The sequence below is a fragment of the Diospyros lotus genome, chromosome 10, assembly GCF_014633365.1.
Source record: "Diospyros lotus cultivar Yz01 chromosome 10, ASM1463336v1, whole genome shotgun sequence".
Taxonomy (NCBI): Eukaryota; Viridiplantae; Streptophyta; class Magnoliopsida; order Ericales; family Ebenaceae; genus Diospyros; species Diospyros lotus.
Window position 1 is genome coordinate 22,736,944 of NC_068347.1, and position 72,089 is coordinate 22,809,032.

General features: G+C 38.0%; 2 protein-coding genes across 2 annotated transcripts; one reads left to right on the forward strand and one right to left on the reverse strand.

The window, feature by feature from the left end:
- The first annotated feature begins 16,833 nt into the window (after positions 1-16,833).
- Positions 16,834-24,081, forward strand: LOC127810886 (electron transfer flavoprotein subunit alpha, mitochondrial). Its single transcript, XM_052350471.1, has 8 exons — positions 16,834-17,007; positions 18,520-18,702; positions 19,348-19,559; positions 20,014-20,177; positions 20,389-20,547; positions 21,054-21,106; positions 21,407-21,547; positions 23,550-24,081. Exons 1-8 carry the CDS (start codon positions 16,930-16,932, stop codon positions 23,625-23,627), a joined length of 1,068 nt encoding a protein of 355 aa, XP_052206431.1. The 5' UTR covers positions 16,834-16,929; the 3' UTR covers positions 23,628-24,081.
- A 1,109-nt stretch (positions 24,082-25,190) lies between these two features.
- On the reverse strand, positions 25,191-26,548 carry LOC127812004 (vascular-related unknown protein 1-like). Its single transcript, XM_052352248.1, has 3 exons — positions 26,122-26,548; positions 25,640-25,702; positions 25,191-25,476 (listed from the first exon to the last, which is right to left on the reverse strand). Exons 1-3 carry the CDS (start codon positions 26,431-26,433, stop codon positions 25,333-25,335), a joined length of 519 nt encoding a protein of 172 aa, XP_052208208.1. The 5' UTR covers positions 26,434-26,548; the 3' UTR covers positions 25,191-25,332.
- Between the last annotated feature and the right edge of the window lie 45,541 nt (positions 26,549-72,089).

Here is a 72,089-nt window from a genome sequence, read left to right on the forward strand (position 1 = left end):
AACATACGCGTAAGAGCAGAGGCGGGGAAGAAGAAGAATGAGGAAGGAAGGAAAGAAAAGAAAATAAAGGAAAATAAGGAAAAATAAAGGAATTTTGGGATCTTTCGGCATGAAAAATGATCAGGTATGTGGGTAAAAATTAGTAGAAGCGTTATAGGATTAAATTATAAATTTTATACGGTTAGATTTAATTAATTTAAGTCATAGTTCTATTATACACAGGGAAATGTTTTACTTTGCATCGGGAGCACAAGAGAGGCTGAAATCAACCGTTTTCAGGCAAGCTCATAACCCTCTACTCGTGTTCTTTAATTCCCGTAAGAGTCTCTGTGGTTTCTAGTATTTTATTCCCTCCCTCACCTTGACTCGATTCCACGCTTTAATAATAATACTTTGCGTGACAACCACCCTATGATTTATATGTTATTAATGAGGTTATTATTGATGAAATAAGTTGAGCAAAGATATCTTGGTGTCTTTCATTTTGACCGTTACGGAACTTTGTATCGCTCCATTTTTTTTGGGAATGATGCCGAACTCGATGGGTTAGGTTCTTAGAAGAGTCGGTATGATTTATGGGGTTATGTTAAAGAGTTTAATTGGACAAATAGGTGGTTCATTTCCATGTTTATAAGGGATGAGAATGAGAACAATATTGTGATGTTCGTGAGATCATGTACATGAAGAGTTATGGAGAAATGTTGTGTAATGTTAAGTTTAGAGGATATAAAGTTAATAGTGTCAGTAAATGTGTGTCTAAGGGTATGGGTACAAAGCCACTGACTGTCAATCGTGGGTCGTGGCAGTTGATGGCTAGATGTATGGGCGCCAGTCATCGGTTGTTACGATAAGCGATAGACGGCCAGAAGAGCTGGTACTCCAGATTCCAGCATTGGTTTGTGCATATCATGATGTGTGTGCTACAAAGGGGCTGAGTTGCATTCACTTAGGGACATGATTTGTGTGAGCATTTGCATGACTCGGTTGGTTTAAGAGCTAACTTGGGTATCCTAGGCGAGCATATGCATTTAGAGCATGCCGCATGTGTGTATTCTTATGTGGGCGTAGTAGGGCTTGATGCTTGGTTTATGGGGGCATTGTCATCACGTTTATGCTACAGAAGCCATTGCATTTCTTATGTGTTGCATTGCATGGTTCTATTGTTACTGTTATTCTGGGCGAGAGTACCGTGCCAGGTGTTGGGAGTCCCAACTCGGGTGAGCTTCGGCTCGGCTTAGATATTAGCTCGGGGGTGGCCCGAGGGAAGACCAAGATCGCAGAAGGATATGACAATGTGATGGATGACAAGAAAAGCATATGAGGGTATGATGGGTAACAGGAAGAACATGTAACGAGTATCAGGAAAAGCCAAATGTTGAATGTCAGGAAAAGCCGACCATGGTCAGGAAAAGGCGGGTCTTTATGGAAAATGAAATGGTAGCCTATGTTAGGCTGCAACAGGTTTGTATATGGAACCTGGGTGCCAATGTGTGACTTATGTGGGCCCCTGGTTCCTTATGTGCAGTTAATTTTATGTTATGCATTTAGAAGTAAGGCACATATGGCTCATGACATGGTGTGGTTGCATTGGCATAAATTGCATGGGAAGTTATGGGAAGAGTCCAATCTTTAACCTATAGCCTTCATTTCATGAGCTTGCTGAGTCTCGCGACTCACATTTACTTTCCATCATTCTAAGTAAGAGAAACGCCTATGATAGCAAGTACGTTCAGCGGGGTTTGGGTCCAGGCCGTCGTGTCATGGTAGCAAGTGCAATGCTCTCCTAAAACTAGATCCTGGGTGTCATTGTGCCTTTGTTAAGGTTAATGTTTACGTTTTTTAGATTAACGTATGTTATGTAAGCCTAGGTGGCCTAAGTGATGAATGGTTTTTGTAAAGATGATTATGAGATGTTATAATTAAAAAATATTATGATTTAAATAAGGATTGTGTTATTGTTCGGTATCATTTTAATAATGACCCTCTCACAGATCTTCTTTGTACACGAGGAGGTTTCGGGAGGTGGGCCGTTACAAAAGTAAAGAGAGAATATTGGTTATTGCATCTTGTTCTTCCTTGTTAACATCATTTGTCATTTTTTTATTTTTTTTTCTTTGCTGCTAGATTCTTTATCTTCTTCACCTATTTCTTTTCTTCCTTTTCATTTTATTGGTCAATTCTTTTTTTTTTAATCTTGTTATTGTTATAATGGATGATGTGTTCCTACAGACTAATTAAAACTATCATCGGAGGAAGAGTAATGGGGTGACATCAATGGCATCGTATTGGGTTAGGAGGACAAAGGTGAAAAGTAAAGTAATTGATCACATCCATAACATTTAAATCTAAAACAACCTAAGCATTTAATTTATCCATTAATCCTCTATTTATCTTTTTCTACCTTTCTTTTTACGATTGTCAATCAAGAATAATGGAGAGAAAAAAAGAAAAAAAAAAAAAGGAATAAGACAAAAATATAAAGAATCATCACTGGTGAAAATGAAGAAAAAATGAACGACATTAGGGATAAAGAGAGATGCAATAACAGCTAACATTTTCTCTCCGCCTCCCTACCTTCTTCCTTGCAGTTGTTGGCGACGACAAAAACCTTTATCAGTAACTTTTGGGTTGTTTAGTCGAATAACAAATTTTGTTCTTTAACGTTATTTTATTAGTTAAATTTAGTTTTAATCTTATTTAATAATCATTTAATTAATTTCATTTAGCTTAATTAGGGTTTAAGTGATAAAGTTAACGATATGGAGAAAGTGTTTAAACAAAAAATATAAACTGTTATACGCTATTCCCGCATCACCCCTTTATGGGCCAGGCTCAGTCCAATGGGCCGGCCCAATCACCCAGGGCTCGAAAAATCCTGGCAACCTCGTCAAACGAAATCCATACACTACCGAAGCTCGAAGCCTGTAAAGCAAGCACCTTGCGAGCTCCTGATAAAATCCCTAGCGAGCTCTCGACAATCGACTAACGGGCTCGCTATAAAACCCTCAGTTCTCTGTACCACTCGGGTCGCTGGCCTAAAACCATTAGCTCGCATAAGTGGTAAAGCTGCTGAGAAGTCAGAGGTAGGGACTATTCACTTTACCTGCAACAGCCCATGCCCCTCGTAATGAGGATCCCACTCCCGATTTTGTGTAGACGATAAGGGCTGTTTGTCCCCCATTATACAATCATTGTATTTCTTTATGTTATCTAAATTGTAAAAGCCCCTTAGTATAAATAAGAATCATAGATAATATAAGGGGCAAGGAGAGAGAGAATAATCAGATACCGCCATCCTGAAAGAATAATCAGAGTGCGGTCATGGAGTAGGTATCGTTCTGGCCGAACCACGTAAAATTCTAGTGTCGATTCACGTCCGAGATCTTTGTTTTCTTCTTCTTGGCACTTTGGACTTACTCACCGCTGCCCAAAAATGAATCGGGGTCGGCTGAAATTGAACGTCGACATTTTGGCGTTAGAGGGAGGGCCCGCTCTGATCGATAGCCATGGCAAGAGGAAGGAACACTCGAAGTTCCGGGGCAATGATCGACCCACCAGAAAACCACTGTGATCGATCGCGAGATTTTCCACCAAATGGAGGGCTCGTTGCTTCAACAACAGATATCCCTTTACCACCGCCGACCGGAGACGCCATCGGCATACCACCACGTTTCCCTGTTCAACCCACGAACCCAATTGCCGGGGCAGGGGCAATCCGGGACTGGCAGCAACGCTAGGAAGCGTTAGAGAATACAGTGATGCAACTCGCTGACGCGGTCAGAATTCTGGCCCAAGCTCAAGCGCGGGCTGCCTACGATCCACCGGCGTCGCCTCGTAGGGTCCGCCAACCACGGGAAGAGAGACCTCCACCCGCGGAAGAGGATATCGAGGACAACTATCCACTCCCAAATCACCACTCCCCGGTCCGACAAAGAAGTAGGCGATCGCAGGCCCAGCAATCGGCAGGCCTGGACTCAACCGTGGAGGAGCTATATCAGAGGGTGCGATAGCTGGAAAAACGACAAGGAGTCCGCAGCCAGAGTAATGGCCATAGGGATAGGACGCCGTTCACCAGAGAGATTGAGCTCAAACCCCTCCCCCGGAGATTTAAAGTCCCAAGCATGCCACAATACAATGGGGACAACGACCCCTATGATTACCTGGATGTGTACAACGTGCAAATGGATTTGTAGACAACCAGCTCGCTGGTTAAATGTTGGGCCTTCTCGACAATCTTGGGTGACATTTCCTGAGCTTAGTTCAGGAGTCTTCCGCCTCGCAGCATCAACAGCTGGGAGGAGTGCCAACAGAGGTTTCTCAACCAATACAGGGCTCTAAGAAGGCAGCTCGCACCACTTTGTCACCTCGCCACAGTATTCCAAAAGATAAACGAGCCATTGAGGGATTCATTGCCAGGTTCAAGCGCAAGGTGAGCAACATCGAGGATCCCTCCGATGAAAGTATCTTGACAGCAATCTCCGTCGGCCTCCGAAAAGACGGGAAGCTCTATGAGAGCATCTACAGGACCCCGGTTAAAGATATGGGGGAATTCTATGAATGAGCTTACAAGGAGATCCGATGGGAAGACGCCTTTAGGTCAAAGAAACCCGTCAGGTCGAGAGAAGAAGCTGGGGGCTCCAACTAGAATAAGAGAAGGCATAACGGAGACGCCGGAAGGGAAGCCCGGGGGGAGCTCTCAAACAATGAAGTCTTCAAACGAGCTCACAAGGCAGAAGGAGATGAGCGACCTCGTAGGTCGCAGCGCTTTGACAGCTACTGTGCCCTATTCGACCCCTAAGAAATGATCTTCACTATGGAAAGAAACAAAGAGGAGTTCGGGAAGCCCAACTCGCTGAGAACTCCCAGCAAATTCTGAAATAAGGAAAAAATTTGTGTATACCACAACGAGGCGAGTCACAACACCTCCCAAATGTTGGGCCCTAAGGGACGCCATTGAGGATCTGATAAGAAGGGGTTGCTTGAAAGATTACGTGGTATGACCAACCAATCAACCAGGCTAGCCACCAGTACAGCAGCCGCCCCCTTCCGATGATAAGCGCTCACTGGCTATGCGAACTATCTACACGATTCATGGTAGACCTCACCTCGCGGGATCCTCTCACAAATCCCACAACAAATACGTGCGTGAGGCCAACCATGTCTTGTTGGCGAGGTCGGGCGAACAGTCGTTTCCCGCGAAGCGATCTAGGAATAACCCAACTCCGGAGGACATGGTGTTCTCGGAAGAAGAGGCCAGGGACGTCCATTAGTCGCACAACAATGCACTCGTTATACGGGCCCAAATCAGTAACTCCGAAGTGCAAAGAATAATGGTGGACACGGGCAGCTCGGTAAATGTAATGTATAGAGCGTGCTTCGATCAGATGGGTTTGGGATCAGAATAGTTGAGCTTGTCCCCAGAGCCGCTCTATGGATTCACAGGGGACGCAGTGATCCCTGTCGATCGGATCAGCCTTCCCTTCACCATCGTCGGGGATGCGAATCGCCAGGCCACCACTTTGGCGGAGTTCCTAATTATAGACTGCCATACAACGTTGTGCTCGGAAGACCTGTAATGAACGACCTGGATCTAGTCACTTCAACCGGGTCGCTTACAGTAAAATTCCCGACCCCCAATGAAGTAGGATGTGTACGGGGCGAACAACACCTCGCAAGACGTTGTTATGAAGACGCCCTGAAAATGGGAGCAAAAGGAAAGAAATTGAATATCATCGTAAAAGATGGCTTGCGACCGACCGATCAATGACAGGCTAATCACGACCTGGATCCCCGCGAGGTTAACTGCTACAGATCCATCGGCCCCATGGAACAGCTCGAAGATATCTCAGTCAGCGAGACAGACAAAGAAAGACACCTTAAGCTAGGAAAAAATCTAGCCCCCGAGGTAAAATCCCAACTTACCAATTTCCTGAAAGCTAATCTCGATGTATTCGCATGGAACCACGAGGATATGGTAGGGATCGCCCCAGAAGTCATGTCGCACAAGCTTAACGTAGATCCGAGCTACAAGCCAGTGCGCTAGAAGAAGAGGCCAATGACTCCAGAGCGCTATGCCGCTCTCAAAGAAGAAGTGGACAATCTCTTAGCAAACAACTTTATCAAAGAGGCCCATTACCCGGTCTGGGTGGCCAACCTGGTCTTGGTAAAAAAGAAAAATGGGAAGTGGAGGATTTGCATCAACTTCACCGACTTAAACAAGACTTGTCCTAAGGACAACTTCCCTATCCCCAGAATCGATCAGCTCGTGGATGTAACAGCTAGTCACCCGTTCCTTAGTTTCATGGATGCCTATTCGGGCTACAACCAGACCCCCATGAACCCCACCAACCAAGAGCACACCTCGTTCATCACCGACCGGGGGCTTTATTGTTATAAGGTCATGCCTTTTGGATTAAAGAATGCTGGCGCAACCTACCAAAGGCTGGTAAATACGATGTTCGAGGCACTGATCGGAAGAACCATGGAAGTATACGTTGACGACATGCTGGTAAAATCCGAACAAGTAACAGACCACATTTCCAATCTGAGAGAAATGTTTGGAGTCCTCAGGAACTATCAGATGAAGCTCAATCCACTCAAGTGCGCCTTCGAGGTAGCCTCCGGAAAATTTCTTGGGTTCATGGTAAATAACCGAGGCATCGAAGCCAACCCAGATAAAATAAAGGCTCTACTCGACATGAGGTTGCCCGTAAGGAAGAAGGAAGTACAAAGCCTCAATGGGCAGGTCGCAACTCTGAGCCGCTTCATTTCAAAGGCGATCGATAAGTGTGCCCTGTTCTTCAAGCTTTTGAAAAAGGCTCAAGACTTCAGATGGATAGAAGAATGCGAATCCGTATTCCAACAGCTAAAGGAATACATGGGACGAACCCCACTACTCGCCAAACCTAAGGAGGGAGAAAAGTTGACCTTGTACTTGGGAGTATCCCAACAAGCTCTCAGTGCGGCCCTCGTCCAGGGGGAAAAAGGGGTGCAGCACCCCATATATTACGTCTCCAAAAGCATGATTGATGCAGAAATAAGGTACGCACCGATTGAAAAATTGGCTTACTGTTTAATAATGGCATCAAGGAAGCTGCGACCTTATTTTCAAGTCCATGAGATCGAAGTCCTGACCAAGTACCCACTGAAGCAAATCTTGCAAAAGCCAGATACCTCGGGTCGCTTGCTAAAATGGTCTATCGAGTTCGCTATGTTCGACATAAAGTACAAACCAAGGACGGCAATAAAGGGACAGGCATTGGCAGACTTCATTGCCGAGTTCACTGGACCAATTAACAAAGAAGTGGAGAACTTGAAAGAACAATCCTGGGAATTATACGTCGATAGGTTATCAAGTGAACAAGGAGCGGGAGCCGGGGTTATGTTAATAAGGCCTGAGGGCCACAAGATCCTTTGCGCCCTGAGGTTCGGGTTTCCGGCCACCAATAATGAATCTGAATATGAGGCCCTATTGGCAGGGCTCCGCCTGGCAAAGGAAATACGAGCTAAATTCTTGGAGATCTTCAGTGACTCTCAACTAGTTGTCAACCAAGTGCCAGAAGAATACCAGACCAAAGACACAAAGATGGTGGCATATTTACAGAAGGTACGCGAACTCTTAGCCACTTTCGAAAAATATGAAATGCACCAGATCCCCCGTTCCCAGAACTCTCATGCGGACGCGTTAGCTCGCCTAGCAACTGCCGATGTAGAATTCTTGGGAGACATACTCGTTGATTTTTTGGCTACCCCAAGCACAGAACAACGAGCTGAAACGCTGGTGATCACGGCGCCCCAAAACTCATGGATGATTCCCATTCTGAAGTACCTGCAAGATGGGAAACTGTCGGAAGACAAGTTGGAAGCACGTCATCTGCGAGCTCAAGCAGCTCGATATTGCATCTATGATGATAGACTATACAGGAGGGGGTTCTCAGCCCCACTCCTAAGGTGCATTGACGGCACCGACTGCCAGACCATGCTTGAAGAAATTCATGTAGGTTACTGCGGTAATCATGCAGGGGCACTCTCACTGGCACAAAAGGCCCTCCGGCAAGGGTTTTATTGACCCACCATAAAGCAAGATGCCGTAGAGACGGTCAAGAAATGCGAAAAGTGCCAAAGGTTCGCCAAGGTTCCGAGAGCTATGCCAGCTTACCTGTAGCAGATGAGCAGCCCGTGACCCTTTACCATTTGGGGCATGGATCTAATCGGTCCACTCCCAACGGCTCGCGGAGGGTGCAAGTATGCCATAGTGACAGTTGACTACTTCACCAAATGGGCAGAGGTCAAAGAGCTCACGCAGATCACCAGTGCAAAGGCATAAGTGTTTACATGGGATAACATAATTTGCAGGTTCGGAGTGCCGTAACAAATAATAAAGGACAACGGAACCCAATTCACCAGCGAGCAAATCATCCAATACTGCGAATTTATGGGGATCCAAAAAAGTTTCACCGCCGTTGATCACCCACAGGCCAATGGGCAGGTTGAAGCTGTCAACAAAATAATCAAGCAGACCCTGAAAACAAAGCTTGAAGCAAGAAAAGAGGCTTGGGTGGATGAACTACAAACAGTGCTCTGGGCTTATCGAATAACAGCTCGAAGCAGCACTGGAGAAACCCCATTCTCAATGGTGTATGGATCGGAGGCTATGATCCCCGCTGAGAATGAAGTGGCCAGCCACCGAATGGCCACCTTCAGTTCAGATCGCAATAACGAGCTGCTAGCAGCGAATTTGGACCTGCTCAAGGAATCAAGAGATATAGCTCGCGTAAGGGTCATCGTCTATCAACAAAGGGTGACACGATATTACAACAGGAAGGTCCGAATCCGATGTTACAACGTCGGAGACCCGGTACTACGTCTGGTACTCCCAGGAGCTCGGGCGACAAGCGATGGCACCCTAAGCCTTAATTGGGAAGGTCCATTTATCATCAAGGAAAATCTGAGTAACGGAGCATATAATCTAGCAAACATGGACGGTTTTCCTCTCCCACGAGCTTGGAACGCTGAACACCTTCGTCCCTACTTTAAATAAATGTAATTGTTCTTGCCCATGCTCTGTCTTTTTATTACGAGTAACCCTCATGGTTCTGACTAGAATTTATGAACTTTCGTTGCACTTTATTCTTATTGGTATTCGATTGAACACCCCTGAAATGAGGGGTTGAGAGACCATGGTCTGCGAGCTGGGGCCTAAGTAACTTAGCCACTATGTAACGACCTAACTGAGCATTCATCTTGGTCCCTCCATCAGGTCATGGACTGCGAGCTGATAACCATTTATCTTGACTTAATGTCATGGTTTGGAACCTACTGAGCAACCACTTCCACAAGTATCTCCGAGCTAGGGTTTACTAGCCCAGGTCCTTTTATCTTGGCTTAAGTCATGGCCTGCGACCTACCTGGGTGTTCCCTTTTGGTTCAATTAAAACTTATAGAAGCCACTGTGTGTTAACTGAGGCCGTAATGCGACCTACCTGGACACATATCTTAGCCATGCAAGTCAACGAAATAACAAGCCATGACACGTTAGCTAGGGTCACCCTGTAACCCGCCTGAACATATAACTTGGCGGTACAAGTTGAGTTTGCACTAACTGGGGTCCTTTTATCTTGGCTTGAAGCCATGGTCTGTGACCTACCTGAGTGTTCACTCCCAATTTGTTAAAGCTTGTCAAAAGCCTCAATATGTCAGTCGAGTCACGACACAATCTCATATCCTAGCAAATTTTGCATATTCAACCGTGTCAGCTGAGGTCCGTCTTAATTTTCCTAAATAAGACTATTCGCGACCTACCGGACACGTGTCTCGATCGACTATCACGAGCTGCTCAGCCACTATATGTTAGCTGAGATCGCAAGGCAATCTGCCTTTACATACACCTCGGTAAGGTTCTAATTATTTTGTCAAGACATACTAGACGGGGGTTTCCTGGAAATTGCCTAAGTATAAGTGTTCGCATTGATTATTACAACTATCATCAACGAGCTAGTTCGAGCATGTTAGTCTACGAGCTGGGAAAACTCCGGATCTATCTAGACCTATATTCAGACAATTTATTTTCAAGTTATATCATGAAGAAGTTATTTTCAAGTTATATTATGAAGATTGGTTCAAGAGTTATTATACCGGGACATCGTTAGAATTTAAAAGTTTGGTTAGCAAGTTCACGAAGAAATCTGAGGCAACATACACAAGTACAGAAAATTCTCCTTTTTATTGGATCAAGCTCGTATTACAAAAAAAAAAAAAAAATACATAGGGGAGTCCTAGCTAGGAGGTATGGTCACTTCCACAGGCTAGGCCTCAGCAGACGGAGGGATATCGGCAGACTGGGTCGGCTGAGGATCGCCAGCTCTAGATTGCTCGATCTCAGCAGTCGGCGCCACGACCTCCGATGAATCAAGCGGAGTGGCGGCCTCGGTCTCCTCAGCAGCTTCAGCCGCATGTCTTTTCACCTCTTCGACGGCCTGCGCACCAAAGAAGGAAAAATCCATATTGGGGTGGTTCAGCCAGAGAGTGTACAGGAATGCCGAACAAGTGTCGAACTTGGCCTCTTTACATGCTAAGTCCATCCGAGCCCCCACCTCCGCCCTAATATCATCAATGGTCTTTTTTGCGATCTCCTCGCACCAGACGGCTCATTCGTCAGCCTATTTCTACTCCGCTTTGGCCGTTTTCAGCTTATCTTGAACTTCCTGCAAATGCTTCTTGGCTTTATTTAGCTCGCCAGCAAACTTTGAGTTCACGGACTCCCACTTACTTTTCGACCGACGGAGCTCCTCGTCAAGGTCTTTATTTTTCCGCTCCGCCTCCCTCAGACGCATCTCCGAGTCTTCAGCCTCATTCCGGACGGAGAAGAGCTCGGCCTCTAAAGCTTTCTTCTTCCTCAAGCTTCCCGAGGTCAGCCTGGAAAGTCGTATTCACAGCATCTAATTGTCCGTCGAAGTTCAAGTGCTGTTGTTTGAGCTTCATGGAGGTGAGAGAAAGCTATAAAAAAAGGGGGGGAGGTTAGCTCAAGAAAAATGGTGGCCAAGAAATTGAGATATGGAAAAAAGTAACTTACCACCAAGTTATGACGAGCAATATACTCGTAGAGGGCAGCCCCCTTTATCCTCGAGTCATCCAAGGCTTCGCGGCTGCATCCAGGAGGGTGGGTATGGAATCCAAGAAGGGGTCGACGAAGATCCCGCCCGGCAAGTCCTCCAAGGCCGGCTCCCCGTCAGGAACCCTAGCCTTTTTCCTCCTGTCGTCTTCTTGTTGCGAAGGCTGGTCGGGTCTCTTTTTCGAACCCGCAGCTGGGACCTCCTTTCCGCGACCTCCGCTCGAGTCGCGATCCTGAGAGGCGGAGGCTCGCTGCCCCGATTGTTGTGAGGGGCACTGCTGTTGTGCCGGCAAAAGGAGGAGGCGGTTCTTTGGCTGCCCCTGGCCTTGCTGTTGAGGCTGGGGTTGTTACGAGCGTTGTTGCTGTCGAGGCTGCGGCAGTGGCCGCGACTGCTCCGACCTTGCCCCCTGCGAACTCGAGCTCGGGGTCGCGGAGGAACTGGCCCCTGGTCTGGCCCTGGACCTCTTTAGCTGGATGAGCTCAAGATCCACCATACCTCCGGCTTGGCTGCTAGGCTCCTAAAAGGCGGACGAGAGGACTTTTGCACTGAGGACCCCGACGCGGTCTCCTTTTATGACCTCGGTATCAAGGGAAAGGGCGAGCTAGTGATTCCTGAGCAGCTCGTCAGTTATCTCGAAGCTCTCCGAATCCAAGCCCTCAGGGACGAGCTTGTTTAGAACCTTGACGTCTTCCACCGATAGCAGTGGTTTTCCGCCTCTGAGGTCTACATGACAAAAATAAACGTCAGAAACATTAGAGGAAGGGAAGCGATCTAAGTCAACTAAGCACGCCCTTACCCAGAGTGAGTACGAAGTTGAAATTGTTGAGCAACGAAAGCGAAGGACAAGAAACGAAGAACCAACTAGACTTATAGTTGCCCACGTTGGATTTCCCCTTTGCCTTACCTTGGGGAAGGATGGTTTTATACTACGAAGGGCGGGTTGCCAAGTAATACAGCCAGTCCTTAGCATTCTTAAAGGAAAAAAGAAATCTAACTAATTTCGGTGATGGCGGGGGAAGACCGTTTCCGAGAAACAAAATGGTTAGCGAGGTTAGTTGGGCGTACGAGTTGGGTGTCAATTGAAAGGGGGTGAGTTTAACATCGTTCAGGAGGGAAATAAGGTATGGAGCTACGGGGAACCTAAGGCCAGACTCAAGATGCTGGGGGCTAATGGCTACGAAATTGGATGGAGGGTAGGCCGCGTGGGAGCTCGGAGCTGGGACGTATACGAGGCAGTTTTTGGGAAGGCGAAACTCCCGAATGCAAGACGCCACATCATGGTACTTGGCCTTAGATGGAAATCTTTTGAAGACCTCGCGTCCTGAACTTCCCTCAGCGACCTGATCTTGAACCTCTGGGTCAGCTTCAGAAGAGTCACGTCGATGACCTCATTAGATCGTGAGCTCGCACCCTCAAAGTCCTGACCCTCCATGATAAGACAATCTTCAAAGTTCGAAGTGTCGTTTTCTCCTACGATATAGTTGCAGCGCTTTTGACCTGAATTTCCGCAATATTGGTTGGACATCTATAAAGGAAAAGAAAGAACAGTTAGGTCGCAAGTCGCGAACTAGACCTCAAGAATCTAGAAAAACCCTAAAAACATCCCCTAGATCTTCCAGGCCGAGCGCTTTGCAACGGGGTGCCGCCTAAGGCGGAGGGGTTGCAGCCGCAAGCCCGATATTCTACGGGAAACTAATCCTAAAGTCCTTATGCCCGAGAGTCTAGTGAATACCGAACCAACCGACTCGTGTCTTTTCCCCAAAAGAGGAGGGCAACACCGACGGGGTCGACACGGCCAGAGAAACCATCGATGGCCAACCGGCGATGGAAGAGCCCCACAAAAAAGGAAAAGAAGAAAAAGAAGTCACAACAGACTTACCAAACGCTGGAGCCGGGCGAGAACAATCGGCGTCTGAGAGCACGGTAGCAATGGAAGCCTCGAGAGAAGAAGGTGAAAGCAAGAAGGCAAAGGATTTCAAAAATAGCGTGAAAGAGGGAAAGGGGGGACACCCCCTACCATTTATACCAATAGCCCGGTCGACCCCAACCATCGGATCAAAAGACGACTTACCGCATGCCCCGCATCCAGCTGCCGCACGATAGCTTGCGGGTCCCACAGGCACAATCATGAGCAATAATGGGGGAACGTGCGTACTAAATGTGCTACAGACAAGGCGTGTTGCGTGGAACGACGAGATTCAAAGTAATTGGGCAAAAGTCGGAAGGACGAAAAAATGGCTGGCACGCGTCAGCTCCCAGTGCGAAGATCGCACCGCGAACTGGGGGGCTTATGTTATACGCTATTCCCGCATCACCCTTTTATGGGCCAGGCTCAGTCCAATGGGCCGGCCCAATCACTTAGGGCTCAGAAAATCCCGGCAACCTCGTCAAACGAAATCCATACACCACCGAAGCTCGAAGCCCGTAAAGCAAGCACCTTGCGAGCTCCTGATAAAACCCTTAGCGAGCTCTTGACAATTGACTAACGGGCTCGCTATAAAACCCTCAGTTCGTTGTACCACTCGGGTCCCTGGCCTAAAACCATCAACTCACATAAGTGGTAAAGCTGCTGAGAAGTCAGAGGTAAGGACTATTCACTTTACCTGTAACATCCCATGCCCCTCATAATGAGGATCCCACTCCCGGTTTTGTGTAGACGATAAGGGCTGTTTGTCCCCCATTATACAATCATTGTATTTCTTTATGTTATCTAAATTTTAAAAGCCCTTCAGTATAAATAAGAATCATAGATAACATGAGGGGCAAAGAGAGAGAGAATAATCAGATACCGCCATCCTGAAGGAATAATCAGAGTGCAGTCGTGGAGTAGGTATCATTCTGGCCGAACCACGTAAAAATTCTGGTGTCGATTCACGTCCGAGATCTTTGTTTTCTTCTTCTTGGCACTTTGAACTTACTTACCGCGGCCCAAAAACGAATCGGGGTTGGCTGAAATTGAACGTCGACATAAACCATAAGCATTTCTAGAAATATTTATAAACCACAAGGGGACTTCTTGCAAATGACACAAACTATAAGTGTTTGAGTGTAATTTATCATTTTTTTAATTTTCTTATTTTTGGTGAATTTTTGTAAAAATTAAAAATTTAAGTTTTATATGAAAAGTTGCTCTGTTAATTTAAATTTAAGAGTGTTATATAATTATTATTTTATAAAAATTAAAATATATATTTGATAAAAGTTAATACACAAAAAATTCAAAAACGTTTTTGGTAATTTGACCTCATATCACAAAAATATCCCAATTCTTCCCCACCACGCTTGTAGTATGAGTTTTTAACATTCAAATTAGTGAATCTTCCATGTTCACGTCACTTGAAATGTGTCTTGATTTTCAAATTTAAGACTGCATTCTTTTTTTGTTTTCAAATAATTTTTAATTTTAAATTTTCAGAAATAATGAAAACTCGTTTTTTTATTATTTTTAAAAATATATTTTTGAAAATAAAAAAAAATTATAAAAAAAACTCAAAATAATAAAAAGTTATTTTGAGTGTTTTCATTCAAAATGAACTCTAAACTCAAAACATATTTATTTATTTATATTTTATTATTGTAATGAAAAAAAATATTACAAAATTTATTAATTTTAAAATATATATATTTTTTAATAATATATTAACATTAAATATTTTCTAATTTATTCAATAATCAAATTTATTGAATAAAATATCATTATAAAATTATTTTCAAAATTTCAAAGAGAACTCGTTTTCTAATTTTTTGTTTTAAGAAATAATTTTTCAAAATGATAAAGAGAATGCATTTTCAATTTTTTAAAAACAGACTACCAAAATAGAAAATTGAAAATGAATTCAAAACTTAAAACTGAAAATTGAAAAGTAAAAATAATGTAGTCTAAATTTATTAACAAAATCCAATTCCCATTTGGATAATTAAGAATAAAACTCGAATGTGATTTTTTTTTTGATAAGTAATCGTGGGCTTCGAACTTGAGCCAAAGTCCCATGTGATATGAACCAATTCTAAACAAGCAACTATATAATGTCTTTTTTTTTTTTTTTTTGAAGAGTAATGGTGGGCTTCGAGTTTGAGCCAAAGTCCCATGTGGTATGAAAAAATTCTAAATTAGAAACTATATAATGTCTTTTTAGACCTTTTTATTCAAGATATATTATGAGTTGTTGTGCCATGAAAAATTGGGATGAGGAAAAATAAGGGATTTTCTTAAAAATAAAAATAAAAAATGAAGGCATGACTAGAAGATAGTCGCGAGAACCAACCTTGTGGCAAGGTGCTGGCTGTAAGGCCCAGCTCGCGGCAGCATCTAGATTGGCTGTAAGGCCTAGCCTCGCGACAGCCTACCGCGAGGTAAAGGCTGGCCACGAGGCCCAGCTCGCGGCAGCTTTGTTACAAGCTACCTGGTGGCAACGCTTGGACCGCGAGGCCCAGCTCGCAGCGGCTTCGTGGCTATTCCCTCATTTTTGTTAAATTTGACCTCATTCAGTAATCGATACGTGTCAGCACTAGCCATACTTGAGAATCGTGTCCTATAAATACCCAGTTACATGACATTGAAGAGGACTTCCAATTTTAGTAAAATTTAGACACTTTGACTGCATCTTTACTGTTTTGGTGAATAGTCATTAGGATTTGGTATTGACTTAGGAATCGAAGGGTCATCGCGGACGAGAATTCTTATGAGCCTTTTAATCCATTTTCGAGTGTCAACAGGACAATATCATTGCGGTGGAGTTAAAACCTTGTGGTGAGATCTTGTGGCGAAAACAAATCCTTACGGCGAGACTTAGCAGCAAAGACACAATCTTGCGGCGAAACCTAGCGGCGAAGGAAAAACCTTGCGGTGAGGCCTTGCGGTAAAGGCAAAACCTTGCGACAAGACCTTGCGACAAAGGCAAATCTTTACGGCGAGACCTAACGGCAAAGGCAAATTCTTGTGACGAGACCTAACGGCAAAGGAAAAATCTTGTGGCGAGACCTTGTGGTGGAGTTAAAACCTTGCGACAAATACCTTGTGGCAAGAAGACTTGTAGCGAATACCTTGTGGCAAGAGAGCTAGTAGCAAATACCTTGTGGCAAAAAAGATTGTGGTGAAATTCTTGTAGCGGAAATCCTTTCGCTGAACTCTTTTGAGGTAGCTTCTCTCACGGCAACCTAATTTCATCCGACACCAAGCTCAAGTGGATCTCACATCATAAATTTTAATTATTTTATTTTGCCAACAACATAAGTAGTTTGGGTGTATTTGATTTTTTTTTTTTTAAATTTAAGAGATTCAACTATTATATTGCCTTTGCTTTAATTTCTTTATAATAAATTTGTTTGTCTCTCCCTATGGCTTTAGATCACAAACTATAATCCAACCATGTATATCTTAAATTTTGTTTTTACTTGCTTGTTCTATTTTGCATTATTTTTCTGGACAGTGGTTTATGATTGTTACTACCTAATCATATAAATACTCATTGTGTAAACACCAAAGAGCCTATCACTTAGATATTATATTTTTAGAAACGAGTCAGAATTAATTTTTTACACTTCCAACATTTGAGTCTATTTTTAAATTTATTTAAAAAATTAAATATAGAGATGTAATAAAAATATTAAAGATAAATAATTAAAAAAGATATTCCAACTAAATAGCCCCTAAATGCCCCGCCCCGTTATTGAATCGGGCCGAGCAATGCCCCACCCATGGGCCATGACCCACCCCTTTCTTGAGCAGCTTCGGCGATAAAATCAGCAAGGACCAGGCTTACGTCTGATCGTCTCCGACCTCCGAGACAGAAAGACTGAAGAAGAGAGCTGGAAGAAAATGGCAGCTCGCCCGATGCTTCGAACTTTCAGGGGCCGCTCAATCACTTCCCGTATAGCCTCGTTGAATCACAGATTCGTAAGTTTTTTCCTAATTCTTCTCGCCGAATTCCGATTTCAATATCAAGTTCTCTGCGTGTAATACATAGGAATGTTCGTTTAATTAATCAGTTATCAAATTTGAATGTTATCCACCATCGTTATTTGGTCTAGTTTAAGGTTTCTCTCTGTATAGTTTCTTCCGCTGTTCCATCGTAGTTATATTATGGAAGGATGTTTGGATCAGTATTTGTTACTTCCATGCTTGAAATTGCTAATTTGAGCTAGAGGAATCTATTGGTTATATTGCTTGATTATTGTGCAATTGCATCCTTTATATCTTGCTAAGCGGTGCGCAGCACATTTGATAGAATGTTGCTCTTCTTCCCTTTTCCTTTTTCCTTTCTTCTTCTTTCAGTTCCTCCTACCTCCCCCATAAAAAAAGAGTGGCAATTTAACAACTACAACGAAGAGATAAAAAAAAGATTTGAATTTCAGTGTGTTGTGAGTATGGAAGATTTCACTATAGTGAAGAGTTTTGAGAAATTATAGAAGAAACAAGAAAATGGACATAACAAATGGTATATGGGTTTAATTTCACTGTCAGAATGATAATACAACAAAATGTTGAGTTACAACCTTTTATGTATATATCTTATCATCAGTTATAACCTTTGTCCAAATACATAAAAAAAATTCTCATATTCTCTTATTGCAGGGATTATGCCTCTTCCCACTTTCCAACCTACCATTTATACCTTATTAGGTGACCACATTGCTCCTTTTCACACTGGCCATGGCTACTTGGATATCCTTGACCTAGTGAACATGAGCCACTAAATATCTACTGTACAAGCTGTATTTGTAATATTTGGTAGCATAAAATTTCAGTTCTCTTTGTTCTAACACAATCACCACCCCAGAGCCTTCTTACCACTTGTATCCATACCATCACTAGCACCATCTTATATACTGCTTAATTTTCTATTACCATTGTTGATTGTATGTGATTCTGAATATCACATGTGCAAACTCTTGTACCTTTTTGGCTGTTTCTTAATGTAACTAGCATGCAACTCCATTTACATCCACCTCTGTCATTTATCAGTTCTACCCACGTGATTTTCTTTCCTTTGCACTGTAACTAAGTTATCTTTTTATTTTGTTTTGAACTTTGTACTCACTAGAAGGTGTATTGGCAAATATTAATTCTGGTAAAGTACTTTCAAGATGCTTGCGGCATGGTGCCTGAGTTTGTTGTTTACAAGGGTTATAGTTGTTTGTCATAGCTTCAAAAAGATGTAGGTGTGTATAGGCAAATACTTATTTGTGTGGTAAGGCATGTAAAATGCTTTCAAGATGTTTGAGTTTATTGGTTACAAGGGTTATTGTTGTTAGTCATAGCTTCAAACAAATGCAGTTGTGCGCTTGTATTATAGACTTAGGATGAAATCAGCTTTCACGTGTTTATGTTTGTCTTTCCTTCTCTGTGCAAACTAATTGGATGCATTTTCTTTTTATAAGCTGTATTAATGTTATTCTTCTTAAATAGCTTAGCACATTGGTGTTAGCTGAACATGAGGGTGGTTCTATCAAGGCCCCATCTGTTAGTGCAGTTGAGGCTGCAAAATCTCTAGGCAAGGACAATTCTGTCTCTGTGCTACTTGCTGGATCAGGTCTTTCTCTTCAGAAAGCTGCTGAACATGCTGCCTCTTGCCACCCTTCCATCTCTCAGGTATGTCATTGCACTCTTTGAGTTTATTGTTCTAGTGGAGCCCATCAAACTTGTTGCTCCCAATTTTACCTACAGTTAGTTTCATTTCATCTGGTTTTATTTCTTTTTTCCAGGCAATTTGAGTAGTTGCATTATGAATAAGAGATTCTAACAGAGTCTTAATTGAAGTATCCTTCAAGTGGCTTTGAAATTTTCTTGCATAAACTGAATGCAAGTATACACAGAACCTTGTTAATCTGGTCCTTTACTGAAAATTTTCTTCCAGAGGTATAGTTACAATAACTCGCACAATTAGGAAATCTCCTGTTGATGGAATGGAAGAAGATTGAAGCAAAAAAGGTTGACAAATGTCTGAAAGAACTTGATAGGAAGCTCTTAACATAATATGGGATATAATGAACTTATAGAAGATATGTTAATAGATAGAGATGATTGGGGAGTTAATCCATGTAGTTGGCTGCAGCTAGTGGGACTGGGAGGAATTAGGAAATATCTAGAGTGAAATCATTTCATTTTCTTGTTCACGCACCAAGATATTGTTGTCATCAGTTCTGCTCCCAACTAAATAATAAAAGGTGGAGATAAAAGTTGGGCACCCTAGATGGCTTATGCTATGCTGATTTTTTTTGAATGTTTATATTCTAGGTGCTTATGGCTGATTCAGATAAACTTGTGCATCCTCTAGCAGAACCATGGGCAAGATTAGTCCATTTAGTCCAGCAGAAAGGCAGCTACTCTCATATTATAGCTACTTCAAGTTCTTTTGGCAAAAACATATTACCACGTGCAGCTGCCCTTCTGGATGTTTCTCCAATTACAGATGTTATTGAAATTTCCAGGTCTCATCAATTTGTGAGGTAACTTATGTGGGTTTCTGTGGTGAAACATACTCTTTTATGGCATAACTGAGATGACTGCTCTCTCTATTTGAAAAGTAATAGCTTAACGAAAGGGGGAAAAAAAAAGCTTCATATACTAAGGCCTTGTTTAATTGTTGAATGGACCAAAGCAATCTTATCTCATTCCAATTTCTTCTTCTTATGAAACCATTCACAAAACTGAACCAGATTTTAACCTGTAGCTGCTAAAAATGGGGGTTGAATCCTCCTACCAAGATATCAATTCAACATGCAAGAAATTTTTAAGGAAACACAAGTAGGAGCACTTCAAATTCTTAATGTCGTGGTTTGACCCAAGCAAAGGGGCAATGAAGAAGAGTTGCTCTCCCTATTGGCTTTGAACTTACTATGACTTGCTGTATGAGGCTAAGTGAGATACTGTATTTAAGTGAGAAGTTCTACTTTTATGCAGGCCAATTTATGCTGGGAATGCTCTTTGTACTGTTCAGTATACTGGATCCAACCCTTGTATGTTGACAATTAGGTCCACATCTTTTCCAGTGGCCACAATAGCGGATAGTTCGAGATCCAATGCAGCAACAATTTCACAGGTTGACCTCTCAACCTTTGGTGAAGGTCTGTTTCATTGTTTTCTGATGCATATATATTTCAGTTCTTTAGACTGAGATTTTCTCAGTATGAAATTTGACTATGCAATATCTTGTACTTCCATTTGGTAATGGTCCTTCCGAATATTTTAGGTTTCTGTAGGAAAAACAAATTGGAATTCTTTTGTTGGTTAAAGCCCATTAAAATCAAGCCTAAAATATTTGGTTTCTGCTTGAAGGTGCAACCAGCAAATCTAAATATATAACACAAACCTCTCAGAACACAGAACGGCCAGACCTGGGAAATGCACGCATAGTGATTACTGGAGGTCGAGGGTTGAAAAGTGCAGATAATTTCAAAATGGTTGAGAAGCTTGCAGAGAAACTTGGTGCTGCAGGTTCTTCTCTATAATGCCTGCGATGTCACAGTTTTCCTAATGTTCTGTTTTTATTATTAATTTGTGTTTTGTAGAAAGAGGGCTAGTGTTGGTAGCTATGGTGAACTTGCTTCTTTGTGACTGGAAAGCCATGGGTTTCCAACATGTAAAAACATCTATGCAAAAGAGCAAGGACAAGGTTGTGAACAAAAATGACCCTTCCCCAACCCTTGCAAACTGGGGAGCCTTGTGTATTAGGGATGCCTTATGTTCTGTAGATAATTTTCTTACCAGCTGATGAATTTCATATTTTTTTAAAGGAAACAACAAATTCCATATGCCCTTTAGGAGGGATAAATTAAGCTTAGAATGTGGTTTTGATTTCATGACTGACCTTCTCTTTTGCTGGCAAAGCAGTTGACCTTCCATTTTTAGGCAATAGGATAGTCAACTTGCATTTTTGTTTGTCTTATTCTATGTGGTACTGTCATATTGCATTGACTTCTTTCTTTCTTTCTTTTACACAGTTGGGGCCACTCGTGCAGCTGTTGATGCAGGATATGTTCCTAATGACCTTCAGGTAAGATTATATTGTACTTTGGTTTTAGAGGATTCATCTGAAGTTTTCTTTAATTTTCATTTATCCAATATAGGGAACAAAAGCTTTTCAATGTACAGTCAAAGCTATAATGATTGTGTGTTCAATAAGATCCTTTTGAGACATTATTATTTATAAATATATGATTTTGAAAAACTTAGATGACATTTAGATGATATGAGTTGTTCATTTGTACTTATAATTATAAGTAAACTACTATGCTGAGGCAGACCTTGTAAATCCTCTTTTTTAATTTGAAATTGAGGTTGCTATTCCTCTCAGGTTGGCCAAACTGGAAAAATTGTTGCCCCAGAATTATATATGGCGTTTGGTGTTTCTGGAGCCATTCAACATTTGGCAGGCATGAGAGATTCTAAGGTTATTGTTGCTGTTAACAGAGATGCAGATGCTCCTATATTCCAGGTTATTGTGGAACTATTTTACCTCTTTAGGGTATTGATAATATGATCAGTTGCTATTTCAAATTCTAAATTTGTTAGGGCATGTTTGGATCAGCTTTGGCTTCCAGTTTTTAGTTTTTAATTCTCGTTTTTATTATTTTGATAATGAAAAACTAAAATTGGCATTTGGTTTCTCATTTTCGATTTCAGGCATTGTAAAAAATTTTGCAAACAACAAAAAAGTGTTTCCATAATTTTCATTTTGTTTTCTTTTTTTTCTTTCCTATATACCCTCACTGCTGGTGAATGAAGTTGCTGGAGGAGTAGTTGACTCGCAAAAAGATCTAGGAGTTGCTGGCAAAATGTGAGATTAGGGAAAAAAACATAAAACATAGTTGTGAAACATGTTCAGTCTTCATTTCTTGAATAAAAAAGAAAACTGAACACGAAAAAATGGAAAATTCAAAACTTTATCAAACAATCCCTTAGTTAATCTATGGTTTGAAGGGGTGGCTCACAGCTCTGGTTGTTCTGAAGCAAAATGTGAGATAGAAAAATACAAGGGGTCATTCAGTTTTGGAAAACAGGCTCTGTTTGATGGAATTTTTTTATACAAAAATAGAAAACTGGAAATTGTGTTCAAATGAGACGTTCTTTTAAATAGAAAACAAACACTCTGTATATATATTTTCTAAATTCATACTTACTGTAAACATTTTTAGTATATTTTTCTACTGTTTTCTTCACAAATAAGAGGTTGTCTCTTTTAGTCCAATCAAGATCAATATTTAATTGTACTTATTTTAATACTAATCTAAAAAGCAAAAGCATGAATTTTTAAAATTGAATAATAATGAATGATTTTATAATATTAAAAATGTCAACAGTATTCACATTATAATTATATAACAACAACATACCAAGCCTTAATCTTATTAGATGCAAAACATTAGTTTTTTAAACAGTAAACATACTAATAATAAATAATATTATATAATATTAACAATATCAACAATATTGGTATTGTAATAAATATAATTTTAATTTTTAATCTTATAATAATATTTATTAATAACATGATCTTGCATTATATTATAATTGAATATATTTTTTGTATAACTATTTTGAACAAAATTTTAGTTTCAAGATAAGAAAGTAGTTCTCTGTATTTATAATTAAGCGCATTTTTAAATTTTCTTGTTAGGATAACTCCATCAATTCTGTTTTGATAGAGATAAGAGTCTCTTACATAAAACCCTATTTGATTGTAAATGTAGATTGGGATGTTGAGAGTAAAAAATAAAATTAATCCTCTATCTACTTTTGAGAGTTTGTAATTTTTTCATACAAAAATTATGTTTGGTGGATTATTGTATTGTTGTGGGATCATGGATTGAGGCATTTGGGGCTTAACCATGTTAAATTTTCTGCCTTGTTTTCTCTTGATTTCTGTATGATTGTGTGTGATCTGGTTCCTAACAAAGTAATGAGTGGTATCACTATCAGAGCGATCTTTAGATTTTTGTGAAAGAGGAAGAATGGAGAGAGATGGAAATTTTTTTTGTAACTAAACTGGTCCATGTGTTATTTGACATAATCTTTCTTTCTTTTGTTTTGGGTTGTGGTGGTAGGTTATTGAACATCATATTTTTAATTGCTAGAATTTTCAACTGATTAAGTAAAGTTTCTTTAGTTGAAAGAGTCCTCATATTATACTTGGATGATATATTAATTAGATCTAATTTCAAAACCATACGACCATTCAAATAGTCTTGTTCATACAACTTCATTGTAGAGTCAGACTGTCTTGCTTTTGGGTAGCTCCAAGGAGCACATTTTTGTCGAACTTTCTGTTCAGAGATCAGTCAATTCCTACCCTGTGGTGAAATCATTATGGCTGCAGCTAAATGCTGATGATCCATCTGCAATGAGCTTCCTTTGCCTTCGGCTTCTTATTGGATCTTTAAATATTTGAAATTTGTTTGTATTTGATTCAAGAGTTTAAATGGACTTGTCAATTGCAGGTAGCTGATTACGGACTTGTTGGTGATCTGTTTGAGGTGATCCCGGAGTTGTTAGAGAAGCTCCCTGATAAAAAGTAGATCTGTGATTCACACACCACCTCCCTTAATCCAGTTCCTAATTAGCTAGACGCTCCAAGTTATCGCCCTGAATCCGAATCTGAATCCTGAGTTGCCCTGGAGTTTGAAGAGAAAGAGGTTAATTTGCAGTGTCTTCTGGGGGGAGAGCCATGCTTTCATCTGTTCAACAACCATGCTAAACTCTGCCGGGTGAATTCCAGTCATTTGATCCACACGGATATATAGCTCAATTCATGTAGACAGGATAGGACCCTATTGGCAATTTGGCAAAGACTACATTTGAAGGCAGTGACTGCTTGACTTAGGTTGTAATCTCTTCAGATGCCTCCAGTTGGTATTTTAGGATTTGTTTCTGCGACTTGGCTTTTCTCATGTCATGAACACACAATGGGAACTATTTACAAAATTACAAAAATAGAGCTACCTAATAATTAACCACATCAATCATTGACAAGCTTTTTTTTTTATTTCCTGGAATGGCTGGAGAAGTTGCACTGGGAAAGGGAGACTCATATGGATGCAACTACTTAATTCATTCTCATTAAAAGATCTGGTTGACTACCGCCATGGTGACATTATTTGCAATTAATTTAAAATTATAGGGTGTTTATTAAATTTATAATTGAATTAGGGCTCACAAAGCGATGATGATATCTGGATGGCCTCTTTCAGCAGAGCTCCTCCACCTGTTGACATTTTGCCACTTAATAATTAGACTTTAATATTAAAATAAAAGTGTTTGGAAAGTCAGATGGACGGCAATCTCTTTCTCTTAATTTGTTTTTCTATCTTCCTAATATTAGAAGATGGTTTTGGCAAATTTTTATTCCAATCATGTCTACCATAAAAAAATCACAAAAGATTTTATGGCTAAAGCATATAGTTTGTCGTTAAAAGATATTTAGTCTCATAAACGATTTGTGGTTGAAAGGCTCATGAATAATGATATTTGCCCACGAAATATGAGTTTATCTTCAGAAATGTGCTCGTTAGAGATGAAATCCGGTCATCATCAAATATTATTAGTGATAAAATAAATTTGTTGTTTTTAGTGACAAATTTTATATGTGCCCACAACTCTTACAAATGCGTGGCCAATGAAATGTATAGTACAAATTATTATTGGAATACAAAATTTTGTGGGTATAATCCCAACCAAAAGATGATCAATATTAATAATTTTTTTCCCCATTATGCACTCAATATTGGTATATACGAGACAGTGAACATATTTTCGTAACTATCAATTGTTTAATATATATTAACTAAGATACATTTGTTTAGTGACTTTCTTTCTTTCTTTCTTTTCTGAGATACATTTTTATTTCTATAGCATTACAAACAAAAAAAACAAGAACATCTAACTAATGACATGACAAATGCCACTGCAAGTAGGATTTTCACAAAGAAAAACAAAAAATGATGCGTCTTTTGTGTCACTTTCTTCCTTTTTGCTTGATAGAAAAACGCATTAATTATTATGTTTATAATTATTAAAAACTTTGAATTAAGGACACAACAGCCTTCTCTTCATTGCATACACATCACATCTCATTATACATGTACCCAAAGTATATCTCTGATATTTCTAAACTCATCATTAAGTTCAACAGATAGAGGGAGAGAGAGAGAGAGAGAGACGGTCGTGATGTTCTTATGTATGCAAGTATATATATTAAATATGATTATGATGGTAATTTGAAGCCTAACCAAGATATTTGGACAACATAGACAGAGGCACTAAGCAAAGGCCTCTTTTCTTGAGTTCTGAAGAGTCGCCGTCTCTCCCAACAGTACCCAACTCATTAAATTCATTTGTCTGGCCAGAAGCATGAATGCCTTTCACCTCCTGCAAACAAACAGCACACTTTTGTTTTGTTAATTAGGTCTCATATAACAACTATGCATTGCAAGGAGAATGGTCAAGCTGAACACTTGATAATATTGGAAATGACCTACTGTATTCATATATATATATATATATATATATATAAACTAACTCTTAATTTTACCTCTAAAATGTCCATGCTGCCTTTCTCTTTTGGAGGCATTCCCAGTTGGTTCAAATGACAAACCTGGTGAAGAAACAAAGTAATTAATTAATTAAAATCCACAAGGTTAATTATTTCATTAAATTCTTTTCCATTTGAAGGGACCTCAAAAATGGAAGGAGAAAATTATGCTTCATTCAACTCACAAATTAAAAAAAAAAAATCAAAAATCAAAATCAAAAATCAAAAAATCAATTGTAAAAAGTAAATGACATTCTTACAAATTTATTTTACTGTAAAATTATTTCTCTTTAACATTAGGGTTCATGCATGTCTGTGTCTGTCCATCTTCTTACAAGCTTACAACAACAAAGACTATATCCATTTGTTTGCGTGCGCGTGTGTTTTTGTGTGTTTGTGTTTAAGATATGAAATTAAGGGTGTGTGTGTATATGTATAATTTTTTTTTTGGAATTAAGAAAATGTATAGTAATTAATCTGACCTTTGGACTATTTACAGGAGAACTAGCAGTATCCTCCAGAGCATCATCAACAAAAGGCCCTTTTGTTTTCCTCTTCTTGAAGCTCAAGTTCCTGCCACTCTTCTCCAACTGATAATTATCCAAGAACTTCTTCGCCGCCGCCGAGGAAGAAGCAGCATCAGAAACTAGAGAATGGCCGGAAGAGAGAGAGTTATAACTTTGCTCATCATTGTTGCACAAAAAGTCTTCGAAGTAAAAGGTCCAGCTACTTTCCTCATCAGAGTTGCCTATTCTAACTGATTCAGGAGAGACAGCTTTGCTCATGGAAGCCATAGATTAATTCTCAGTCTCTGTACATCAAGAACCAGATGAGAATTAAAGTTATCTTTTGTTGGCCAGCAGCTAATATCACTCTCTCTCTCTCTCTCTCTCTCTCTCTCTCTCTCTATATATATATATATATAAAGTGGAGAAAGAATGGACAAAACGAATGGCAGCATGAGTTCTTTTATATATTTATTTATCCCATTCTTAATATTCTTTTATATATTTATTATTATCCCATTCTTAATAGCGGATATATATATATATATATGTATATGATACCTAATTCAATTTAGACTTGTCATGTATAAATAAACCACTTTAATATAAATGCTGATTGGTTACACCCAACCAATGTGAGAGATGATTTTCTCCAATTATTCTAATTATGTATTCAGAGTGTGTCATTACTTAATAACCAAAATTCCCTTATTATAGAAAATATTATTATCTAAAGTTATTAGAATATATTGATAGAGTTTATAGTTTTGTTGATCGTTCAAAAATTATACGTTGTTCATTAATTGATTAAGTAAATTTTTATCGTTGACCAAGTCTGTTAAGACCATATCATGTTAAATTTTTTATATATATATTTTTCTAAATTTCACTTGTGATTATGCCATATAATTGTAACAGTTTTAAAATATAAAAACAAATATCATTCTTCTTCTTTTTTTTTTTTTGTTTAAAAGCATCACTCATTCATAAAAATATATAACATCGTAAAGCATCTGAAACAGAAAAACTAAGAGGGGAAGGGAGTAGGGGTCTGACCTTTAAGGTTTGTAGATTAGATTAATATCAACAGAGATTTGGCAAATCTTGTCTCCTTGGAGCACTTTATCTTACACTAAATACATTGAACATGCAACCACAATGCTTGGACGTCTTACTTGTCAACATGTCACCTCAAAGAGAATATGTCATTCCTGTATTTCCTTTGTGAAGCACATTTATTGCTCATCAACCGAGCTCTCTCTAGACTTTCTAGGTTGCCAAACAAGTGGTTTTCCAACTTACCAAACACAGAAGTTCATTTTGAAATGGAAAATTTTTAACTTTCCAAATCTTGAAATGTTCCTGGGAAAGGAGAAATGCTTGTGGCCATCACATTATAGAGCTGCCATTTCCATTTCACCCTTCAAAATAAAAGGGCAGGGCCTTATAATTGATTGGAAGGAATACAATAATATTAATTGTATTGACTTCAAACATAAAAATAGGGGTTGAAGAATGAAGTTTTTATCAAAATTAGAGGAGTCCATGACTTGCAGAATTAATATAACACCACTTGGTTGGTTATAGGCTGAGGTCAGTGAGTATGTCTTAATTAATTATAAGTACATATATATATCTGCTAATTGCAACACTTGTCTTACAGAACAATCATACAACATACATACACACACAAATATATATATACATGTATATATGTGTTTATATGTCTTTAATTATTTTCTTGGGAAAATTTAAGCCTATATATGTGTGTGTGTCTCTTAAACAATATATATAAAACCAACTTGGATGGAATAAATATGGGAAAAGCTTAAGTTGTTATATATTCATGATAAGAGTGATAATTAACTTAAAGTTCATATATATATATATATATATTGAATATTGATGCAATCATTTCTTAAGAATTATAATACACAACACATAGATTAATGTCATTACTGACATCCTTCTTTTAGAGAGGTGTGTTTCCCTTTGCCTCTCAAAAGAAGGCCTTCACAAAGGGAAATGCCCACAAGATTTCTCAACAATCAACATAGATGGTTGAGAACAGTAAAATCCTCAAAGAAAAGCATAGGGGCCTGTTGCCCTATTCAGGAAAATATATAACCCTTAATCTTTCGAAATTATTATTTTTTTTTTTTGCAAAAACATGGGAAATAAAAAATGATGTTCACATGAAATATTTTCATTTTCTAACTTTCTAAACTTGTATTCATGGTTGTAAATACTTGGGATGTTTTCTATATATTGTTTTCCTTATTAAGAAAAGGGTATTTTCCCTCATCTTTGCAACAACATGAATTTTAATCCAACCAAATCAACATTAATCTTATTTATCTTAATATCAATATAAATAGTAAAACTATAAATTTCAAAATTGACTAATAATAATAGTAGTAGTATAGTATTACTTATTTTATTATCAGTATACTATACAATTTCTGATATAATTTTAATATTAAAACTAAATAGTACGTACCTAACTTTCCATTGATACCATATATATCCCATGTGAAATTAAATAGAAAGAATTGCATGTTGTCTCCATTATGGGCTCCCTTGCTTGGACCAATTTTGTGAGGGGTCATTTTCCATATTTTGTACCTCTTGCTACATTTCTAAATAGGTTTTCTTTTTGTTCTATTTTAATATTACAAGTTTTTTAGATTTAGATCTGTGATTGGTTAGTTTGGTATTTATTTACGTGTCAATTAAGACTCTTTAGTCATTATTTTACTTTTTTTTTGTTTAGTTCTTTTCACTTTCTTTTGTATATCACATGTCTCGTCAATTTTACTTAAATATTCCCAATCTCAACTCATTTATCATTATATTTGAATAATCTTTAGCCACTCAATGGTTAGTTCTAGTGTTTGGTGTTGTTTGGTTTGCTCCTTGCTTTTGCCTAATTAGTTTTTGTTGTATTTCTCTTCTTTTTGTAAGCTTTGTCCCTAATTTTTATTTATAGAACCAACAAACAAAACAAAACAAAAGAGGAAAAAGGAAATATAAAAAAAATTAATGTCATTCTTATTGACCTAAAACTTAATAATCTAATTATAACAAGATTTAAATAATCATAAATAAACTTAATTAAAAGTATAAAATTTATATAACCCAACACTCTACCCCATACAGTCAAACCTCTTTTGATTATATTATTGTTATATTTTTCTTATTTCCCTCATGAGAAAAGTCATGTTTGTCCTGTTTTGTGTATATATATATATATATATATTAAGTGAAGGGTACATTAAGACTCCTAAGAGCCTACAGAAATAGAATCCTTATGTGGAGGGACAAAAGGACTACTACTAGACCCTCACAATAATAGATTTCTAAGGGCATTAGAGGCAAAATATAGGCTCTAAATCAGACGAAAATTTCATTGAATCTGCCAGGCAACTACAAAATTTTAAAATATTAAGTATTTTGATATCAATTATCTGAGATAATTTTAAGAGTGTAAGAAGAAAGAGTTATGAATCTTTATCATGGTGGCTCTAAAATTTAAATATATCATGTTATTTTGAAACGATTTTTTTTTTAAAAAAATAAAGTGAGATAAAATGTAATATTTTATATGATTCATCTTCAACCTTAGATGTTCTTATTTAAAAAAAAAAAACTAAAAAATAACATATTACCTAGGATTTAATATTTAAATTATATATTTCTATTATTGAAAACAATTTTTTTAATATGTATAATAATTCTATAAAAATATCATATTTTCACCATTGAATAAAAGCTATAATTTTTACTTGTACAAATATTTATATAGAATCTAATTCTTTTAACAAGTAAGATTACACTATTTAGAGCTTAATGAGAAATAATTAAGAGTCATTAAGCTCAAACTCGAGACCCTAAGCTTACCAACACTATTATCTACAGGAGTGGATCTAGTGATGGATCTGGAGGAGGACTGGCCCCCAAATCTAGAAGCTATTTCAACCTTCAATAGTCCAAATTCCATGACAGATTTGAGGGAGAGCTGGAGTGGGCATGGGCTGCAGCCCGTGCCTGCCCCCCTTAGATCCGTCCCTGATTATCTATTACTATACTATAATTTTGGTGGTTAAAATGCTAAATTTTATTAAGAAAAATTGTATTCTTATTCTTATATATTTTAAATAAAAAAAATTATTTTGCTAGGTGCTGGAGATCGACAAAAGAAATTATACAAACATCCAAGAACCTAAGCAACAAAACTAAAATGGCAGCTGGAGGGAGACATGAAAACAAAAAACATGAAATTAAAGCTCTTGAATTAACCTCAACTACTAATAAAAAAGATGTTCCAATAATAAGAAGCAATGAATGGTATCCCACCTTTCTATAGAAACCTTAAAAGAGGTGGGGCTTTTACTAGCTACCATGATTTTTATAAGTTTGGAGCGATCTGATATTATTAATTTTTCCCATAATTTTCTTCACTATATTTTTCACCTTCACCACTTGCTTTCTCTACTTTTACTCTCGTTAACACTACTCCTTTGCTTCCAACACCTTTTTCTCTTCTTTATGCTTTTTTCATTGCACCTCTCCTTCCCTTTCTACCTTAATTTTCACTCAACTCTGAAACCCTTTCCCCTAGCATGGATTTCACATCTAGTTAGGTTTTGTCTTAGAAAGGTATCTACAATTTCTCTTAGATAGATATCTCCTTTTTTTTTTTTTATGTGTTCATTAATTAATTGTTTGTTGTTAGAAATTGAGATTGAAAGGTTCTTGATGAGGTGAATATTCAAATGTTTGACATGAAGATTTGGCCATGGGATATTCTAGATCTAGACTTGCATCCTCACTAGATATTCATTGTGACGATTGATTGAGACACGAATCTTCTTGCCGCATATATATAGTGTGGGATGCCCCCCCAAAAAATGAAGGATCTTTAAGCTTTGGTGAGGCCCAAGTCATCTTGTGTTTGCCTTGTTCTCTTCAACCCTGCTATGAAGAAATCCTTAAGAAGGATGTGAACCTGAGATTTTCATGATAATTAATTTGGGAAATAAGAATTATTATTTTTTAAGGAAACGAAATGGGCTTAAATGGTGATTTCCTATGTATTATTTAAGGGCATATTGATAACGTTGCAAGGGCATATAAGAATGGAATATTTAGGTGTTGTTTAGGGTATAGTTTGTTATTTCACCGAAAAGTCATCACTTGTCAAACTAAGTGTTCTTCAATGAAATCTACGGTCTTCTGGGACTTTTTTTTTTTTTTTCCTTCTAGAAATTGAAAGTTCTGAGTGTAATATCTAAAAGTTTAAGAGATTTTGGATTTAAAAATTAACTTTTAATTAATTAATTAAAATTAAACTCAAAAAGAGACTTAGTGATAATTTATAAAATTATTTGGCCTCACAGGGAAATCCAATAGAGCCAAACATGAATTCATAAAGACTTAGTCTCAAGTGAAATTGGTTCAAAAATGATAAAAATAGGCCAATTTTGTCAAGTTAAGATTTTGACTTTGAGCTCAAAATTAAACTAGATTGAATCAAATTAGGTTGAACCCAATACTAGCCATCGTAGATAGCTAGGCTGCAATGAACTCATGACTCCCAGATTCTATGGAAATTGGTAAGGAAATTAAAAATTATTCAAATCTGAAGTTGATTTAAATGCATAGCTAGTTGGCTGGATGCCTTAATTTGAATTAGAATAAAATCCAAACAATCTTAGATTTAAATGAATTGAAAGATAAGTGTCAAACTGGGCATAACCAAAAACATAATAGTACAACTGAAGTTCACAATTGTCAAACCAAAAAAATACTCAAATTTGAAAGGACATAACAAACAACTTGGGTAAGTCGTTTTGAGCCAAAATTTTGAGTAAACGGTTGCCAATTGGACCAAATCATTTTACAATGCCTATAAATGTCACGAGAGAAAGTATGTCGGTACATGTGATGCTAATTTTTTTATCAAAGACGAGCAAGATATTGAAGCTAAAATTTTATAAAAAAAAAAAAAAATCAAAGAAAATCAAAAGATCAACATGAAACCTATTGGGCAATTTAACATTCTGCCAAATCCAATCTGAAATCTCTTAGATTTGGTGCTAGATGATTTAGAGATATAAAATAATGAAGTAATCCTAAGAATTCAAAGAAATCAAGCCAAAAATGGCAAAACTTGGTCAATGGTGAGGTAATAGTTTTGTGTAAAGGTTACCAAAAATCAATTATGGATTTCATCAAAACACTGGAAGCAATATTGAGCAAGGATAAAGGAGAAAGAAAGGAAAAATAAGATTGGGAGTCATTGGGAAAACTAGTCTGATGACCTAAATCTCATTAGAAAAGATAAAACGACGATTGTTCTAAAGTTTTTCTAATTTTCTCTGGCGATATGAAAGGTAGTGGCGACTGGCAATGTCCTAGGTGCAACTAGCCAGTGGTTCTCTAATGACTACAACAATGACAAGGCTTGGTTAGAAGGTGGTTGACAATGATGCAGTTTCTTAGATAAAGAAAGGTTGTGTGTGAAATTTCTTCAAAGTTTTAAACTTTCCCAAGTGTCATTTTAATAATTACAAAATTAAATTAAATTAATATTTACGACGATTTTGAAGAACTGTCACAAAATTTTAGAAAATAATCTAATATTCATGTTAACTCTTCTTTTTAATTTTAATTTATTTAATTAATTTATTCCATTATTCTTTTAAAAAATATATTTTTAATCTAATCAATTAAGTAATTTTTTAATTTATATTAAAAAATATAAAATATAATTTTGAAAATTAGTGGTTTGATTATTATATAATTAATATGCACGAGTATATTGAAGGGAATTACTAATATGACAATATAGGCAAAAATAAATTTTTTACCAGTGTATTAGATACACGCAGCGAAATATAACATACACATCATATATAATTTGGGTATTTAAGCAACACTCATATTCAATAATTAAATATATAATAAATTATATACCTGATGTTCGATGTAAGGTTGGGGCATAGAAACTATTTTTATACTGAGACTGTGTCCACCTCATGATGTGGTGATCCTAGTTATTCCACACCTAATATATATGCAGTAGGGCATCGTTTTGGTCACCTCTTCCTGTACTAGACATAAAGGATCTATGTATTACTGGTGTTCATGTCTCAAAATTATATGCGTAACTGTTACACATATAATTACTATCATATGTAAGAGGAAGAAGAAAAAAGAATAAAAGAAGCAATGTAGGTGAGAGAAAAGAGAGAGAGGGGCAAAGGCTCTGCCTCTGTCCTTTTCCCTTTATCTTCTTTTCTCTTCCTTAATTCAAATTTTTTTTCACGTCCGCCGCCCCACCATCTCAATTATGCAAGCAATAATTTAGAGGTTACTATGTAATTTTACTATGCACTTTCACTAAATACTGTGCAAATTTTGATGTCGCCTCTTACTAAGCAATTTTTAATTGATTTCACACTATGCATGTAATATCCCAGATTTTTCAAAAGGGGCTCAAAAGTAATTTTAACGTGGGTCATAGGTGAAATTATCAAAAGAGTTTGGACTTAAATATAATTTCTTACAGTTATTAATACCAAATCGACTGCAGGGAATGCTTCAGAGTATAATTGTCTAAGAAAAATGATATGGTCTCGATGAGTGTTCTGAGATAGGATTTATGGTAATAAAAGAAATTGGAATTGAGACAGTTTTCGGTATAGCTACAGTTTCAATTTTAGGTTGAAAAACTGAATCGTCGTAGGAGACTCCCGGGAAGTTAACGGAACCTTAAGAGGGTTTCGATTTTTTATAAGAATCAACCTTGGAGTACTTTCGGAACGAAACAAGGGTCCGGTGAGGGCGCAGAGACGAAATTGTCCTTATCGAGTAAATTTTGAATTATTAATTTTGAATTTATTGTACCGTAACGCAAATTTATTGGACATTTGAGGGTGTATTTACAAATTAAGAAATTTCCAAAGATAACAAGGATGAAATATGAGGATTAAATGTATATTTTCTCATAAGTATATTAGTGTAATATATATAAGTGTATAATGGATGGCAGACACTGAGGGATGACATTCACGTGTGAGGGGCCAAATTTGTTGTAATTAAAGGACAACCAATTAAGGCATTGGGATGAGATATTGGACATAAGGATAAGGATAAGGATTAGAGATTGGCTGCAATTATTTGATTATGAAGTGTAAATATATATATATATATATACATATATATGTTGTGTGTACGTGTGTGTGTGAAAAGGCAGAGGGTCGAGAGAAGTAAATGAGAGACCGAGAGCTATGAGAGATTGAGAAAGAGAGAGGGAGAGAGAGCTCAGATCGATGGTGCTTCTGAAGGCAACAACGACTGACGGTGAGGTCGCGGCAAGCCACGATGGAAGACGACGGCTGGGCTCGACCATGGCAGCAACTTCGTTGCTGTTGTAGGAGGCGTGATGTGGCTCTTGGAAGCAGCGGAAAGGCCAAAGGTGTGGCCATGATAGCCGCAAAGATGTTGTTACAACAGCCATTGCCATGAGCAGCGAGCTTGAGCGGTGCCCTGGGCGCGTGGCAAAGAGCGACCAGTAGCAGCTGGGGTCGATGGCGGACATGGTGCCACCGGCTAAGGTGGTGACGAGCGGTGGAGGCGGCTGGCTCGTGGGCAGTAGTGGCCTTGCGCGTTGTGCCCGTGTTGCAAAGAAGGAGAAGAAATAGAGGTTGAAGACGAAAAAGAGTAAAGAAAAAAAGAAAAAAAAAAGAAAAGAAAAGGAAAAGAAAAAAAAAGAGAAGAAAAATGGGAAAAATGGAGAAAAAATCCCGAAAAGGTTTCTGAAAATTTCAAGAATTAATTTAGGGCTTTAGGAGCATGCACGAGGCCAAGAAATTGTTCGAGCACGCGTTTCAAGGTTAGGGCATGCTTATCGAGAAAACCTGAGATGCTAAGTTAAGGTGAATAAAATTTCTTAGAAAATTTCAAAAATTTAATAATGTTATTTTATGAATTTTTATAGTGTAAAATTTGAGAAAATAGTTGAGAAATGTTTAGTTTGAAATTATTAAGGAAAAATATGAAGAAATAGAAAGAAAAATAAAGAAATTACAAGAAATTATGAAAAAATAGGTTTTAATGTTTATTTAAATAAATATGATGATTATGGTGCTTTGAGGCTTAAGTTGAAGAGACTTGTGCAAATTTTTAGGTTGACACAAAAATCGAGATGATTCACGTATTTCGAGGAAAGGCACAAATATCAAGGTAGCCTGATAAGTTTGAGAAGGTAAGTGGTACTTCTCAACTGGATTTTAGTTTTATGAAAATGCTTGGTTTGTAAGTGGTTCGACCCAAAATTCGATTTTATGTAAATCATTTTGTCATGTTGTCATGCTTTGATGTGGGTATGTCATGTAGATTGCATTTATATGTTTTGATTTATAAAATATGCATATGAGCATGATGAGATTCACGGTCATACGTTGCATAGGTTTGGGATTAGGTACTGGCTTCGTTGCTTTGCCAAGGATGCACCCATATACCCCGATTTGACAGAGAGACTGTAAAAATGACAGGTAATCTTAAGGTGTAGTCGACCCAAACATGAGATTTATGATATTATGTGCACTACATACATATATGAGCATTAAATGTTTTGCTCCCTTGCTTATATGATTCATCATCTAACTTGGGCTTTGCCCCTAGAATATTCAAACATTCCAAATAGAGATTGTAGTAGAAACGAGGATAAATGAAGCATGAAATGGCACTTAGCAAAGTGCATGATGAGTTGAATGTATGTTATGTAGTCTATATATTTAAGTTCTACTACTTTGAATTCTGAAAGTTTTGAGGAATGATGATGTATAGTCTCATTTATAGTTAATGATGATGTATAATCTTATTTATGGTTAATGAGAATCTAAGAATTGATTTATGATTAATATTAAGATGTTATGTTCGATTCTAGCTTCCGCATTTAATGTTTGTGTTGATTCTCTTTCAAGATAAATGTATGAAAATTTTGGGATGGATAAGAGCAATAATATGGTTTAGTTTTAGTAGTATTGAAAAAAAAAACTTATTATCCCAGAGTTTTGGCAAGTAATAGCGCGCTCGGAAAACGGGGCGTTACAGTGTATTATGCATTATACATTATCACTATGCACTATTACCATACATTATGCACTATGCATTTCAACTATGCACTATTGGTAGAGGCCAATGGTCAACATTTGACCAATCAATTTCAGAGACATTTTTTGAGCACACGATATCGATACCAAACACAACACTACATGGTATGTGACTTTTTAGGTTTACTACTCTTTAGCAATCAGATAACACCGAAACCCTTTTCGGTATCGGTATCAGTCAATCCCTTGACCCATCACCAGAACTTCTCCAAATGCTGACAATGTTCTGAGAGTTCCTGAATAGAGCCTGACAACGATTCAGGACAATATAGGTGGCAATGAAATCTCACTTTAAGTGAATCTATTACAGTTGACGATTACCATATACTATAATCCTTTCATTACCTAATGTTCCGATTGAACGAGAGTCATGGAATGATAAACTAACAAACTCAGTAACTATGTGTTAGATCTCATTAATGTGATTAGATGACACATTAGGAAACACCTTTCTTGACTTTTAATCTACCCTGGCCACGGATGTCTTGTCACATCAATAATAGATCACATAGGACGTTCACCCCATCAAATACTGACAAGGGCGACAAATCATATTCCCAACACCTGTCTTCATATATCAATAATACGGAATGTGACGCCTCGATCGCCACTGCCGGGTGCCACCATAATCCATGATACAACCCCGGCCTATTACGAATGATGACTATGCCTTGCCAACACAAAGCATTAAAATAATATGAAAGCCCTGGGTGGAGTCCAGTGTTCACCGCCTTCGAGCGGTCGAGAACTCTAGTGTAAAACGCATAGGCAACAGAAATTCACTCGAGTCTCGTACCCGATTAGGCCCTTAAAAGATAAATCCAATTACAAATAAATAAACGCCATCATGCCCAATAAAATATTCCAACCGTCAAGCATACCTTATAATTCCGACCGTGACCGGTTGGTTCACACACACACACTCTGAATTACTCATAATGGGAACCTTAACTTGATCTTAGCTAAATTTCATTTAAACATAAGTCGTCACCCGTAGTTAAACACAAAGCATTTATATATTACATAAGTGACACAGGAATTCAACCCGTGTCCTCACTGTTTGCAATCACGATTAATCGATGTCTCTTCCACTAACATCGCTTTTCTTTCTTGGACCCTAAGCCATCTGTTGGGTTAATGGGGGTAAAGGGATGAATCCGGGGACTCAGTAAAGGCAATATGCAGTGCAATAAATTAATAAGCATGACATCATAGATAAAAATGAAGTGCAGCGTGCATGCAAGGCTATCCACCGCACCCTAGTCCGAATTTTGGTGGCCCCACTGATTCTATTTAGGGCCCCATCTCGAGACTCACACGGCCCAAATCCATAGCGTCATGCCTAGGCACTTCCTCAATGTCTTATGCAAGTCATGACAAATGTAAATTTACACACAAAACATATTAAACCCTTACCTCGATTAATCTGGTGAAGAAATCGAGAAAACATCCACCTAGCGTTGCTTTCTAAACTTCCATCTTGTATTCGAATTCTTATTTTGGAGCCTCTGGCACGTTCCTCAAGCTCCATATTAATTTTTAGATTTTTCCCAATTTTTTGGGAATTTCTAGATATTTTCCCACATTTTTCCATTTTTCTTTTATTTCTTTTCTTTTCTTTCTTCCCTCTTCTTCTTCCTCCCTCTTTCTTTTTCCTCCTGCGCGCGCACTAGTCCTGCCGCACCTGCCACCGCCGCTGGCCTCCCACGCACCTCCAACCATCGGCTCCTGCCATCACTGTCGGCCATCAATTGCAGCTCCGGGTCGCCGTCGACCACCATCGACCGCAACCCTCTGCGCATAGCAGCGCACTGCTGCCTGACCACCTCTCGCGATGGCCATGGCAGCTGCTGCCCTTAGCCTCTGCCACACTGCCTCAGCTGTCGCTTCCTTCCGCCAGCCATCGTCGTGTGCCTCCATGCGAGCCACCATAGCTACTGCTGCCTCCCCCACGAGCTACTGCCCCGTCGACCATGGCAGCTTTTAGCGCTGCCTCCGGCCACCCTTGCAGCCTCTCTCCCACTTGATCTCCCAGTCTCTACTTCTCTGCTCTCGGCTCCCTATCTCTCTCCCACACTCTCTCTCTCTCTTCGTTTCAAAATATTAGAGAAAAACACTCTAGGAAGCTTAGCCTCCAAGCATATGCACCGCCACATATATATATATATATTATACATTTATAATTTATACAATTTATTATATAATAAAAATTACATGTAAACCCATAAATTAGTTATTTTAAAGTTAGGGGTGTTACACGGAACCACATATATGAACGTTCTTATCTCACAATTGGATGGTTTGGTTCATTAGCAAATCATGCCCATCAATACAAAAAATAATCGTGTTGGTTCAAGTCTAAGGATCAACACACCATCACAACTTGATGACATGACCATTATTCATCATGCCATGTGGTAAGTCATCGACGTCACATTAGGCTGATCATTCCCCAACAACCACCTACAAATTTACTAGCAACATCTCATGTTATATGACGCGTGACACGCCATTCTCCCATCAGTATCCCCATACTGAATAAGATAACAACCCCTGTGCTAATCCATACTTGATTAATCAAAATCATCATCTAAAGAATCTAAAGACTATGAATAGTTTAAGATATTATGTTACCAGAGAATTATGTCACACAATTTCAACACCTTGAGAATAAGATTCTTACACAGAAGATCCAAGGACTCATTCATATAATTGATTAGAGAAAATATAAATGAAAAAAACCTTGTCTTTTATAGATTTATACAAAAATATAATTAATGCATTAAAACAAGTCCGCTAGATGTCATCCAAATCTAGCATTATGGCACACAACACTAACATATATAACAAGGGGGTTTTGCAGGTCGGCTGGCTTTACGCGCGCACGGGAGGTCCTAGGATCGAAACTAAGGAAGGTAGCAGATGAAATAAAATTCTAGCATTACCACATGACAAGCAGACATGTGACCACATGGCGTGAGAGAGGCGAGACGCACGAGAGGGCGCTGCCGAAAGCCATGTGTGTGCGTGCCGAAAACAACGGGGATTTCAAAACCATCGCAAAATCTATTATTTCATGGCAGTTCTTAAACTGTCGTAAAAAATACAACTTTGTTGCGGTTATTTCAGCGGTTACTGAAAACCGTCGCTAAATGTTTCACGATGACTATATCTACAGCAAAATGACAAAAAAAAAAATTGTCACTAAATTTTGATTTTTTTGTAGTGATACGTGACCACTTAATTAGCATTTAATGCATGTTTGATTTGCTTCATGAAATTGCATATGCGATATATTGTTGCATGTGCTTAAATGTTTCCTATTTAATGCATTAAATCTTGGTTTAAATGCCATTGAATATGCATAGATGGTCATCTTATTTTTCTTATAACCCAATATTTTAAATGAGGGTTATATTTCATTATCAATAGGTGAATTAAGATTTTACCTTGAATGACCACGTAAGTTCAATTGATAAATGAATCAAAGTTTTCCAATCTTTCTGGTCATAAGGTGTGGGTTGGTGATCATGAGCATGCATACACATGAAAAATAATTTTGAGGGCTTCACTAAGTCCGTTCACTACATGTCGATTATTCGACATGCAAGGTAATCTAAGTGTTTCTATGAAAAAAAGATAAAATGGACAATAAAATATTTTTTTAATTTTTTATTTGGAATATTCTTTTGTTGTAAAATTTAGTTTAATTAATTTATATGAACATTGGAGTATGAGATGTAAGGACTTGATTTGTTAATTCAATGTTTAATTTTTTATTTTACATCTCGACATATTCAATCTAGATCCTAAATTCTAAACCACATTTTATGCATAAATCTAACTAGTTAGCTTAATTTAAGGGATTAAAATGGTGAATTCATGGAATAAAGTGAGCAAAAATGTAAAAAAAAAAAAAAAAAAAAAAAAACTTGAATTTCCAAGATGATAACATGCTTGGAAGAGAAAGACATTACAATTGGTATCAAAGCAAATATTAAAGAGAGGTTTTCTAAATAAGTAGGTAACTTGAGAAGTACTAATGTTTGAGGGGAAATTGCTTTAGAGATTTTCCAATTTTCTATGAAACTTTTAATGAGAGCATTTGTTTAGCTAAAGATAGGACCTTGACTCGAATGAAAAGAGACCTACTTTCTTCAAAATCCACCTAAGGAACTATTAGGAAGAGGATTTAAGAGAACATAGTGTGATGAAATCAGATGATAATCTATTTGAGCACCTAAAGAGGGTTGAAAATGTCTATTGTCGACACCATGATGTGATAGGGTAAAAGATCATAGATCAAGTGGGAATGAAATTTATACTCTAATGGTTAAATGAGAGATGGAAAGAGATAGCTAACAAGAGATGTAAGTAAAAAGACATTGAGAATTATGAGAAAACTAACAAGAGATGTAAGGAAAAAGTCATAGAGACTTACGAGCAACTCTTTAAAAGATTAAGAAAGGGTGTTGTAAAATACTATAAGATATTTACGAAAAATGTAACATGAACGACCTCTAATGTGTGGGGACTATCAACCAAGGTGTGAAAGAAAACAAGACTAAATTCAATGGATTCGTTGACCAGGATTGAGGGGACTGTACCAGGTAAGTCACAAATTATCATAGAATCTAGTGAAAGTGAATCGGATGAAGAATACAGTGACTTTGGTGAATTAAAAGATAGAACTAGTATTTCTACCCAATAGGGATTTTGGATGGTAGTATCAAGCATAGATAAGAATTTTGATGGTTATGTATTCGTATGATTTTGAGGTTATACATGTAGAAAGTACAAGTTATGAGGATATTGTAATGTAATAGGGTGACACGACTTCTTTGGAGATTTACAAAATATTATGTCGTAGCAATTTGCATGAAATCAAGGTAGGGTAAATGGGTGGATGCCTTAACCTCAATGAATATGATGTTATCGAAAGTAGTTTAAAGAATAAAAATTAGTAATCCTAAGAAATGACATTAACTTAAGGGATTGATCTCGATAGACACATATGAATTGCCTCAATAGATTAAGATAACAATAGTTGACTAGTTATAATACTCAAGAATTTCTAAAGGACTCAAGAGTAATTTATCCTAGGGCAAAAATGAAATTATTAGAAGTTTTGGGGTTAAAGTATAATTTCTTAGAGTTATAAACAACCGAATCGATTGAAGGGAATGTCCCGGAACATAAGTATCTCTAGAAGAAAAAGTATGTTGTGGGTAAATATAATATCTCATGTTTCGTTTGATTGTCACGTTGTTTGAATGAGTTTGGGATACCGAAAAATGGTTGTGATAGCAAAATAAGTCGTCGAATCAACGAGAGGGAATGACTCGGGACTTAGATATCTAAAAGAAAGAGTATGAAGTCATCAAGCATATCAAAACGTGATTTATGACATTGAGAGAAGTCAAAATAGAGACAGTTTTTGGTATAGCTTCGATTCAGCTTAAATTATCGAATTGTTGTATGAAACCTCTGAAAAATCGACAGAAGCTTGAGGGGTCTTCGATTTTTCATAAGAAACAACCCTTCACTGGTTTTAGGATGAAACAATAGCCTGGTAAGGATGTAGGGGCGGAATCGTCTTTATCGAGTAATCTTAGATTATTAATTTTGCGTTTTCGGTATTGAAATGAAAATTAATTTGATGTGTGAGGGCCTAAGTGCAATGAAGAAATTGCTCAAGGGAAATTAAGATAGAAATTAGGGGTTTAATATGCAATTTCCTTTAGATTATAGAGTAATATATAGTTATATATATTCATGTGCGTGTATGCGTAGTGGCTTCTGCGAAGCTTTTGGGAAGCTTATTGGCTGAGCAAGGGTGGTTGCCAAGTTTGCTAGGGTGATGGCCAAGGCAACTTGAGGCGGTGAGTTCTCTATAAATAGGAGTAGAAATTGAAGAGGGAATAAGCAAATGGAAAAATGAAAGAAGAAGGTGGCTGAGAGTTGTGGTGAGGGAGAGAGCGGCTGAGAGCTTGAGGGATCGAGGGAAAGTACTGGGAACCAAAGCTGGAGGTTGGAGGCTGCCACAAGGGTTGCTGGAAGCATCCAAAGCTGGCCATAACGAGTGGACAGCAACCATGGCCACAAGTCGCGGCTATGGCAGCTCAAACGAAAGGTGAGAAGCAACGAGGAGAAGGTCGGCTAGTGGTTACGCGGAGTCAGGGGAGGTCGATGGTGGTCGCGACGAGTGTTGGAAGTGGTCGGAGTAGGTCGCACAGCAAGTTGCTGCCATAGCCGCAAGCTTGTTATGGCTGGGCAGCATCCATGGCGGTTGAAACAACCATGATGATGGTTATTGGAACGTGGGGCGGCGACCGGGGAAGGCTAGTGAGGCCGGAGATAGAGGTAGCAGCTGGTAGCTGGCGTACGCTAAAGGTTGATTGAGAAGCTGTTCACACGCGGGAGTTGCAGGCTGGAGAAAGAAGATGAATATGAAGGAGAAGAAAGAAAATAAAAAAAAGAAGAAGAAAAGAAATGAAAAATAAAGGAAAATAAAATGGAGAAAAATGCTGAAAAATTCTAGAAAATTCCTAAAAAAAATAGGATTTGGAGATTTAGTAATATTTTAGATATTTTGGCTAGAAAAATTGTTTTGGCACGCGTTTCGAGGTTTGGCATGAATATCGAAATAGTGCACGAGAATTGAGGCAATGCACGAAAATCGAGGTAGTGGCAAGAATCAATGTGGTGTGCGAGAATCAAGGCTTAGCATGCATTACGAGGCACAAATTGACTTTTCGAATAAGGTGAGTGGTTTGATTCCAGTCTTATCCATTGTCTTGAAAATGATTTTGTGTGTGTGTAATGGGTTCAGGTGAGCGGTTCCACCCTTTCGAACTTAGATTGCATGTGTTTGAACTAGTTCCAGTGAGCGGTTATACCCTCCGAAAGTTAGGTTATATCGTGTTGGTATTTTACTTAAGTACTTGTGGCATCGTATGCATATTGAACATGTGGTAAATTGCATCAACTGATTTTACTTGAAAAAGAGTCAGTGCATGGCATGTGGTTTTTTATATCATCGGGGTATTGACTTTCGTGTCATTGTTATGTCTATGGGGACGGGATGGGGTCTTCTTGAGAATGGGATAAGGTTAATCTTGGTGATTGGGTGACACAGTAGGGCACTCGGGGATTAAGTATGTCACGGCAAGGTCAACCCCAAAAGTGTGGGGAATGGATTTTCTACGGGAGGTTGAGTATGTCAAGGAGATTTCTCAAGTTAGACATGTTATATGTTGTCGTTGTCTGTATATGCCATGCTTGTAATCATTCATGCATTCAGTAAATTGTATCATGCCATCACTTAGATGTTTTATCATCTAATCTGGGTTATGCCCCTAAAACATTCAACGTTCCAGCCAGGGATTGCTGCGAAGGCGAGGACGTGGCCAGTTGAGGGTTAACAATGTTTAATATGATAGTTGTTGTGTCATTTTGAGACAATAGTACTTATTTTGATATATGTATAAACGGTTGAATAATAGTGTTGTTATCATTTGGTAGCGTTGTAATATGTATTTTGTTGTGGAAATACGATGTAAGAACCTCATGGTAGGCCACAATATTTTAATGTTATTATATTCGCTGTGTTATTTTATGACTCGTTTAGTTTAAGATTATTAATCTTGTTAGTTAAACGGACAAGACTGGAGTTTTCGGAATCTTGTGTGCATGTGATGATTGTTCTTGATGCACCACGCATGATAAACTTGGAAAAAAAAAAAAGATTCACAGGAATTCCCTTATAGTGACACACCTGGCGAGATGGGGTGTTACACTTGTAATTAAGGGGTGTCGTATGAATCAAGGTCACTGAAAGGAAGTTTTATGGGACATGGTGAGAGTTAATAGGACTGAGATGTTTGATAAACTTGCTAATGGGAGAAGCAAGACTATAAGGCATCGTGTGACTTGAGACGTTCAAGGGTGGACAAAGACAATTGAGAAATGGAGTATTGAAATAATAGTAGTATAACAATTATAACTTAGACTAGTCAACTTAATTATAATTAAAAGGCTAAAAAGAGGACTTCATAGAATAATGTGAGCATAAATGTAAAAGAAAAACCTAAATTTCTAGGACAATAACATGTCTGGAAGAGTGGGGAGTTACTAAAGGAGAGAGAAGGGAGAGATGAAGGGATCCGATGTTTTTGAGAATGGTTTAATGGCAGTTAAGCGAGTTTACTAGAAAAATGCACCTAGCCAAAATAATCAAACCAATGAGGCATGAAATTGGTAAAATCAAAGGTTGTTTCAACTACTAAAGAATGGAAGGAAGAGAAATGAAGAAGAAAAAAGAGGAAAAAATGAAGAAAACAATGAGTTGCAACAATCAGCTAGTGGTGAAGAGATTATCAGAGAAGACGATCAGAGGTGGTTGTTATCGGGTCCGTGCATTACACACTCTAGGAGGGAGGTGTGTGCATAGGGTAAGGCAAGTGCAGTACATGTTCTAATAGGGGTGTGCAATCGGTTGTAACCAAACTGAATTGACCAAAAATCACTAACTGAACCGAGCCAAATCGAGGCATATAACCAAACCGAACCGACCAAGTCATCAAAACTAACTGAAATCGAACTAACCAAATTTTGAATCGTGATAACCGAATCAAAATTCCTACCAAAAAAATCAAACCGCACTTAATAAAAAAGGGTTGGGTTGTCAATTCAATTCGAATTTTTGGTTATTAATACCAAAAAAATTGAACCAAATAATCGAAATTCTTGGGCAAGCACGGTGGTGTGCAAATTAAAGAGGGAGAGATGTTGGGTCTGAAGGGAATCACTAGTACAGCGGTATAGACAAAAATAAAATTTTTACCATAAATCAGATACATGCAGCGGAATATAACATACATGTCATACATAGCTTAAATATTTAAGCAACATGAATATTCAACAATTGAATACATAAATAAATGCATATATGCTGCCCGATGAAAGGATGGAATACAGAATTGGTTTCTGTATTGAGATAGAGTCCACCTCAATATATGGTTGTCCTAGTAGGTCCACACCTAGTATATAGTAGGGCATCGTTCTAGTAAACTCTTCTTGTGCTAGATATAGAGGATCTACGTATCATTGGTGCCTATGTCTCAAAATTATACACATAACAATTACACATATAATTTCTATGATTTTTCAGTGGAAGAAACAAGAAGAACAAGAATTGTGTGAGAGAAACACACACACATACAGAGAACTAGAGGCCTATTAAATAAACCTCCTCCTTCCCATTTTCCACCCCTCCCCCAAATGAATTTCATTTGAAAATAGCGCAGCCACCTGATGAGGGGTCAATGTTTCCTAAATCTTAATGAATTATATCCCCATTTTGGCTTTATATTTATGCTTAAAATAAATAATTATTCGCATTACATATTATTTCAGGATGAAGCAAGGAAGTTGACTTCTACAATTAATTAGGGGCATAAATCGAAGACGTTGGATTACCCATTATTGTTGCTCAAATTCAAAGGCTAATTATGGAGTCTAGAGGATGTTTCAAGTGCACTTGACCCAACTATCAAATGGAATCCAACATAAGAAAGGCTCAAGACCAACCAAAGGCTCAAACATTTTCATCATAAAAAAAAGACCCAAGACTAATCAAATGCCCAACAAAGCCTAACTTGTAGAAGACTTTTCTTTGTTTTGTATTTTTATGAGTGCTTTACCACCTAAAGTCTTTTATATTCTTGTGAGTATTTCACCACATAAAGTCTTTTAGCTAATTTTCTTTCACTAGTTAAGTGAATGTTTTATGAGTGCCCGTTAGATATAATTATGTCTAATTGTATAATTTTAAATTATGTGGTTTGTATTGCATCTTGTGGACAACAAATAGCTCACTTGGGTGCATTTGTGAGGAAGTTATTATTCTTGAATGAAAACTTAGTTGTGTTCTCAAAGTTTTTCTTTGAGAATTGTTCTTGTTCTCTCTTCTTTTCTCTCTTGTGATCTTTCTTCTTTTTTTTCTTCTCTTGAATTCTCATGTTATTTATTATTACTTTATTATCCACCGCCTAAATGGCCGGTTAGTTTCTGCCATTAAATTTCTACAATTTTTAATTCACGTCTTTTTATTATCCACCACCTAAATGGCCGGTTAATTTTTGATATTTTAATTCTTGTCATTTAAATTACGCCATTAAAATACTTGTCAATTAATTTTCAAATGAAGATGAGTGGCTAAATTCAATCTTGAGTTAAGGTAAGGACAGTGTCCAACGCTAATGATTCTCAAAGAAAGTTGTGCTTTAAATGAGTGATATTAATTTAAATGTCAGTATGAGTGTGTATAAATTATTAAAAAATCACTCGATTTGGATTGGAGCGTAAGACTAATTTAGAGCTTTCATGCCACGTATGAGAGTTATTAGAACTGGAAACGCTATCATACCCAAACCCGGATGATTAATTTTGTTGTTTTGTGTATTAATTACAATTGAATTTATGGTAGTTGCTTAAATTAGAATCCTGCATATCATGTAAGGGGATTGGTTAAATTAGAGCTATCATCATCTCTAATTGTATTTAATAACAAACCCTAATATCTGAAATTAAATTAATGTTGCTAATCTTTTCTGCTAAAAATTGGGGATCAGCGGGTTAGTGCTGAAATTGTCTTAACTCAAGTGCTATCCAATTTCATATTCTCACATTCAGTGTTTATTTCAACTTCTGCCTTGCTTTATTTCCTAGTATCCGTTATCTAAAAATTCAAAAAAAAAAATCATGTTGCCAATTCGTCCAAATCTGTGTGTGTGTGTGTGACATTCTTTTTTTTTTTTCCATAAATAAATCTCTCAGTGGACGACTTGGACTCATTCAGAAAATAAAAATTTAAATTTGGACTATAACTGCACTCGTACACTAACGAGTATAAACCTCTCACCTAAATAAAGAAAAAAATATAAAAGTTTTATTGTGTTTTAATTGCAATGTGAGAGTACAGCCACCACCCCCCTTTAATTATTGTTTCAATAATTCGAGGTTACTATGCATTATGCAATTTCAGCAGCCACCTCTTACTATGCAATTAATAATTGATTTTAAACTGTACATTATGCACTATTGCAATGCACTATGCATTTCAACTATGCATTATTGGCATGGGGCCAATGGTCAACATTTGACCAATCATTTCAAGAGACATTTTGGGCGCACAATGTCGATACCAAACGCAACATTATATGGTGTGCGACTTTCTAAATTCACTACCCGTTAGCAATCAGATAACACCGAAACCCTTTTTAGTATCGATTAACCCCTTGACCCATTTTCGAAATTTCTCCAAATTTCGACGATGTTTTGAGAGTTTTTAAATAACGCCTAACAGCGGTTCAAGATGGTATAGGTGGAAGTGAAGTCTTACTTCAAATGAACCTATTACAGTTGACGATACCATATGTTATAATCTTTCTATCACCTAACGTTCCAACTGAGCGAGAACCATGGAGTGACAAACTCACAAACTCAGTAACTATGTGTCAGACCTTATTAATGTGACTATATGACATCTCAAAAAACACCTTTCCTGACTTTCAATATGCCTTGGTCAGGGGCTGTTCCGTCACATAGTAGATCACATAAGATGTTCACCTTATCAAATACCGACGAGGGCGACAGATCTCATTCCTAACACCTGTCTCCATATACCAGGAATACACAACCACATAGATAAACGTTCCCACCTCCAAATTGGATGGTTAGTCTCATTAGCAAATCTCTCACACCAATACACAAAATAATCATGCCAGTTCAAGTTTAAGGATCAACACACTTATTCATATAATTGATTGGAGAAAATATGAATGAAGACAACCTTGCCTTTTATAGATTTATACAAAAACACAATTAATGCATTAAAACAAGTCCGCTAGATGTCATTCAAATCTAGTATCAAGGCACACAACACTAACAATGTTAGCGTCAACCTCGAAAGAGGACGAAGGGCCAGCCCTTCAGCTTCAACTTTTCGCTCGGCCAGTCGGCCCTTCGTCTCCTTTGTCTTCGTCCCCTTGTCTTTGTCTTTGTCTTTGTCTCTAGAGATTGGAAATGGAATTGGAAATTGAAAATGCAATTCAAATAACTTCTTTGAGAAGCAAAATTGAAAAAAGAGATTGAAAGGACAATTGAGGGAGGAGTAGGGCTATAAGCTTTTTGGAGAAGCCAAACTGAAGGGACAATTGAGGAGGAGTAACGTTGCAAGCTTAGGGCTTAGGGGAGCAGGGTTACAGGCTTCTTGAAAAGGCCAAATTGAAAGGATTAAGGAGATACTGTAAAGCATGAACATCTCTCGGCCTCAGAGCCCCCTATCTCTGTAAATATATATATATATATATACACATTTGGAGGCTTGACCAAACAACTTCGTAAGAAAATATGTATTATAATAAGCAACTCTTGCCCCAAGGGCCTAGTGAGAGGATAGAGTAATAAAGATTATAATCTTAAATGAGAATTGGCAACATCAGTTGCTGGCTCAAGTTTTTATTATTGCTAGTTAAATAATGTAAAGTTAAAACTAGGGGACTAGAGCTGTAGGTGTTACGGGAGGCAGAAAGAAAGACTAAACCGACCATCGATTTAGTTAGTTCGGTTAAACCAACAACAATAACTAAACCGATACCCAATAATCAATTTTTTTTTCAAAAATTAATCGAATTGCTAATTGACTATTAAATAACTAAATCGAATGGTTGGTTTGGTTCAGTTAGTTTGGTCTAACCAAACTTCTGCTCAATTCTATGTGCTAATGTGAAAAAGACGAAAATAAAAGGAAAAAGAAAGAAATGAGAGAAAAATAGAAAAAATAAAAATAAATAAAAATAGAGAAAAATATTTAGAAGATTATCAAGTGCTTTAAAAGAATCCAAGAAAACGTTCTTGGGCAAATTATAATCATAAACAGAAGCTCACACTAACATAAAGGTTTTTCTAGTTTTTCTTCAAATATAATCAAGGTATTAGGTATGAGCATTTTATTTGGACATTTGATATGAAAATACTTGATTGCAAAAAAGGCGAGGCCCGAAAAACTAACACTTGGTGGATCAATGCAAGGGATACCGGGTTTTAAACTTTTTCAAAATCTAACACACAACAGAAGCAAAACGACCCTTGCAAGACCCAATACAAGTCATCCATATGCTCAAACGCAAAAACCAACCATAGGGGGTTTCAGAATACCTACAAGGAAGATTTGTTGCTGTCAGTTGTCCACAAAGACTGCTCCCGCAAACCTGCAAACAAGATGACAAAACTGCCTCCTTAAGTGAAGAAGTCCTAGTCTATCCATACTTGAACTGCCACCGAACCCTTTTTTAGAGTACGGCTAGGGCTTTCTTGAAGAAGGTGACCGAAGCTGGTATGGTTCTAAGGGTTGCTCTCTCGTTGTCAAACAGCTAGGATCCAAGAAGGAATAAGCTGTTGAGCCAAGTTGCTCTAATAACCTATTGCGTATTTTGATATTTAACAAAACATAATTTTAGTAAAACTATGTTTGGTTTATTTAAAACCCCTAATGGATTTTTGATATGTGTTAAGTATTATAGTATTTTGTGTATCAAAATGAACCAAGAAATGCTATTTGATTCTAAGTAGAATATTAGCACACTATAAGGGAACATATAAGAAAATGTTTTCCTTTTGAAAAACTAACTCCCGGTATTTTTATAGCTAGTATTCATTATTGTGAAAATGATTTTTAGTGAATTTTTCAAGTAATGGAAAGTATGTATTTTGGAAGTGCTAAAATCGTCAAATCCGGAATTTGTTCTAAAACCCAAAATCTACTTTCTTATCTATTTGAATTTTGATTTTTTAGATATTTTTATTGAATCCAAATGGGAGTACTTTGTTATTTACATTTATGTATTAAAGTAAATGGAAGATAAAATATAAATAAAAGAAAATATGGAAGGTAAAATATAAATATCTTGTAATGAATTTATGCTATGTATTGTATTATCAAAGTAAATCTTATTTTTCTGAAATCTAGACTGAGAGTCGACTCCTGGTGAGGGACAATCGACTGTAAGCCAAAATGGTAGTCGATTGTGGATGTGCATCAGTCGACCTAACCGAACATTGTTTATGCAGAGTCGAGGTAGTCGATAGTGGGTTTTGGCCAGTCGACTGTAGGCCAATGAGAGTCGATTGTCAGTGAGAAAGTTGATTGTGGGTTGAGCAAGAGTCGACTATCGACAGCAAGAGTCGACTATGGGTGTCGTGGAGTCGACTGTCAATTAGAGCAGTCGACTGCCAGACTCCAATGGTCGGATTTTTAGAGCCGTTGCAGGTCATTTTAGGAGCCTCAATATAAATATCAAAATGAGAAATCTTGAGAAGGCTAATGCTCTACCATTTTCTATCTTCCTAAAGTACACCCAAGCTCTCAAGCGCTCAATCAAAGTAATCCAAGGCCCAAGGAGCTTCAAAGATCTATCCATTAGAGCCTCAAGGCAAAGAAAAAGTTTTCTTCTTATTGGTAACTTGTATCATTTCATTTTACCTTGTATATTGTTCTTGTATTGATATCCATTGTACTCCAAGTGCGTTGGACATAGGATTGATTTATTTGCATTAGATTGTGGATTGTGAGTGGTATCCTAGAGCCCAAGTAATCTAGGTGTATTATTGTGTTGTATTAGTTTCCGGGGTGAGCTAAGGAAAACCTCGGGGTGTATAAGTTTGCTAGGTGTGCTTGTGTGGAAACCTAATGGTGGTTTTAGTGGAACCTCAAGTGTCGGTTTAACCTTGAGAGAGTGGAGTAGGTGTTGGATACACCGAACCACTATATATCTTGTGTTTATATTATGGTTGTTTATGTATTTATATTGCTATCATTTCCAAACAACATATATATTTATAACAAGTGTATTTTGTGTATAAGAAAATCTCAAGAGTTTTAAAAAGGAAAGAATCAATTCAGTAAGTTTTTAATCACCCAATTCACCCCCCTCTTGAGTGGCCATTGTGTGTGTCAATGGACCAACAGAAGCAAGCAACAAGAAGTTGGGAGCAAGAACTAACCTGAAGCTTGCATCCATGGAAGAACAAGAAGCAGCAAGAAGGGATAAGAGAAAGGGCCGAGAGCTTCTGAAATTCTCTCCAAGCTTCTCCAATCTTCCAAACATATTCAAGTGTTACCTCCACCGTCTCCATTTCAATATATAGTGCAATTCATGGGAAGTTATACCTGAAAAAAAATGGTCGACAACTATGAGGAAACAGTCGACAGCCCTTAAAGCATCAGTCGACTGGCCCTAATAGCTACTATGAAATATTGTACTTGGTCTCACTATTATTAAATAATAACCTTTTCACTAACAGTTAATGAAACCAAGGCCCTGTTAACTCTTAATAGTATACCTCGCTAACACTTAGTGATCTCCCATACTAATGGATCTATTTGGTCAACACTTAACCGTAGCCGACACCATTAACTCTTTAATGAAAAGGAACACGCTTACAACAATGAATCACTAATCGACACAACACTCGGTGTGTGTGTGTGTGACTTTCTAGGTTCATAGCCATGTAGCAATCAAGACACGTCAACTCTTTGATACCGGTCGAACACTTCGACCTACTAAAAGGATCTCTCCAAATTCCCAGAGCATCTTGAAAGATCTTGAGTATCCTCTAATCAGATCTCGGGATGATCCTAACGGCAATGGAGTATGAACTTTAGAAGAACCCATTAAGGTTCTTCAACTACCGTGCACTATAATCCTTCCATTGACTAACATCCCGACAGAGTAAGATTCATGGACTGATTAAACTCACTGGACTCGATGACTATACCAGATCTAGTACCATGTGATCGAGGTAGCATCTCGAAACAACTTTTAAAATCGAAAACACATTTTTGATCATGCTTACCCTAGCCAAAGGTTTACTAACCACAACCAATTGAGACCGCATAGGATGTTTCACCCCATATAATTGAGGACAATGGATTTTATTAGCGAACATTTGTCTCCATATAACACTGCTTGAAAACCACACATAGAGCATTCACACCTTTTACTCTAAATGGTTCCGTTCAACAATAAATCTCAGACACCAATGCACGAGATAACTTTGTCGCCTTCGGTCAAAGGACTAGATACACAATCAAGAACCAACAACAGATTATTAATCCTTAATGCCATGTGATTTGTCGCATGTGTCACATTCAATAGATATTCAACTAACATCCATCCACGTGTCTACTATCTACATCTCCTGCAATATGGTATATAACTCACTACCCATACTCATTAGCGTCTCATGCTAAATAATGGTAGTAGCACACGTGTTGATCCATAATGGATAAATCATAGCCCTCTTATGATAAATCTCATAACACTACAAGAATTTTGGGTTTTAGTGACGGAAATATTTCATCACTAAAGCCAAAAATTCATCGCTAAATCAATTTTTGTCGCTAAAGTCTTCGTTACTAAATTTTTTTGGTGACGGATTTGTCGCCAATTTACGAAAATTTCCGTCGCTATTCCATCTTTAATTCAGTCATCCAATATGGCTACCAAACAAAATAGCGACGGATTACCGACGGAATATTATGTCTCTAATACTGTAATTTTTTAAAAAAAATTTAGCAATAAAATTTTTCGTTGCTAAAACATATTATTTTTTAAAATATATATATAAAAAAATTAAAAAATATTTTAGAAATTCTTTAGTGTAACTAGGAATTCTTTAAGAAATCTTGAACTAGAAATCTGTGTCATGTTATTCTTAACACTTAAGAACCAAATTTCTACTCGTAAATCTAGGGACTCATTCATAAAGAAAAACAAAGAGAATGAATAAAAATATAACCTCATATATAAAATTATATATGTAATATGATTACATCATTAGTGGCAAACACATACATCACATGTAATATAAATCTAAGCATTTAAAGCACTAACACTAACAATTGCATAGCATTAATTGTATTGAAGAATATGTGATAAAATGTGGAAATGACTTTACACGTGTGGGTTACTAATTTTGAAAAATTCATGTGAATGCACAATTCATATTTCTTATGCAAAAATGTCTTTGAAACATATAGATCACCCCAAATATATTTTTTTTCTTTAAAATGTATGCATATGTAGATGGGATGGATAATTTGTAGAAGAAGGTATTAGCTAACGAACGAGTTATGAAGATAACGAATTTGTTCCTAAGAGTTTCATACTCACTTGCATATTTCTATTAGCCCGAGCTCAGCTTTTCTACCAAATTGACAAGCCAAGGCCAAGTCGAGCTTGAGTTCAGTTCATGTTAACTGAGCTCGACTCTTCTACCAAATTGACGAGTAAAGGCCAAGCCAAGCTTGAGTTCAATTCATGTTACCGAGACCGAGCTCGAGCTCGACTCAAAATAACTTGAGCTGAGCTCAGGTTTGTCTAGTCGAGCCAAGCTTAGCGAAGCTCGACTTGATTACAACCCTAGAAATAAAGGATAAATTGAAATTAACCACAATTTAGGGGTAAATGTGTAATTTTCCCAAGACTTGCAACTTGTTAGATGACACACCACTTGATGTTGAATCCTCAACATCTAGCTTCGGGATGAAGAACGAAAGAAAGAACATAAGCGATTTGACGATTTGGGTGGTGTTTTTTTACTATATAAAGGGAAAGTTTTAGCCCAGAGTTTGGGGAATAATTGATCATGTTTTCATTAGTTTTAAGGATTCCTAATAGAGGTTTTTGATACAAAAGAGTGAAAGGATTCGATTGGGACAAAAAATAAGTGTTTTAGCATTATTTTGAGTATGGTTTGCTAGTTTGTCAAAAAGTCATGACTCATTAAACTTAGTCTTCTCCAATGAAATTGATGATCTTCCGGGACTTTTCTTTGAAATTAAGGGTTTGCAGAGAGAGAGAGAGAGAGAGAAAAGAGAAAGAAAATGAGAGAGAAAAGGAAAAGAAGGGTTTTTCTAAGAATGGTTTAGTGGCAATTAAGGAGGGTTTCTAAAAAATATACTTCGTTGGAAAAACCAATCTGGTAAGGCACCAACAACACCAGTAGCATTTTGACCATAAAATAAGAACATAAGAGAAAAGGATAAGGGAATAAGACAAAATGGGAAAAGACGAAGAAAACGATAAGCTACAATAGTTAGTTAACGATGAGGAAACTAACGATAAGCTACAATAGTTAGTTGAGGATGAGAAAATTGTCGAGAAGATGACATTAGGTTGTTGTTATCAAGTGCGTGCATCACATGTGCCAGTGTGAAAAAGAGGAAAGGAAAATAAAAAAGGAAAGAAAGAAAAAGGGATAAAATAGAAAAAAAAAAAATTATAATAAAAAAAAATATTTAGAAAAATGTCAAATGCTCCATAAGCATTTTAGGCTTAGGAAAATATTACTAGGCACTTCCTGATCACAAATAAGAAGTACACTGATATAAATATTTTTCTCATTTTTTTTCAAATATAAATCAAGATACACGGGGATGAACATTTTATTTACACCATTGATGTGAAAATACTTAATTATATAGCATTATGTTGAACAATAATTGATAAAATATGAAAAATAGTCTTGCATAGGTTGGTTGCTATTTTTTAAAAATTCATCCTATTGTGCAATCTACTAAATTTTGATGTTATTAAATTGGTGCAATTGATTATTCATGTAACGTGATGATGGTTTTTGGGACCGACCACCACGTGCCACCTCTGCGACTGGACCTCGAGAATGGAATCTCGGACTTGGGGATGTCGGACCTCGGGTGTAGAACCTGCAAGACAATGGAGGGCTGGGGCTAGGATCCCCCGGGGTGGACTCCGACGCTCAAATCAGTAGAGTAAATGCGAGTAAAAGTAAATGAGAGAGCTGTAGAGCTTGAATATACCTGGCGAGAGTCCTTGTCTTTTATAGGCGAACCCGTTTTGGGGTACCCGAGATGAGCGGGCACGACTCCCGAGAATCCCAGTCAAGTTGGAACGGGTCTTGCGGTTCGACCCGGATTTCTCGGGCTCCGCTCCGGAGTGTTGACTTGCCACGTGTCGGTCTCTCCGGTGATCCACGTGGCAGGTGAGACTATTAGCGCATATGGGTATTCTAGTAATTCTAGGTGGTGCCATATCACTTGCCCCCACTCCTTGAGCCGAGCTGAGAATCTTGCTGGATCGAGGAGTAACTTAATTTCTGAGTTTATTTGACTGTAAATTTTTCCCAAGGTGCACAAGAGTATTTCTAAGTATGAGACAACCAAACCCCAAACTCTTGAGGTTAGTTTTTTTTTCTTTGCTTTTTCTATTTATATCATTTTTATTTTATTATTTTTTACTTTTATCTTTCTTTCTCTATTTTTTTTTTTTTAAATGCATCTTCTTCCTCGGCCAGGCAAAGGTCTGCCTGGCCAAGCCTCGGCCATGGCCGAGGCTAGATCTCGGCATGGCCGAGCTCGGCCATGGCTGAGGTGCGGCCAGGACTCTGGCCAAGGCTAGCCTGGCCGAGATCGGCCATGGCCAGCCACCCTTGGGGTGCTTGCCCCCCCTACTCGTTTGCTTGCTTCTTTTTTTTTTTAATATATAAATATATATATACATATATAGATATATTGGGTCGGCCATGGCCAACCCTTGGGGATCTTGCCCCCTTCCTTACTTTTTCTAATTTTTTTTTTAAATGTGTATATATATATATATATACTTTAATGTAAATGCATATATATATGTATGCTGAGGTCGCCAATGGCCAACCTTGGGGCACCTGCCCTTTTTATATATATATATTTATATATATATGTATAAATTTATTAATAACAACAAAATAAGTCGACTAACCAATTTCTTTAGCTTTTCTTTGTTGCAAGTGTGGTTTGAGATTTCTCAATCTAAGTCGCGTCTGTTGAGCTCCTTTTGGCTTGTGTCCGGCTGTGGTTTTCCTTCCCTGACCTCTGTCTTTCTTCTCTTGGTCAGGCTAGGATATCCTCTAGTGGGATTCCTTGGTCTGTCTGATCAGGCTGAGATATCCTCTTGTCAAGATGGGATCCCTTGGTCTCTTGACCTTTGGATTTCAGTCACTCCTACGCAGAAGAGGGTGCTGGGCTTTGATTTTTTTTTTTTTTTGTCGTTAGTCCACATTCGGCTTGGGAACGGCTTAGGATCCTGACCCTTGGGTTCTTGTCACTCCCTCGTCGAGGAGGGTGTTGAGTTTCTTCTGGCCGTTAGTCCACTTTCTACTTGTGGACGGCCTAGGGCACTTGACCCTTGGATTTTAGCCACTCCCTCACGGAGGAGGGTGTTTGGCTAGAGATTTTTCGGGGCCATTAGTCCACTTTGAGGACGGCCTAGGGCTCGTGACCCTTGGATTTTAACCACTCCCTCACGGAGGAGGGTGTTGGGCTAGAGTTTTTTCATGGCCATTAGTCCACCTTTTGGGGACGACCTAGGGCTCGTGACCCTTGGATTTTAGCTACTCCCTCACGGAGGAGGGTGTTAGGCTAGAGTTCTTCCGTGACCATTAGTCCACCTTTGGGGACGGCCTAGGGCTCGTGACCCTTGGATTTTAGCCACTCCCTCACGAAGGAGGGTGTTAGGCTAGAGTTCTTCCGTGGCCATTAGTCCACCTTTGGGGACGGCCTAGGGCTCGTGACCCTTGGATTTTAGCCACTCCCTCACAGAGGAGGGTGTTAGGCTAGAGTTCTTCCGTGGCCATTAGTCCACCTTTGGGACGGCCTAGGGCTCGTGACCCTTGGATTTTAGCCACTCCCTCATGGATGAGGGTGTTAGGTTAGAGTTCTTCCGTGGCCATTAGTCCACCTTTGGGGACAGCCTAGGACTCGTGACCCTTGGATTTTAGCCACTTCCTCACGGATGAGGGTGTTAGGCTAGAGTTCTTCCGTGGCCATTAGTCCACCTTTGGGGACAGCCTAGGGCTCGTGACCCTTGGATTTTTCTTTGGCGAAGTGTTGGCCTTTGTGAGATTGCTGTTAGATGGAGAAAATCCGAAGTCTTGCCATTAGTCTTAAAAGAAAGAGTACAAAGAGGTTCGAGGAATTCCCCTCCTCATTGAAAAAACTTCCTTAAGTTTTGGACATTCCAGGTACACTTCAAGGACTTGCTTCCCATGTCTTCTAGTCGATATGCCCCCGGACTTAAGGATTCTATCACCTGGTACAGTCCTTCCCAATTCGGAGTTAGTTTATTCGCGTCTCGAGGATGACTCAAGTCGAACCTTCGCAATACCAAATCTCATGGCATGAAACTCTTAGCGTGGACTCATCGGTTATAGTACATAGTAATGCAGCCTTTCGAATTTACGATAGGTCTTGGAGCTCATCCACCCCTAGTGCGTTGTTTTCCTTCTCTCCGGGACGGTGTCCAACTTCGCTCTTGGAAGCGATCCCGAGTGGGAGACCTCCTATTATCTGACTTGGACTCAACTCTACCCGAACTCATGCCTTCTTAGTCAACGAAATCTTGGAGGTAACCCCGGTTGATAAGCTCCTGAATCTCTTCTTTTAACTGGATGCAGTCCTCTGTAACATGACCATGGTCGCGATGAAAACGACAATATTTCCTTTTACTTAGAGTGTTGGGTGGAGACCTCAACGGTGGAGGACGCCGCAGATAATCCTTATCCTCTAATGCCAGTAAAATCTCTGCTCGACTGGCGTTGAGGGGAGTGTAACTCACCGGGCTTCCCCATGCACCCCCAAAACCCGGGCGATCTGGAGCTCGGGAGGGGCGGTAGTCCGTCTTCTATTCCACCATCGGCTTTTTCTTCTCCTTCTCTCTTTCCTTCTTATCAGGCTGTTCAGCCCTCTTCACCTTCATCACCTCTTCCGCATTGATGTACTTATTAGCCCGTGTAAGGGCTTTTGTGAAAGTACGAGGTAGAGTCTTAGCCAAGGACTGAGCGAATGGTCCAGCCCTCAAGCCATTCTGGAGAGCCACCATGGCGATCCGTTGATCAAACTCGTCAATGCTCAACGCCTCCTCATTGAACCTAGCCACGAAATCCCTTAGGGATTCACCCTGATTTTGCTTGATGTTCACCAGAGCCATGGAAGACTTCCGGTGGCGCTTCAAGGGAGCGTAATGGGCTAGGAAACAAGTCTTTAGCTCTTCCCAGCTGTTGATGGAACGATGGGGAAGGCAGGAGTACCAGGTCCAGGCATGTCCTCCCAAAGTAGCCGAAAATGCTCGGCACCACATCGCGTCCGACCCCAATTGCACCAGCATGTGAGAGGAGAAAAGCTCGACGTGATCATAGGGATCTGTGCTTCCATCATAGAGCTTGATGGAGGGGATATGGAACCCTTCCGGTGGAACCTCCGCCATGATGCCCTTACTCAAGGGTTGGTTAGAGCCGAGGTGGAGCAACTCTTCCTTTCCCTTCTTGAGTTCCTGGACTTGCTTCTCTAGGAAACGCAATCGCCTCTCCTGCGAAGTCCCTCTTTCTCGCGAGGGGGCAGAAGTGGATCCTGCAGCCTCGGAGGAGTGGATTTCTTGGCCTGTCTGGCGGGATTGACGAGGCTCTCGAGCAGGAGGAGGTGACTGATGCTCCGCTCGCTAAGAGGGCACATGTGAACGATGTTGTTCAGCCTGGTGTAGATAACCAGTCAACAACTCGGTTAGCTGTTGGACTTGGTTTTCCAACCTGGTGAGTCGATCCTCCGGCATTGGATTGGCTGGAGGTGGTGGATTTTCCCCTTGCTGCGAGGCCTCTAGATTGGCTCCGACCTGGCTACGAGTCACGTCTCTTCGGGGAGCCATGTAGTTAGTTATAGCAAGGAGTGAAAGTCATTTGACACTCGTGGAAAGACCGAGGTCTGAGGTGAGGAGTTGAAGTCCGAAGCGTGAGGTAGGGAATGAAGAGGCTAGCGAGTTTGGACGTCGGCCCCACGGTGGGCGCCAAATGATGATGGTTTTTGGGACCGACCACCACGTGCCACCTCTGCGACTGGACCTCGGGAATGGAACCTCGGACTTGGGGATGTCGGACCTCAGGTGTAGAACCTGCAACACAATGGAGGGCCGGGGCTAGGATCCCCCGGGGTGGACTCCGACGCTCAAATCAGTAGAGTAAATGCGAGTAGAAGTAAATGAGAGAGCTGTAGAGCTTGAATATACCTGGCGAGAGTCCTTGTCTTTTATAGGCGAACCCGTTTTGAGGTACCCGAGATGAGCGGGCACGACTCCCGAGAATCCCGGTCAAGTTGGAACAGGTCTTGCGATTCGACCCAGATTTCTCGGGCTCCGCTCCGGAGTGTTGACTTGCCACGTGTCGGTCTCTCCGGTAATCCACGTGGCAGGTGAGACTATTAGCGCGTATGGGTATTCTAGTAATTCTAGGTGGTGCCACATCATAACGTATCTTGCATAAAAAAAATATCTTTAAACCATGTAATCAGAGTTAGCCTTGCGCTAGGGCTACAACTTGGGGCCCACAATTGAGGAGGGGGCCAAAATTTTTTTTTAAGCTTATGTATATATGTGTATAAAAAATTAAAAAAAAATTAACAAAAGAAGATTTGAAACATGTAAACTCAAATATGTAGTTTTTGTTTTTTAATACAATATTTGTAATGCAGAATACTCTTTTTTCTTCATTTGAGAATTTGTCTCACTGAATTTTCCTCAAACAATATTTTAATGAGGTCCTAAAGTATTTTTTCTTATATTTTGTAAATTTTTATAATTTTAATAAAATTAATTAATTGATAACTTTTATTTTTTTTATTTAATATGTATAAAGGGACATACTTGAAAATTTTGCCTTGAGTCTTAAAAAATCCAGAACCAGCTCTGCATGTAACTTACATTCAACTATATTTTCCTTTATTTGGATATAGATGTGACGGATAATCCATAAAACAAGACATTAGATAATCAACAAGTGAAAAAGATAATGTTTTTATTTTTTAGAGTTTCAGACTCATTTGTGTATTTATATTTAATATTTTAAATTTATATTTATATTTTTAAATTTAAATTATTATTTAAAATCAACTCAAATGTACACGTATATTTTTTAATCTAGACTACACTCGTGTTAGGCTCCGATTACATGGATTTGTTCCATCGAGATAAAAAGAAAAAATTAAAAAACTTTAAGGTCAAAATATTTACGGAGGAGCTGATATGTCGGCTGGCGAGCATTTCTGTCTCCGGTGGTATTAAGTTTGCTCCTACCAGGAGGACACGATCTGTGGGTCTGCGCCTCGTTCTCTGTCAAGCTGTGGGCAGTCTTGCACGTGCACAGCAAATTGCTTTTCACGTGGCTGCTCTGCTGCACATGTGCAGTCTCTGACGCGGACAAACGTGTCTCGCCAGCCAACTCTTAATTGTTGAAAATGATTTCTCAATAATATATGGTTCACATTTATTTTTCAACAAAACTTAGAGATGATCCATAAAGGGGCAGAGCCAGCAAAATTTTTCAGTGAGGGCGAGGTGAATGATCGAGGGGAGGGCCGAGGAGGGCAAGTTGTGAGTGTCGATCAAGGAGAGGCGAGCTGACGAGGGTGAGGTTGAGGCCAACACAACGAGCGACAGAGTTAAAAAAAGACAACAAGCAAAAGCGATTGAGAGATACGAGCGACCTCAACGACGACTCGACAGAGGCACGGAGTGAGTGAGAGCAAGAAATAGGCGACCACCAGCGACCTAAGAATGAGAGAGGGAGAAGAGCGCGGGGGGGGGGGGGGGGGGGGGGGGTGGATGGCTACGCGCTTGAATGAAAGAGGGGGAGTTTTCAAATTTATCCTTGAGTGTAGGTCAAAATTAATGGCTGACCAAGACCGCATACAATGACTCCACCCCTGAATCCATATAATATATAAACAAGGCCATCCTACTTTTTCAAGACATCTCAACCAACCTTCTCAGCTAAGGGGACACGGACACTGCAGATCTTGGACTTAAATTTTTGTCACATACATAATTATTTTGTTTACCTTTTCAAACACGTTATTTTCATTTATTTCAAGAATGTTCATCCAAAATAAGTGTAATCACCGAAAGATATTCAATAAATTGATTGACATTTCTTGGGTTTCAGTAATTTAATTGTAACTTTTTTTAAAAAAAATTAAAATTCATGTCCCTTGAATTTTGATCCTTCTAGGGGATAGAAGGTGTCGTGATTAGTTTTGAAAACTTTATAAAATTGATGGGACGAATTTTAAAATATGAGTTAGTTCAAGTTTTATATCCGATTGAGTAAATCCGTTAATATAGTTGATAATTTTAGATTCCAAATTAAACGAAACATTGAAGTTTATCAAAAAAATCAAATATATTTTACAATATATTAGTAGTTTTAGAATTTATATTAATATGTTTTATGCCAATTTTCATTAGTAGTTTTAGACAAAAAAAAATTAAAAGAAATACTGAAATTTATCAAAAATCAAAGTTTAGTAACTAAGATGATAAAAAAATAAAATAAAGTGATCAATTTATTATAAAATGTAAAAATAATAAAATTTGCTATATTTATGTAAGTAAATTCTTGAAGTTGTAAATTGGCGTTTTATGAATTACTTTGAAGATGACTTCAGACTTTTAGCTTGTCATCCAAATTAACCCTTGTAAATCTGTTATTAAATTTTATGTAGAATTCTTATGAATTATTATTAATTTTAAATAAAATTATTGTTGTCAAGATATAATAATAAATTTATTTAATTAGGATCGTCATTATTTGACCACTTGAATCCATAAGGAAAAAAATAGTTGAGAATCCGAGAAAGTTTTCACACAAACACTCCGACACTTAAATCAAGCATTAAAAATATTAAAAATTTTAGAACAAAATTTTTACCAGTATAAGACGTACATTGGGCAATCCTATATCTCCTTGATTTGGGATTTTTCATAGATAATGTTTATCTTAATATTTTAATATTTTATTAGAATTAAAATTTTTAATAAATAATATTTACTACCTTTTTGTACCAAGAGTTTATTATAATTCCTAAAGGACAATGTCTATCATTTTTGTGAGACGCTCGAGGAGATTTGCAAATATTGAAATTATTCAATTTGTGCGTTGCGTGACACCCTCAATTAAGGAGAAATTTACATATTTTTAGTCTAAAATATCATTTTAGACTTCTAGGCTTTTGGGGGGATTTTGCCTATGATATAACAAAATCTACTATAAATTGATATTGAACAATAACACATCTACAACTCACACACAATCCTGTTAAAATCATAATTTTTCTTTATTATAACATCTCATAATTGTCATTACATAGCTGATCACCGTGTGCCCATTTGGCTTACCTAATACACATATATCTCAAACATCAAACACTAACCTTAACACAAGTACAATGACACCCAAGATCTAGTTTCGGGAGAACTCTGCACTTGCTACCATGACACGATGGCCTGGATACAAATCTTGCTGAACGTACCTGCCATCACAGGCGTTTCTCTTACCTGGAATGATTGAAAGCAAACATGAGTCGCGAGACTCAGCAAGCTCATGAAAGAAAGGCTAAAGGGTACAGACAAGACTCTTCCCATAACACGCCATGCAATTCATGCCAATGCAACATCATGTCATGCCATGCCCAATACCTGCTTTACTTCTAGATGCATAAACATATAATAAACTTCACATAAACAGTCCTTGGAGCCTACATAAAACACACACTAGCACCCAAGTCTAACACACAAACCTGTTAACAGTCTTTCATAAGCTACTTCCATACCATTTCCTTTACAAGTCCATTCTTATCGCTCACTGTAATACCCAGGAAGTTATTAAGAGTATAAATGATTTTTAAGGAAGGGTATAACTCGAATTAGCAAAAGAATAAGGCTATATGGCACATTAACGCAGTTTTAGACGATCAAATCAGTCGGAGGGAGTAACCCGGACCTTAGATAGCTAAAGATAATTGTACAGTATCGACAAGTGATTCGAAGTATGATTTTTAGTGATGAAAGAAGTGGGATCAGGAACAATTTTTGGTACAGCTGTCGACCGGGCTGAGAAAACCAAATTGACGTAGAAAATGTCCAAAAGGTCAACGGAGCGCGTCAAAGACTAGTATTTAACGTGTAGAACAACCCTTAAGCAATTTTGGGTTGAATCAAATGGATTTAGGGTCAATTTGACCAGCCGAGCCTAAGCGCAGTTTTCTAATTTTGCCCGAGGGAGGTCAAAACGGTTATTTTTCAGAAATTTCAAAGGTGAAATGAATAATTTAAATCTTGTAGGCCTTAATGGTGATATTGGATAGTTCAGGGGTGGATGGGAAAGGCTAAAATGGGATTAGAAGAAATTATGGGGGTCAAAGTGCAAAAAATAGAAATTTGCATAGTGTGAACACGGCACCTGCAAATCGGCCACCGCAAATCCTTGCACATGGAGGCCAAATCTGGAGATTGGACGGTCGAGGATTGCTTGGGGGAGGTCGTAGCTGGCGGTAAGAGGCTTGGGGACCAAGCCATGGTCGGTTATTGGCCAGAAGAAGCTCGGATTTTTGATATAAATAGAGGCCGCGAGTTCGAGCTTTTGAAGCGTAAATCAACTGAGTTTTTGAATGATTTTGAGCGAGTGATTAAGGGGCTTTTGGTCGCGAGGCATCAAGGATCACTTTGGGCTTGATTTGAAGCATTTTGGTGCATGTTTGAGGGCTATTCGAAATCGGCCAAGGGTTAGAGCGGACCTGTAAGCCAAACCTGTAAATCGATTTTTGAAGGCCTTAATGATGTTGTTTCGGCCTGATTTTGGTGCCATTGGGATCGATTCTTCAAGAGCTTCAAAGGGGTACCGGTTTTGCAGCCATCGGAGCAACCGCCGGTGACCGGTCTTGAGGAAGAAGACGACGCTCGTGGCTGCACGCGCCAGCTTCCACGCGCAGACACGCGCCAGGCGCGTGTGATAGGGGCATTTTGGTATTCTTCTTCCAGTATTTTTAATTAATTATTTTAGGATTTATTGTGTTGAAATATTTTGGAAAATAGTTGAAGAAATAATTATTTTGGAATTATCGAGGAGAAAATTGGGAGAAAATAGAGAAAATTATGGAAAATTGAGGAAAATGGATTTTAATGCTTCCTTAATTAAATATGGTGTTTAGGAAGTATTGTGGCTCGAGGTTGAGTATAAGTTCAAGCATTTGGGATTTGGCATGCAAACCGAGGCGTTGCACGAGGATTGAGGCGATCTGAATACATTCGAGGTGAGTGGTCTGATCCTGTATTTACCTTATCTTGAAAATATGTTGGAAGGTGTGTAGTGGGTTCAGGTGGGCGGTGTTACCCTCCCGAACTTAGGTTACACGCAATTGGAACCAGTTCTAGTGAGCGGTTTTACCCTCCGGAACTTGGGTTGTTCTGCGAAAGCGTTTCATTTATGTATTTATGTTATCATTTGCATATTGTACATGTGATATATTACATCAACTGTTTTTACTTACAAAAGAGTCGGTGCATGGCGTGTGATTTTCGTATCATCGGGGTATTGATATTCGTGTCAATGTTGTTTTCTGTGTTGGACGGGTTGGGGTCTACTTGAGAAAGGGACAATGTTAATCCAGCTGAACGGGTGTCACACTGGGGCACTCGAGGGAACAATGTTAAACTAGGTGAACGGGTGTCACGACGGTGCACTCGAGGGATTAACATTAGACCAGGTGAACGGGTGTTACAGTGGGGCATTCGAGGGATTAAGCATGTCAGGGGAGTTTCTCAAGTTAGACATGTTTTGCATGTTGCCGCTTGTCTGAATATGCCATGCTCGTGTGTCTCTCATGCATTGTATAATCTGTTTCTATACCGTCACTTAGATGTTTATCATCTAACCTGGGCTATGCCCCTGAAACATTTAACGTTCCAGCCAGGAACTGCTGCGAAGGCAAGGATGTGGCCGGTTGAGGGCCAATGGTGTTTAGTTTGTTAGTCATTGTAACGTTTGGAGGCTTTAGTATGTATTTCAGGTTGTAAATGAACAGTTATATAATAACGATTTTATCATTTGATCTGTATTAAGTATTTTGCTATGGAAATACAATGTGAGAACTATGGTGTTTTGGTATTAGTGTATCCGCTGCGTTGTATTAAGACTCGTTTAGTTTAAGATTATTGATCTTGATAGTTAAACGGGCAAGACTGGGGTTCGCGGGGTTTCGTATCTGCATGTGAAGATTGTTCTTGATATACTGCGCGTGTTGAACTTAAAGAAAAAAAAAAATCCCGGGAATACCCTTATAGTGACACGCCTGGCGAGATGGGGTGTTACACTCACAACATAATCTGTTGCCGTGAGTCTCACCCCAAGGTCTTACTGTTGTCGTGGGTCTCACCCCAAGGTCTTACTGTTGCCATGGGTCTTACCCTAGGGTCTTATCATGGACCATGCCACCATGGGTCTCACCCCAAGGTCTTACTGTGATCACGCCTACCACCCATACTTATCACTTAAAATGCATATTCTCACCATACAGTGCAACAAATAAGAAATGCAACGGCTTTTGTAGCATAAACGTGATGGCAAAGCCCCCACAAACCAAGCATCAAGTCATGCTACGCCCACACATAAAAATTCACACATGCGAAATGCCTCTAAATGCACCGGCTCACCTAGAGAACCCAGGTTAGCTCTTAGACCAACCGGGTCATGTAGATGCTCACACATCCCATAACACACAAAGCATGTCTCCAAGTGAATGCAACCCAAGCCCTATGCAGCACACATCATGATATGCATACACCAAGGCGGGAATCTGGTAGTACCATCTCTTCTGGCCCGTCTAACGTTTATCGTAACAACCGATGACTGGCGCCCATACATCCAGCCATCAATTGCCACGACCCACGATCGACAGTCAATGGCTTTGTATTCCATACCCTTAGACACACTTCCTGACAATATCAAACTTATACACTTCCAATTTATTATTTAACCCATCATTTCGTACACTTGATCCATGACAACTTAAACATCATCATAACATTCACGATCTCATCACTTCTCATACATAGGAAATCATCTCAATACACATGTTACCACCCACTACACTTCTCCCAATAAGACTCTTCACATATCCCAATTAAACCGTAGTTCAATCTTCTAAGAACCTAGCCCAACAAGTTTGGCATCATTCCTAAGGGAAGCGGAGCGGTACGAACCTCCATGATGGTCGAAAAGAAAGATAATACCATGACATCACTGTTTAACTCAATCTATTAACAATAAATCCATTAATAAAATATAGGTCATAAAGTAGTTACTACGCGGATTTATTATTATTTATGCGTAGAACCGAATCACGGTGAGAGGGGTTTAAAATATGAAAAATAAGGAAGACTCTTGCAGGAAATGAAGAACATGAGGAGAGGGTTAGGCACTTGTCTAAAATCGACTGATTCCTGCCTCTTTTGTGCTCCTGATGTATAGTAAGGCGTTCTATAGGAAATAATAAAATGGCGGCTCAATTTAATTAAATCTAACCATGAAAAATTTATAATTTATACATATAACATTTATACTAATTTTACCTATTTACCAAAATATTTTTAATCACCGAATAGTCGCAAAATCCCTGATTTCCTCCCATTCTTCCTACTTTTTCCCACCATTTTTCTACTGGACGAGCCTCATCTCTTTCTCCCAAAATTCCTCTCTTTCCCTTCGTTTTAGCATGAAAAATGCCCAAATTTAGCCTTTAAAATTGCAGCAAAACTTTGTTGGGAGCGCAAGGCGCAGTGGGCGGCCCAGGGGCCGCCACGTGGCTCGCCCTGCTACTGCCACGTCGTCTCCACTGCCTTATTAAAACGGCGTCGTTTTGACGCCTTAGGCTGATTAAAAATCAGCCAATTCCTCCAGCGCACCCCGGGCCTCCCCCGCGGATCGAACCCAACCCGCCCCGCAACCCCGGGCCCCCCCCCCCCACGCGTGCCACTCGGCCAACCTACCTCTTCCTTGAATGTGCGGCCCCCATTAAATTTAAACCAACTCTCATCTCTCTTTCCAAATTTGCACCATAGCCCCTAATCTTTTAGAAATCTACACTTACACCCATTTTACTAATTACACTGTTACACCTAAAAATTCTGAAAATTCCAATCACACCCCAATTTAGTAATTCCATAATTATTTCAAAGTAAGATAATTAATAATTAATTACCTATTTTCTCATAATAATATAAATAAATATTTTCTCTTAAATCGGTAAATATTTCTTAATGACTTCAAATACCAAAAATAACCATTATTTATCTTCCAATTTCAGGATATTACAATGATTATGGTCATCTATCAAATCTACATTTAATCGTTTGTGTGGTATGATTATAACTCTCGATTGGCTCTATCGTGTGCTTATATAAGGTAACAAATTTTAAGAGTTAGATATCTAATTGATAGCACTATTATTGTCTTAATTTATCTCAAGTCTTATGACTGACTTAATCATTAAATAACTCATCAGGAGATATAACTTTAAGGAGAAATTTACACATTTTTAGTTTAAAATATCATTTTAGACTTCTAGGCTTTTTTGAGGATTATTTACAAAAATTATTTGTGATATATCATTTTTTGTCTTAGCAACTCTTCTAATTTCAATACAAATATTTTTATCTCAACACCTAATATTAATCGACCTAATATTTAATGTTTTATAAATAAAAAAAATAAATTTAATAGTTAAAATTATTTCATATGATTCATTTTAATTAAACTATTATAATTATACGTGTCACCTTATTTTGCAATTGGTATATATTTTTTCTGACCATATCTACACGAGAATAGTGTTTCCATAAACTTTGTCAAATAAAAAATCCTAATTTTAAGAAAAAAAAATACCAAAATGGATCTGGGCCAAGACTAGTGAAAATCATAGATAGATTCGAGGTCAAAAAGCTAATATTTGACCTGAGAGAGTACCAAATCTAAATAAAAGATCTAACCTAAAAAAAGATTGAACTTGGCACATATTTGAATCTAAGCTTACATCACTTCTCGTTAAAGTAATTTTGTGAGTTCAAATCTAACTCTTCCTAAAACATGATTATGGTCATTTATTAAATCTACATTTACTCGTTTGTGTGGTATGATTATGACTCTCGATTGGTTTTATTATATGCTTATATAAAGGAACAAATTTTAAGAATTAGATATCTAGTTGATAGTATTATTATTGTTTTAATTTGTCTCAAGTCTTATGACTGACTTAATCATTAAATAACTCATCAGGAGATAGAATTTCGCCTTCTTTTTTTAGGTCTTTTTTGAGGTCGTGTGAGTCATGAACGGACTTGGGATCAAAAATAACAAAAAGCAACTCGTAATCAAGAAAAATTAACAAAAATTGCTACCCTCATATAGATCTAATGATGAAAGCAAATTGGTTGAATTTATAAGAATATTAGTGAGCAACAAGATTTGTAAATCTCGGAGCATAATTAAAAATAAGGCAAGGCAAGAAATCAATGGTCCATTATCCTTCACGGCCCAATAATTAGAAGAGATATTTCTTCAACTTACTGACTTTTTTCTGGTGGAATCATGGAAGCAACATTAATGTTTCCAATTTCTATAGCATTAATTCAAGATGGATTTGTGTTCCGTTCTTAAATATGCAGTCACACTTGTCAGCCCAACAATTAAAACGAAAAGCAATTATAATATAAAATTGTGATGGATTTTCCTTTTAACACTTTGTTTGGATAGTAGGAAAGTGAGAAGAAAATTTTCAGGAGGAATGTGAAATCTATTGATCCCTTGGGGTATGGCCACTTAAAAGGAGGGGTGAATTGAGCGATGAAAAATTTTAGTAATATTTTAAATAAAATTCTTGTTATTACAATTTTATCCAAATTAGGTTTATGTAAATATATATGAAAGTTTGAAGATATAAATTTCACACCATAAGATATAATAATAAAACGCAATATATGTCACAAGATAATTTTTAAGTAGTTCGATGTATTCTACATATTTAGTCCACTCTCCTAAAGTTTAACTACTTTTGGGGTTCTATTAAAACTAACACCAAAGTTTCTCTTAGATCACCTTGAAAACTAATACAACCCTAGATTACAAATGGTTTTAGATAACCTGAGCAATCCACAACAATGTTTAAATAAGTACAATATTTTGTTCACATTTGGACTCAAATGATTTAAGCAATAAATACACTTATACAAGATAATAAATAAAATGATACAATAACCTCAAGATGGAAAAATTTGGATAAAACTTGAAGTGACTTTCTCATATTTGTCTTGTGGCTCTTAAATGAGTGAGCAATGAAACTTGAGAGCCTTTGGATGCTTGGTTAGCTCGACGAGAGATAGGGAACTTTGAATGCTTCTTTGAACTCAAATAAATGCTAAACTTCTCAAGCAAAACACCCCTTATGCATTTATAGGCGCAATTGGAAAACATGTACAACGTTCAAAAAATTGACTACTAAACCCGAGAAGTCGACTTTCTTGAAACAGGAGTCGACTTCCATTTTAAGTGGGAGTCGACTTCTCCACTGCTAGAGTCGACTCTTCGAAATACACCAATACTGTCATGTTAACTTTGCATAACTTGCTCTCAGGTGGGTTGACTTTAGCTTTGCAAGAGTCGACTTCAGCTTAAGGGGAGTTGACTCCATTGAACCAAGAGTCGATTTCTAATGCCAATTTTACAGAAAATAAATGTTATACATATAATAATTGCTTGAAACATAGTTTTATGGAGAATATGAATTTTAAAAAAAATATAGAATAATTTACTTAAAATAATTAAGGGCTACAAATTATACATCAATTATAAAATATTATTTTTGTTAATTATCAAAACTTAATTAAAAAATTAATTGGGCCAAGTTGGCTTAACAAAGTTAATGTGTATTTTTCTGAGAATGTTTGACATTATTGTGCAAGACGCTTGGTGTTGGCTTGATTTAGACCCCCTCAAGCTCTTCAGTTCATTTTCTATTTGATGTCGAGCCCTCTATGCATCTTTTTCCCTAATCGCCCCTAGTGGCTCCTAGTCTCTGATGGTGCCTTCTTTGTGCGTTTTACCATGAGGGCCTTACAGAATAGGTATGATAAGGTTTATTGGTATCATCTTGTTTGGCATGGGTCAAGAATCCCCTCCTATGCTTTTATCATTTGACTTGCTATTAAAGAGAGTCTGTCCACTCTTGACTGTCTCAATCTATATATGTCTTTTTCCTAACAAATGTTGCCTTTGCACAAGCTTCTGAGAGCCACAACCATCTGTTATTTGCTTGTTCTTTTTCTTGACACGTTATTTCTCTTCTTAGATGTCAGGTGAAGTTTGCCTAGCCTTGGCATAGTTGGTCCCGTGGAATTCTCGTGGTAACTTATAGATGACATGGCAAATCTCTATGGATGGTGGTGGGAAGGCTTACACTTCAAACAATTGTCTATCTCATTTGCCAAGAGTACAATAGCCGTTGCTTTCGCGACAATGAGCGCTTCCTTTTCAATTAGCTTCCCTAATTCAAATCTCAGTTTTGTCCCGATTAACTTCAATGTGTTTTTCTCATACTTTGCAAGGTTTAGCTTTTGTCTATTTTTGGCACTTCCTGCCTTTTTTAGTTTTTTTTTCCTTCCTATGCCATGATGTCTCTTTAGATGCTACTAATCTTATGGTACGAGAGTTTGTTTTCCTATGTTTGTGCGAATACAAGTCTGTTTAGAAATTTGTGATGGATTTCGAGGTCGAGGCTTTTTTTGTTCGTTGGAATCCTTTTCATGTGAAGGGTCCCCATAGAGCTACTATGTTTTCTTTCTATCTGGCCTATTTGAGGCATTTATGTTGTAGCATTATTGCTCTCATTATTTCCTAGTTTACTATCTTTAGGTTTTTATGTTGGTGAGGCATGCCCCTGCTCTTTCTTATAATCGTGCGATTTTTCTTGTTTAATACATTTTTTATTTACAAAAAAAATACTCTTATGTAATGGCTAAATAATTAAATATTGAATATAATATTAACTTCATAACTTAAATTATTGTAAAAATTATTTGATATATTGAAGTTTTTTTTTAATTTTTTATATTTTATAAAAAAAAAAAATCTTTAATAAAGACAAATGAGTTGTATTTAGTCACACCATATGTTGGTTGATTGTGCCAAGTCGATGCGGGCTTGCAAATCACACATTGACTTAGGAGAACTTTATATGATTGGGTTGAGTCAGTACGATTCATTTGCTATAATAACGAGTTATATAAGTTTAAGTTAATTAATGGGTAAATGGCCCAACTCATTCAACACTTCTATCTAAGGACCATCAATAACTTTGACTACATGAGTAAGACGTGGATGTAACTTTGGCTATCTTCATCAAATCATATTTGTGGTTGACGGCCGGAAAAGTATTTCTTGTCTTCACGGCCAGCGAAATGCCACCAAAATATAGGATTTTGATTGAATAGCTTTATTGAAATGGAAAGTGGGCCGGGTCCAGTGTATGGCCCGTTGCAACGAGAAGCCCAATCTCTTTGATAATGACGAAATGGTCCCTGGGGAAAAATGTGTTAAAAATATATTTAATAGAATAGTTAACGTGACTTTAAATTTAAAAATATAATAATTTTAAAAATATTATTTATATATTTAAATTTGACATAGTGATATTTTATATTAATAATAATATTTTATTTTTATATTATATATTATAAAAAAATATTAATATAGAGTGTCAATTAAAGTATTAAATTTGAGCATTTAAATATTATATATGTAATAATTTTATTTAAT

Excerpts from the sequence above, each read along its gene's own strand:
- LOC127812004 (XM_052352248.1), bottom strand. The coding sequence starts at position 26,433 with ATGGCTTCCATGAGCAAAGCTGTCTCTCCTGAATCAGTTAGAATAGGC. Across the intron at positions 25,703-26,121 it reads CTCCTGTAAATAGTCCAAAG|GTTTGTCATTTGAACCAACT; the intron begins GTCAGATTAATT and ends TTTCTTCACCAG. Across the intron at positions 25,477-25,639 it reads GCAGCATGGACATTTTAGAG|GAGGTGAAAGGCATTCATGC; the intron begins GTAAAATTAAGA and ends GTTTGTTTGCAG.
- LOC127810886 (XM_052350471.1), top strand. The coding sequence starts at position 16,930 with ATGGCAGCTCGCCCGATGCTTCGAACTTTCAGGGGCCGCTCAATCACT. Across the intron at positions 17,008-18,519 it reads CCTCGTTGAATCACAGATTC|CTTAGCACATTGGTGTTAGC; the intron begins GTAAGTTTTTTC and ends CTTCTTAAATAG. Across the intron at positions 18,703-19,347 it reads GCCACCCTTCCATCTCTCAG|GTGCTTATGGCTGATTCAGA; the intron begins GTATGTCATTGC and ends TTTATATTCTAG.